Genomic DNA, 72,089 nt, shown 5'->3' on the forward strand with positions numbered 1-72,089 from the left:
AGAAAGAGAAAATGAGGGAGAAAATGGGGGCACAGATCAGGTGGGATGAAAGGAGGTTGAAGGTGGAGGGTGAGAAAGAGGAACACAAAGGCTTCAGTGTTGGAATATGTTGAATTTTAAATGTAATTTTTTTTTAAACTTAGACCTACAGAACAGTAACAGATCCTTCAGGTCAACAAGCCCATGCTGCCCACATATCCCAATTAATCTATAAACCTCGTACAAAAATAGGGGGAGTTGTGGATAGTGAGGAGGGTTTTCATGGACTACAGAAGGATTTGGACTGTTTGGAATGGCGGGCTGAAAGGTGGCAGATAAAGTTTAATGCAGATAAGTGTAAGGTGCTTCATTTTGGAAAGAATAACCAAAATAGGACGTATGCAGAAAAGGGGAGAGCATTGAGGAATGCTGAGGAACGGAGGGATCTTGGAATAACGGTTCAGCATTCCTTGAAGATGGATTCTCATGTAGATAGGGTGGTGAAGAAGGCTTTTGGTATGCTGGACTTTATAAATCATAGCATAGAATATAGGAGGTGGGAGGTGATGTTGAGAATGTTTAAGGCATTGGTGAGGTCAAGTTTGGAGTATTGTGTGCAGTTCTGGTCTCCAAATTATCGGAAGGATATAAATAAGGTAGAGAGGGTGCAAAGAAGGTTTACAAAAATGTTGCCTGGATTGCCATATCTTGACTATGGAGAAAGACTGAGTAGACTGGGACTTTATTCAGTGGAGCGTAGAAGGTTGAGAGGAGATTTGATAGAGGTACATAAAATTATGAAGGGAATAGATAGAGTAGATGTGAATAGGTCTTTCCCCTGAGGGTAGGGGAGATCAGAACAAGGGGTCATAAATTAAGGGTTAGGGGGCAAAACTTTAGGAGTAATATAAGAGGATGCTTCTTCACTCAGAGAGTGGTGGCTGAATGGAATGATCTACCAGAAGAAGCAGTTGCGTCAGGGTAAATTCTGTCATTTAAGAGGAGGTTAGATGAGTACATGGATGAGAGGGGATTGAAGGGTTATGGGCATGGGAGTGGGTAAGTGGAACTAGTGGAGTTTCATGTAAATTGGTGTGGACTAGAAGGGCTGATATGACTTGTTTCTGTACTGTAAATTGTTATATATCGTTATATGGTTTTGAAGGGTGGAAGGAAACCAGAGCTCTCAGGAGAAACCCACTGAGACACAGGGAGAACAGACAGACAGTGCTGAATTCGAATCTGAGCTGCTGGTGCAGTAAAAGCATTGCATCGTTCACCACACTAATTGTGGTGGAGTTAGGAAGCTAATATTGGTGACCATTAAGGAAGAGGTGAACAGATAAAACCAGATGGGGGAATGTGCACCTGGATGGGACCAGCGAAGGAAAGAGTAAAACTGGTTATGGGATGCAGGAAGGGGATACAGGAAAGAGTACAAAAATATGATGATGGCAGATGGATAGGAAATAGAGAGATACAGAAGATTAGGGTTACTTGAAATTAGAATAAAATAATATTCATATCATTGGGTTGTCAACCATCTAGGTGGAATATGATGTGTTGTTCCTCAAGTTTGCTTTGGGCCTCAACCTGGCACTGGTGAAGGCCAAAGATGGACATTTCAATGTCAGAATGAAGGAGAAAGATGGGCAGTAAGTTTGTGGATGATACAAAGATTGGAGGAGTTGTGGATATTGTTGAAGGTTGTTGTAGGTTACAAAAGGATATAGACATGATGCAGAGTTGGGCAGAAATGTGGCAGATGGAGTTCAATCCAGATAAGTATGATGTGATGCAATTTGGAAGATCAAACCTGAAGGTTGAGTACAGGGTTAATAGTTGGATTCCACAGGACAATTCCACAGAATGCATGTTTTCCTTCCGCAGGAAGCTGGCAGCCACAACCACACTACCACCCTGGCACTCATCCCCAGGACCATTCCTTTTGCAGAAACATGCAAGGGGTCACAAGTCCAACCCATTGGTCAGAGGTGCAACTCCTGCACACCAACCCTCAGTATGCCTACGTGATTTACCCAGATGGCCATGAGGAGACCGTCCACGTCCAGGACCTGGCATGTGCCAGAGACCCTTGTCCACTCCCCACCCCTTCAACCCAAGTCCTATCTACACCCATACTGCCCCAATCAGGGATTTGGTGCTGGTCAGTGACCCTCCCCCACCCATCATGCCATACGCCCCAGATCCTATTCCAGCTGCTCCAACCACCACGACTGTCCTCACAAACAACCAAGCCCCACCTCCGACGAAGTCAGCCTTCCCTCCCCAGCCTCAGGGCACACGACTGGCAATGGAGCCAACCATTATAGAACTGGCGGAACTGCGCTGATCACAGAGGAAAAGGAGACCACCTGACCAGCGGAGCCTCTTGGACTTTTAACCTGGCAGGGTTTTGTTTTAAAAGAGGGAGTGAATGTGGTGATATGAATATGTAACTGCTGATGGATAGCTGGCCTATCTCCCACTGGTGACTCGCTCCCTGGTAAATCCTTCCCTTGTGAACCTGGAATAAAGGTCGACCTCCCTTTCCTTGTCCTCAGTCAAGCACTTGGCATAGGACCAGCTACAAGTCTAAAGTATAATAAAGCCTATCGTCCTTCACTCTATGGCTTTGGAGTTATTGATAGAACCTATCAGATTCTTAACCATGTAGAAGGACAGAGGGATATTTCAGTCCCAAATCATGGATCTTACAAGTTTGACACGTAGATTGATAGTGTAGTTAAGAAGGCATATGCTGAATATCATTAGTTAGTAGATTGAGTCAAGAGCCATGAAGAAATGTTGCAGCTTGATAAAACTGTGGTTAGACCACACTTGGAATATTGTGTTCAGTTCTAATCACCTCATTACAGGAAGGATATGAAAGTTTGGATTGGAGAATTTGTGTTATGAGGCAAGGTTAACAGAGTGAGAACTTTTCTGTTTCGAGCAAGAAAAAAGAATCAGTGCCTTTGTGAGTACCGGGGAAATGTAGAAACCACGGTCTCGGTGAGTTTTGGGGAGTGCAGAAACCAAGGCCCGGTGAGTGTTGGGGAGTGCAGAAACCAAGGCCCGGTGAGTGTTGGGGAGTACCAATGACATAGATAGGAGTAGGGATGAGGTCCAGAAGAGGGAATATAGGGAATCAGAAGAGCAGAACCTCAAGTGTGGTAATCACCAATGAGGATAGCAATAGGAAGTTGTGTCAAATGAATGTGTGGCTAAATTGTTGGGGCAGGGATTCAGATTTTTGGATCAAAGACAGCACCTGAACTGGTGAGGGACTAATATCCTGATGGGCAGGTCTGCTAGAGCTGCTGGGGAGAATTTAAACTAGTTTAACAGGGGAATGTGAAACCAGAATTTTAAAAAATATATTTTAACATAGAGGCCATTGCGGCCACAAGTCCGTGCCACCCAATTTCCATCCCATTAACCTACACCCCGTGGTACATTTTGAATGGTGGGGAGAAACCAGAGCCCCCAGAGAAAACCCATGGAGACATGGGGAGAATGTTCAAACTCCTTACAGGCAGTTTAGGATTCGAACCCAGGTCTGCTCCCGATCACTGGCGCTGTAAAAATGTTGTGCTAACCGCTACGCCAACTGTGCAGAGAATAGGGCAGAAGGAAGAAAATATGATGCAATGTGTTGTGGTTTGTGAGGAGGAACAGGCAAGAGATGATGCATAAATGTAGTCAGCTAGAGGGTTTGGACATGTCTCTATTTCAAACCAAGATGTATTAGGAATAAAGGAGGTGAACTTAGATCATGGATCAATGCTTGAAATTATGATGCTGTGGCTATTGGCTGGTGGAAGGACAGGATTGATTGATGCAGGTACCGGGGTTTAGGTATTTTAAAAGGAATAGGATGGGAGGTCACGAGCACAGGGAGTGGTATTACTGGTCAGGGATAGTGTCATGACTGTGGACAGAGTGTCTACGGAGTCGGTGTGGGTGTAAGTCAGAAGTAGGAAGGGAGTGATCACTGTACTGGGAGTAGTCTATAGGCCCCAAAATAGCCCACAGGACATCGATAATCAGGCAGATTTTGGAATGGTGCAGAAATTACAGTGTTGTTGTCATTGGGAGACTTCAACTTCCTTAATGTTGACTGGTACCACCTGACTGCAAGAGGGAAAGAGGGGCAGGATTCTGTTGCATACCCAAAGCCTGGAGCTGCATAGTCAGTGCTGCCATTTGCAGCTCCAACTCATTTATCTTTGATTGATATGGTGCAGGTCCAATCTTCGGCTTCGAAAGTGCTGGCTCTATCTTTGATTGATAAGGTGCTGACAATTCACAAGGTGGAGTAAGTAGTTGTTCCAGCTCTCTTTGCTCCTGTTGACTAGGGGAAGTAGCGAGACCTTCTATCTTCATTGGAGAGTACGTGGATATAATGAGGTCAGCATGATCTGCCAAATGATCGAGGGTGAACATTCGAAAGACACTCACCATACGTCCTTGAACATGATGAGGTAAACATCAGAGGAATTTCTGTTTCCAAACATCCCCTTCAACAGGGTCTGTTCCAGCTCGCCTGTGCCATCTCCTCAACATCTGACGGCTACTTATCGCCCCTAGGCTGTCATCAGCTAGTAAATGGGCAATACAAGGTTCCCTAGATGGCTGAATATGCCACTGAATAGCTGTCTTAAGCATGTCGTATGGGAGATTACCATCCGGATCCATTAAGACATCTTCCACTTCACAGGCAATCTGCTGTAGAAGAGCTACAAGTTCGTCTTCTGACTTGTCACATTGAGGGTGGAGTAACGCACCTCGAGGGTTGTGAACCATGCTGATGTATTATTAATAAAAATGGGGGGGGTGGGGGAAATCTCCAGATTGACCTCCTCAACTGCTCCCTATAAGGGGTTCATCCTCATCATTATCCATTTTAAATTAGAAGGTGCTGTGAACTCACAGGGACACCACTTGTAAAAAGCAATGATTTACCCCAGTTTACACACAATTAAAGAATACTTTAATAAAGAATCATTTCTTTCAGCACAAAATAGTCGATTTTCTTTATTCTCTTCAGACACAACACTAAATTCTTCATCTCCCCAAACACCAGCCAGCCAAACCCCTCTGACCTCCTCATTGGCTCACCTCCACATGGGTGATCTTGGCACTCTCCTTGTCTTCCTCCTGAGTGTGAGATCCATCACCCATAATCTAACACTTAATAAACCCAAGCATGCGCGATATTACTCCCGTGCGTCCTTTCACTTACGTCATCAGCGGCGACCAGCACTTCTCCCAGTGCAGGTAAGTACACAACTGCGACAGATCTTCTTTAAAAACATTAGGATTTATATCTCCTGATAGGCCCCAGAGCACTGTGGGAAGGGAGGGAAGAGATAGATGGGACATTTGTTATGATCTTTGAGTCTTCCTTAGCCACAGGGAAGGTGCCAGAGGATTGGAGAATGTCGAGTGTGGTTCCCTTGTTTAAAAACATTATTAGGGAGAATCTTGGGAATTATAGACCAGTGAGTCTTACACCAGTGGAGTGCAGAATATTGGAGAGGATATTTAGCATAGGATTTATGAGCATTAAGGATAGTCAATACGGCTTTGTGAAGGGAAGGTCGTGTTTCACAAGCCTAATTGAGTTTTTTGAAGGTGGTATATGGATTTTAGTAAGGCATTTGACAAAGTTTCCCCTGGGAGACATTCAGTAAGTCATGAGGGATAGGATCCACAGAACCTTAGCTGTATGGATTAAAAATTGGCTTGCATGTTGAAAGCAGAGAATAGTTGTAGACGTAAAGTATTCTGCCATGCATTTAGTGACTAGTGGAGTTCCGCAGGGATCTGTCGTGGGACCCCTGCTCTTTTTGATTTTTATAAATGACCTCGATGAAGAAGCAGAAGGATAGGTCATTAAGTTTGCAGATAATATGAAGGTGTGGACAGGATGTTGGAGGTTACAAAAGGATATAGTCAGGCTGCAGAGCTGGATAGAAATGTGGCAGATTGAATTCAATGTGTGAGGTGATGCATTTTGGAAGGTCAAACGAGAAGGCTGAGTACATGGTTAATTGTTAGCACTTAACAGTGTAGAGGAACAGAGCGACTTTGGGATCCCAATCCATACATTTCTCAATGTTTCCACACAGGTTGACAGGCCTATGAGATGCTTTGTTAGTTGGGGGATTGAGTTCAAGAGTTGAGTAGTCTTTTTTTTTTAAACTTTATTTAAAATTTTATGACATGAATAAAATAAAAATTACATTTAAATAAATAATAAAAAATAAGATAATAAAAATTAGAATACTACATCATTAAACTACACAAATTAACCCCCCCCCCAATTATTATAACACATTAATTATCTAATTTAAAATTAGTCCAACCCTCCCCCGCAAAATAAAGAGTGAAGAATTAATTAACAATGTTGTAAATAAAATAGAAAAAACCCCACTTACAAAAAAAAGATAAAATTTAACAACAACAAAAATTACTAACAACAAAAAAAATTCAATACTAAAATAATACCTTTAAACATATATTTAAATCAACCATAATACATGTATTTAACAAATGAAATCCACTTTAAAACTAAGTTCAAATATTAAAATCATATATCAACCACATATCTGTTATACAAAAAAATCATAATTAATAATACATTAATACCGTTTCCTTTATAATTCATCGAGAGAACAAAAACATCCCTTAGAAAAACAATCAGATAAACTTTTTATTCCCTTCCCCTCCCATTATATATAAAAAAAGAAAAAAAAGAAAAAAATGTTCAAACTCTTATAAAATTCTCCATATTCTTCATTTATAACATCTTCAAAATTCTCTATTGAAATTAACTTAATTTTATTAAACTCTTCTCCCTCAATGTATTTGTACTTGGTTTTCTTCTTTTTCTTCTTATCACCTTTCCCCTCATCTTCCTCTTCATCTAATTCAACATCCTCAATTTTTGACTTATTATCTTCTGTGACATCATCCTCTTAAAAAAGAAAGAAAAAAGAAAAAAAAACACCCCCCCAAAAAAAGAGAGAAAAAAAGGAGAGAAAAAAAACTCCTAATTCCCTCTCAATTACAATCAGAAAACAAAAAGAGTTAAAAAAAAATTATTTATTTTTAAAAAATAATTTAAAAAAACCTTCACTTCTTAACCCGAAAATTAAAAAAGAAAAAAAAAACAGGTCGGAGGTCACGACTACCTCCTCCTGTTTAAACAGCCCAAAGCGGTAACTCCCCCAAAATATTGGGTGTGAGATAACTCACAGGTAGCTGATGACTTCTGGAAGCTAGTGCCCACCCAGTTCCCTCTCCCAACTCCCATTTCATTAAACTATCATCATTATTTAAACTATTTAAACTCTTCTCAAAAAAAAAATAAAAGATTTATTTTTTTTAAATCAACGTTACCACTTCGGTCACCATTGCTTCCATTTCTTTTAAAAATCTGGATCCCACCTTACATCTCTACTCTCTTGAGAGACCTTGAAGGACTACATTGTTCCTAAAACTGCATGATTTGTAAAGACTGAGCAAAGTCCATAGCCTCTTTAGGATTGTCAAAGAACTTTAGCTGATTTCCATCCTGAAAAATCTTCAGTACTGCAGGATACCTGAATGTTGCCTTATGTCTTTTTTTCCACAACCGTTCTTTCACAGAATTAAATTCGCATCGTTCAAACATAATTTCTTGACTCAAATCTTGATAGAAGAAAACAGGATTATTCTGAACCATCAAAGGAGATCTATTTTGCTGGGCATTTCTAATAGCCGTACGTAAAATTGTCTCTCTGTCACAATAGTTTAAACAACGGATCAGAACAGGTCTTGGATTCTGTCCTGAAAAAGATTTTCTTCTTAAAACTCTATGAGCACGTTCCAGTATTAAACCTTCAGGGAATTTATCCAGTCCTAACACTCGTGGAATCCATTCAGTAAAAAATTTTCTTGGATCTGGTCCTTCTATGCCTTCTGGCAAACCAACAATTTTCACATTATCTTATCTTCAAGATCCTTAACAGACATTTCAACAGAAGTAGATTCAGGCATAATGGGATCTTGTTGTTCCTTAAAGACCACGGGATCTTCTGTCCCTTCCCTTAATTTAGTATCTTTTCTAGCAGTTTGACTTCGTATAAAAATCCCTCTCAAAGTCCCCCCAGCAATGCCAGGAGACTGAAAATCAGGGTTATCTTTAAACCAAATCTCTTTAATCATCTTCACTGAATCGATGTCTGGAAAAACCGTTGTAATTGAAGATGCATTTTGCAGCGCCACCACTGTAGCAGTCGAATGACAGCTCTTTAACTCTCCAGCTGGTGGCGCCCCAGCTGATTCAACTGTCAAAGTCTCAGTAACAGCACTCACAGTGGCCATTGTGTGAAATACTGGCACCCGTCCAGCTCTTTGGTCTGAAAGCTGTTGAATGCGACCTTCAGAGAGCCTCATCGGCTTAAAAAGGAGTTTCAATGCCGAACTCTGCACGTCTTCCTCTGGATCCATTCTATGCTGAGTCCTGGCTTCTTGTAAACAAGTAGGCTCAGATAATTTCAGAAAATGTAGTTTTTTAACAGTCTGTTGATGTTTTCTTTTACCTTTTTTTTTGCATATAAACCATTAGGCACTAATCCAGCACCTCTTATTATTTATAAACTTTTAAAAGAACTTTAACGGGCACTTAAAGACAAAACAATAAATCAGAGTCAGGAGAGGTCTGGAAGGCACGTCTGTTCCCTACGCCATCTTGCCACGCCCCCCAAGAGTTGAGTAGTTTTGATGCAACTCTACAATATCTGGTGAGACCACTCTTAGAATATTGTGTTCAGTTCTGGTCACTTCATTATAGGCAGGATGTGGAAGCTAAGGAGAGGGTGGTACAGAGATTATCAGGATGTTGCCTGAATTGGAAAATAAGTCTTATGAGGCAAGGTTTGCTCTTTGGAGCAATGAAGGATGAAAGGTGGAAATAGAAGTCTACAGGTTTCTGAGAGGCATAGATAAGTTAGACAGCCTTTTCTTAGGGTTGCATTCATTCTCCTCTCCCCCTCATTTCCCCCCCCCCCAAACCCACCACCAATGCCAAAGAGGCAATCTGGGAACTGTATGACTGCAGACGGCACACCCCACGGACTGATCATTATCGCTGTGGATTTCAACCAGGCAAATCTCAAGTCAAGGCTACCTAAATTCCATCACTATGTGGACTGCTATGATATGTGCGATCCAAACATTTCCGACGCGTATCAGGCAGAGCTCTGACCCCACCTTGGATCCTCAGACAATATTACTGTAATGCTGAAGCTCCAGACCATTTTAGAAGCAGGTTAATAACTGGCCAGTGGGAGCCACTCATGCACTTCAAGACTGCTTTGAACACACTGACTGGAACATATTCAAGAAAGCAGCAACCAGTGGTGACTGCATCATTCTGGAGGAGTATACAACATCACTGTGCCCAAGACCATCATAACTCACTCCAATCAGAAGCCATGGATGACAGCAGAGGTGCACATGCTACTCAGGAACCAAGACACGGCCTTGAGAGTGGACGATGAGGTAGCCCTAGCTATTGCAAGACCCAAGCTGTCCAAGGCCATCAGGGAAGCAAAGCGTCCCCATGCCCAGTGCATCCATAGTCATTTCCTGGACAGCAAGGACACAGGTGGATGTGGAAGGGCATCCAAGACATCACCAGCCACAGGATTACACCATCTGCCGGTGCTGGTGATATCTCCCTCCCAGAGGCACTGAACAACTTCTACGTGCACTTTGAGGTGAAAAAAAAGACATTGCAGTGAAGAAGACCACCTCTGACCAGGTGCTGTGTCTTGCAGTGGCCAACATGAAGAGAGAGCTAAGCAAGGTTAACCCAAGAAAAACTGCTGGACAGGATAACATTCCTGGCAGAGTGTTCAGAGGATGTGTGGCTCAGCTAGTGGACATTCTCACCAACATCTTTAACATCTCCCTGAGAAGCACCATGGACCCAATGTGCTTCAAAGCCACCACCATTGTCTCCGTGCCAAAGAAGTCGGAATTTAGGTATTCAAGAAGCTCATCATGAGACATATCAAGCTCCTGCTGCCCCCATCACTAGACCTCCTACAGTTCACATACAGACCAAACCGCTCTACGGATGATGTCCTCCATCTCGCCCTCACCCACCTGGAAAACAAGGACTTGTATTTTCGAATGCTGTTTATTGACTTCAATACAATCATACCTCAGTACTTGATAAGGAAGTTGGGCCTGCTGGGTCCCTCTGCAATTGGATTGTTGAATTCTTGTCGAGGAGACCTCAGGCAGTCCAGATCAGTAACCACATCCCAAGACCATCACACTGAGCATACAGTCACCCAGGGCTGTGTGCTGAGTCTACTGCTGTCTCTGTTGACCTACGACTATGCAGCTAAACACAGCTTGAACCACATCATCAAGTTCGCTGACGACACAACTGTGGTGGGCCTGAGTCTGCGTACAGAGATTAAGTGCAGTCCCTAGGAACTGGTGCACAACAAACAACCTGTATCTGAATGTTAAACAAACAAAAGAGATAGCTGTCGACTTCAAGAGGGCCCACAGGGACCACGCTCTGCTGACCATTGATGGCACCCCATTGAGGTTGTCAAGAGTATCAAGTTGCTTGGAGTGCACTTGGCAGAAAACCTCACATGGTCCTTTAACAAAGCTCCATCGCCAAGAAAGTGTAGCAGTGCCTTTACGTCCTGCAAAGGCTGAGGAAAGTTCAGCTCCCTCCCTCCATCCTCACTACATTCTACAGAGGATGTATCAAGAGCGTCTTGAGCAACTGCATCACCATCTGGTTTGGAAGCTGTACCTCCTCGGACTGCAAGACCCTGCAGAGGATAGTGAAATCAGCAGAAAAGACCATTGGGGGCTCTCTTCCTACCATGAAGGACATTTATAACACTCAATTCCAAGCGAAAGGCAATAAGCATTGTGAAGGACTCCACACACCCCTCATGTAAATTATTCTCCCTTCTGTCATCTGATAGGAGGTACTGCAGCACTTGGACCCTTATTCCAGATTGGGCAAAAGCATTCTCCCCCAAGCCATCAGACTCCTGAACTCCCAGAACATATGTGGATAGGGTACCAAGGACTGTTAATGTATAAGTCTTAATATTTTAAACCTATATTTATGTAAATATGCTCCATGTTCCTGGAGAAATGCTATCTTGTCTTCACCATGGGAGCATGGTATGAATGATAAATAAAGGTGAATTGACTTGACTTGAGTAGCAAGCACTAAAGGGAAGGGATGAATATTTTGGGGGAGACTGTGTAAAACTGTGGTTTACACAGTTATGGGTGCCTGGATTGCCTTAGCAAGGGTGATGGTGGTGGAGGTTGAAATATTAGAGGCACTTTAGAGACTCTTACACAGGTATATGAATGAAAGAAAAATAGAGGGTTACAAGGTTGGAAAGATTTAGTTCTTTTTTGGTGGGAATATATAGATTGGCACAACATCAAGGGCAGAAAGGCCTGCACTGTGCTGTGTTGTACGTTCTATGATGTGTGTTGACATCACCTGGTTATCTGGATATTGAACTATGTTATACACTATTTACATTTTCCAGTTCAATTTTAGCAAAGGTGTAGTTATTTTGCATTTTCCTTCGGGAGTTTCCTGGGAGAGTTGTCTTGCAGAATAGTTTTGTTTTCATTGGGATTCCCAAATGGTCAGACAGCAGACTATTGGATCGTTATTATCTATTGCTGACCTCCACCTCCATTCTGTCAATGTTGGCCTTTATGAGAAACCAACAACGAAGAAATTGTTTCATTTGCTCCCCCTTGATATCGCTGCTTCTGACTTTATTCTTGATGGAGCATCCCGAGCCGAAAAGTGAACTGACCATTTCTATCCATGGATGTTGCCTGGCCATTTTCTCCTCCAACATCTCTGTTTACTCAGGAATCCAGAAAGTGCAGTTTCTGAGTTTCTTTAATGTTTATGCATGGATCTTCAAAAAGGCTGCCCTTCTAACTCAATCTGGCTGAGAGGAAACATCAGCCTTGTTGTTGAATGCCATCGAAGTACATTTAAGAAAGTCAGTGTGGCAGCCACTTGGGTTTGAATCCGGCGACTCTATGTTTTCCCCATGACCTGTATGGGTTTTCTCCAGTGTTTCTGGTTTCCTCCCATGCTCCAAAAATGTATGGGTTTTGTAGGTAATTGGGAGGCACAGATTTTAAAGGCCGAAATTGACTTCGACTGTGTTGTAAGTAAAATTTAAGAAATTCTGCATTCAGCCATCACTGCCAGCTTCCCTTGCTCCCTTCCCACTCAACTCTTCAATCTAAACCGTGTCTCAGAGCAGCTCAGGTTGAGTAATCAATATCTGCACATTTCAGTGAGCAGCACTTAAAGGATTTAATATGGCTAGGTTTAACTTGCTGAGATTGTGTTCATTTTTATCCTCCAACTCTTGAAGTTTCATTTGATTCTTTGTTCAACTTTGATAGAACTTTCATTGCTATAACAGGATTTCTTTGTCAAATCCCCATTGAGGATTTGATGGTGGAGATATAGCTGTTAACTTTGATTTGCTCGATCGGTTGCTAAGAGCCCTCCTGCTTCTGTTACCATGTTCAAAATATTCCAACCAATTTGAGAGAGGCACTTCATTTTTTTTTATTCAATAAGGTATGAAGTTAATTGATTTTCTGACCAAGATATTTGAGATCCAAAGTCTTGCTATGTAGGGCCTCTGTGGTTTTAACACCAGTCTCAAGTATTTGATCTCTTGTTAAGTAAATCTCTTCCCCTGAGGAGTGGTAATGGTTATTGTTTCTCTATGTGATACACTATTTCCATTTCCCAGTTCAATTTTAGCAAAGGGGGAGTGGTATTTTGCATTTTCCTTTCGGGAGTTTCTCGGGAGAGTTGTCTTGCAGAATATTTTTGTTTTCATGGGACATGGTCACTGCCAGCAATCCCAGCATTTATTGCTCAATTCCAGCTACCTCTGAACAGAACAGCTTCTGAGTGCGTTCACAACTTCTGCACATTAATGCACAACTCAGACGTTCTTCCCCGAGGGGCATGAATAAACTAGCTTTTATAACAACCTTGTGGTTTCACAGTCAACATTACTGATACTCAAGATTGTCAAATGTCATGGCAGAGTTTAAATTCTTGTCTGCAAATCATTAGGTGCATCTTCAGTTAACTCATCACCACAAAAAGAACAAATCAAATCTGATTAACCATTTCCACATCAATTGTCTCAATTGCAGCAGGTGTCACAGTCAAAACTAACAAATGGCAGATGCAAAAGACTGCAAATACCACATAGAGCATAGAACATAGAACAGTCTCTTTAGCCCACAATGTCTGCACCAAATTAAACTAAATCCCTACTGTACTCACTTGATACATATGGCTCTATTCACGTGTCTATCTAGAGGGCTATTAAATACTCTTAAATGTTAGCCCTGTAGCTGCTTCCACCTGGCTGATCCAAGCACCATGTAAAATATTTTTTCCGCACATCCTATTTAAATTTGACCCACCCCTCTCCCACTTCTGCAGGAGCTCTGAGGAGAGTGTGCTAGCCGGCTGCATCAGTGTGGCACCGTTGCGGCAGAGAAATGGATCAGAGGTCAATCCACAGGACCATCAAAGTGGCAGAGAAGATTACTGGAGTGTTCCTCCCCCACTCACCCCGCCCCGCCCCCACATCATCATGATCTATGAGGATCATTGTCTGAAGAGGGCATGAAAAATCGTTGAGGACCCCTTTCACCCTGCACACAGCATTTTTCACCTGCTCCCGTCAGAAAAGAGATACAGGAGTATCAGAGCCAGCACCACCAGGCTGAGAAACAGATTCTTCCCACAGGCAGTGAAAATGCTGCACGACCAAAGGAACTGTTCACACTAACTATCCAAGACTCTCATATTCATGAATGAATACTAGTCCGCATTATGTATTGTCTGTCTGTATTTGTGCTATGTCTGTTTGTATGTCTGCATGTTTTGCACTGAGGACCGGAGAATGCTATTTCGTCAGGTTATACTTGTGAAATCAGATGACAATATATTTGACTTGACTTGACTTTACTTGACTTAAACACATGTCCTCTTATATTTGACATTTTTACCCTGGGGAAAAGATTCTGAATGGGGAATCTGGACCATCGACTGGATCCATGTTACTACACTGTGTTGTCTCTTCGAGGCATGATGGCTCTGAAGAAATTTTTCTCCTTTCTTCCATGGCACCTCTGTGAGACCCTCGCTCACTGATCTCCCTTTGTGGCTTCTACAGCTCTACAAGTCTAAGCAACGTTCTTACAAAGTCCTGCTCCAATAACTGTGATATCCTCCTCAGTACTTACCTTTTGTGTCTTGTAAGGTTTCCCCACTCCATTCCCAGTTTGGCCCAATCCAGGGTCTCAGCCACAGTCATTAGGGGAATTGAGTTCATGAGCTGCGAGGTAATGTTACAGCTTTATAAAACTCTGGTTAGACCACACTTAGAGGATTGAGCAGTACGTAAAGGTGCTAGAGAAACTTAGAAGTTCACACAGCTCCCAATTGGAAAAGTGAATAGTATGTTATCTTATTGGAGACAGCTGAGACAGATTCAGCCATCTGCTTGATATTCGTTGAGCACCTTCACTCTGTCTACTGCACTGGCAAGGACATGCAAGTGGCCAATCTTTTTAATTCCACACACCAAGAGACTTCACTAATGGATTATTCTTTTGAAAAGTAACAGATGAAAGAGACCAGAGGAGTAGTTTGGAGGCGCAGGCTGCTGTTCTTAAAAGGTCATGTGGTTTTGCAAGCAGAAAGAGTCAAACAGGTTTTTTTTTTCTCTGAGTGAGAGAGAGAAAGAATTCAGTTCGGCAATGCTACAGTCAGCAGCAGCAGCTGGGACTGGAAAAGGACAAGCTGGCAAGCTTGTGGAAAACCCCATTTTGGAAGACAGGTTGTGAGTGCTTAGTTCAGCCTGGTCAAAGCCCTTGTGGTTCATACAAGAGGAGAGGACTGGCTGCCTAATGAACTCTGTGGTGACCTGATGGGGCAATTTTCTTCAGCAAGACACTAAAGTGCCTGGTTATAAGGAATCAGTTGCAGGTGTCCAGGAACAACAAATCTCTCTCTGAAAACTGACAAGTACCTTGCTGAGTGGTAACCATTTTCCTTTCAAGCACCAAAGCACGGTGAAATTCATAAATGTTAAATCCTGTGCGCAGTATAAGTATTGTCTGGAACCAGTGAACTTGGAGGAATGAGAAGTGAGATTGGACTGTGAATTAAAGAACTTTTCTAAACTTACATACACGTTATATACACGTGAGCTTAGAATTGGAAGGGGGTTGTTAGGTTAGTTAAGTTAATAGTAATAAGTTAGAGTTTGATCCTGTTTTCATGTTTAAAGATAATTAAAAGCAACTTTTGTTTAAGTAAGCATTTATCTTGGTGAATATCTATTGCTGCTGGGTTTTGGGGTCCTCTGGGCTTGTAACAATTCTTGAAAGATCTCTGTCTGTACATTGTTCCATTTGCACCTACTTCTGAAGTTCCTTGAAGTTCCATTGTCTTTTGCAAAGCCACTGGAACCTAAATGTCTGGCTTCAGCAAAGCTCTTGCATATTAAATGAGATGTGAAGTGTAAGTATCTGTTTGTGAAGTGACCTACACTAAACCTCTCACAATCTATTCTCTTTTATAAACATATTTATATTATAATATAATATATAATATAACCCATAACAGAGGGGTGTCAGAAGTGACTGCTGTTGGTAGAGGTGGAAGTAGATATAATAATAGCATTTAAATGGCTTCCAGATGCAGGATATGCAGGAAATAGAGGACTATGGATCATGTGTAAGATGCAAAGTTTTAGTTTAGTTTGGCATCGTATTTGGTGCAAATATCATGGGCAAAGGGCCTGTTTCTGTGCTGTCGCATTCTATCATCTATTTCCAGAACTGCAGCATTCTGCACGTCACAGTTCCAGCAATTTTCTCCGATCTCATTGATCTTCTTTGAGGATTTGACTAGTGAATGAGGTAAAGGGGTGGGGGCTGGTGAACGTGGTGCTTCTGGATTTTCAGAAGATATTCATTGAGTTGATCAACAATGTTAGAGCACACAGTGTGGAGTGTATATTGAAATGTGTTGAGTGGTTTTATTAGACAATAAAGATTGGGAATTAAAAAAAAAATTTCTTGGATGGAAAACCGAGAAGTTATCCACAAAACAGAAAGTAGAATATTTTTTAAATGGTGAGAGATTGTGTGCAGTTTTGGTCACCTAACTACAGGAAAGATATCAGAAAGATTGAAAGAGTGCAGAGAAAATTTACTAGGATGTTGCTAAGACTTGAGGAATTAAGTTAAGGGAAAAGTTAAATAAGTTAGGACGTTATTGCCTGAAGTGTCAGAGGAAGAGGAGACAAAAAATTATGAGGGCTATAAATAGAGTAAATGAAGCACTAAGGTTAGGTAAGACAAGACAAGAACAAGAGGATGTGGGTTCAGGGTGAAAGGTGAAATGTTCAAAGAGAACATGAGGGGAACTTCATGAAGAGAGTGGTGAGCTACTTGCTGAAGTGGTGAATGTAGGCTTAATTTTGACATTCAAAATAAATTTGGATAGGTGATTGGATGGGAGAAGCTTGGAGGGGTATGGTACGGGTGCAGATCAATGGGACTTGGCAAAATAATAGTTCAGCACAGACTAGATGGGCTGAAGTGCATCTGTGCTGTAGTGGATGGTTCATGTGTGTTAAGGTACAGTGAAAAACTCTGTTTTGCATGCCCTCCAGGCAAACTTATGCCTACTTTAAGATAGCATATAGAACAATAACAAATCAAAGTTAATGTAACCATATAAACCATATAACAATTACAGTACAGAAACAGGCCATATCGGCCCCTCTAGTCCGCACCAATTTGTGAACTCCATTAGTCCCACCTACCTGCTCCCTGCCCATAACCCTCCAACCCCCCTCACATCCATGTACTCATCCCACCTCCTCTTAAATGACAAAAATGACCCTGCTGCAACCACCTCTTCTGGAAGGTCATTCCACTCAGCCACCACTCTCTGAGTGAAGAAGCTTCCTCTTATGTTACTTCTAAAGTTTTGCCCCCCTAACTCTTAACTTATGACCTCTCATTCAAATCTCTCCTACCCTCAAGGGGAAGAGCCTATTCACATCTACTCTATCTATTCCCCTCATAATTTTATATACCTCTATCAGATCCCCTCTCAACCTTCTACACTCGAATGAATACCCAGTCTACTCGATCTTTCTCCATATTCTAGATATAGTTACGTAGACAAAATACAGAGAAATACAAAGAGAAGTGCAGTTAAACAATACATAATTGTTTACCAATAAGAAGTCCATTTAAGAGTCTGATAATAGAAGGAAAGAAGCTGTCCTTGAATCTGGAGGTTCCAGTTTTCAAGCTCATGTATCACCTTCCTGCTGGGAGAGAATGAGTTGGGATGGCTCTTGGTTAAATTGGCAGTTTTCTGAGGCAAATGGCAATCTAGGTGGAATTAATGGAGGTGAGGTTAGATAATATAATGGTCTGAGCTACGTTCACAACTCTCACAATTTTTATTTTTGATCTTGAGTTTAGGTTCCATAATGAGCTCTGATACCTTCGAACAGGATACTTTTCATCTTGTTGATCTACTTTTAATGACTTCTAAAACTGGGTGTCCAGATTCCCAAGATATTGTTTGGGCAATCTTGTTCCATTGCCATGGGATTACACAAATACTGTACCTATTCACACATGATTTAAAAAAAAAATCCAGTTAATAATAGACTACAGAAATGCAAACTACCTCTTTTTATTGTACATTCTGAATTTCATTGTTGATCAAGAATTATTTTGGTTATGAGCCAGTGTCATGATGGGAAGAATATCATGTTAGGTGGATTCACACAGAGACATGTGTTTCAATTACATGTATCTTTAACAAACACATGGGAGAAAAACAGGGGAGAATGTTAAATGGTACTCAATTACTATTTCACTTAAGCAATGATTTAGACATTCACCTCAGAAATTGTGTGCAGTTTTGGTCACCTAACTACAGGAAAGATATCAGAAAGATTGAAAGAGTGCAGAGAAGATTTACTAGGCTGTTGCTAAGACTTGAGGAATTAAGTTAAGGGAAAAGTTAAATAAGTTAGGACGTTATTGCCTGAAGTGTCAGAGGAAGAGGAGACAAAAAATTATGAGGGCTATAAATAGAGTAAATGAAGCACTAAGGTTAGGTAAGACAAGACAAGAACAAGAGGATGTTGGTTCAGGGTGAAAGGTGAAATGTTCAAAGAGAACATGAGGGGAACTTCATGAAGAGAGTGGTGAGCTACTTGCTGAAGGTTGGATTCCAATAAATAATGACAGGCTCACACACTTGAATACGTACACTACAAACAGGAACTCTGTACCAACGGGATTTGCAGCCCTCTGCAAGTATTGGTCTATTTCAATACTGTGGCTCAGCTTCAGAGTAGTGCACATCTTACCCATAACACTTCCAGCGATGACCACAGTTGTGACCTGGCATGGAGCGATATCTAGGGCTTGGACCACGAAATAGAGAGAAAGAATGTGCAGTTGAAGTGCCAGTTGATGAAGTAGACAAAGATGATGTGGTCAAACAATAATCATGGCTTTTATTAGCAGAAACTCATGGTACAATAATGAAAGACAATAGGTGCATACGCAGTTATACCCAAGGGGAGTGTCCTTAACAGTAGAGATAATGCACAGCCAATGTTAGAACAGCAAGGCTTGCCAGAGGGGAGGCAGGCAGCTTGGCAGACATTCACCACAGCCTCCCCCCAGCAGAAGAAGGGTTAAAATCAAAAGGACAGCTGCTAGGAAAGACTGAAGCAAATGATACATGGATATCATGTTTGGCATTGAGAATACTCTAACAGCCAAAATACGCTAGTATCTAGCAAGCAATCGAAATATAATGAGCTGTTTTATGAATATGTCAGCCTATCAGGTTGTTTTTTTTTTAAATTTTTTATTTTTCACACCATAAATCACAATAGCCATGATATACACTTTTTCTTTTTCACACATTTACAGTGACTTTTTCTCCCCCCCACTCCCTCCTCCCAAGCCACCCCCCACCCCCCCCTCTCATCCATTTTAGGTATACAATCTAGGTTGCATTAATTCAGTCAGACAATGTTGTCATTCAACAAAAATACACCAGAAATTCTACTGAGTCCATTCTTTTCTTTTCTTCTCCTTCCATCAACTTAGGTAATGTTTGTTCCCGGTAGGTTTTCGCTATTGTATTTAATGTAAGGCTCCCATACTTGTTCGAATATTTCAATATTATTTCTTAAACTATATGTTATTTTTTCTAATGGAATACATTTATTCATTTCTATATACCATTGTGGTATTTTCAAATTATCTTCCAATTTCCAGGTTGACATAATACATTTTTTTGCTACGGCTAGGGCTATCTTAACAAATCTTTTTTGTGCATCTTCCAAGTCAATTCCAAATTCTTTATTTTTTATGTTACTTAGGAGAAAGATCTCTGGATTCTTTGGTATATTGTTTTCTGTTATTTTATTTAATATCTGATTGAGATCATCCCAAAATTTTTCTACTCTCTCACATGTCCAGATTGCATGAATTGTTGTTCCCCTTTCTTTTTTACATCGAAAACATCTATCAGAAACTGTTGGGTCCCATTTATTTAACTTTTGCGGTGTAATGTATAGTCTGTGTAACCAATTATATTGTATCATACGCAGCCTCGTATTTATTGTATTTCTCATCGTTCCAGAACATAATTTCTCCCATGTTTCCTTTTTTATCTTTATATTTAAATCTTGTTCCCATTTTTGTTTAGTTTTACCATTTGTTTCCTCATTCTCCTTTTCTTGCAGTTTAATATACATATTTGTTATAAATCTTTTGATTAACATTGTATCTGTAATCACATATTCAAGGTTACTTCGCTCTGGTAAACTCAAATTGCTTCCTAATTTATCTTTCAAGTAGGATCTCAGTTGGTAATATGCCAGCGCTGTATCTCCAGTTATATTGTACTTATCTCTCATTTGTTCAAAGGATAAGAATCTACTTCCTGAAAAACAATTTTCTATTCTTTTAATCCCTTTTTTTTCCCATTTTCTAAAGGCAAGGTTGTCTATTGTAAAAGGGAGTAGCTTATTTTGCGTCAATATTAGTTTTGGTATTTGGTAATTTATTTTATTTCTTTCTACATGAATCTTCTTCCATATATTAAGGAGATGGTGTAATACTGGAGAAGTTCTATGTTGTACCAATTTTTCGTCCCATTTATATAATATGTGTTCAGGTATCTTTTCCCCTATTTTATCTAATTCTAGTCTCGTCCAGTCTGGTTTTTCCCTTGTTTGATAAAAATCTGATAGGTACCTTAATTGTGCGGCTCTATAATAATTTTTGAAGTTTGGCAATTGTAAGCCTCCTTGTTTATACCATTCTGTTAATTTATCTAGTGCTATCCTCGGTTTCCCCCCTCTCCATAAAAATCTCCTTATTATTTTCTTTAACTCTTTGAAGAATTTTTCTGTCAGTTGTATTGGCAATGCCTGAAATAAGTATAGTATCCTTGGAAAAATGTTCATTTTAATACAGTTTATCCTTCCTATCAGTGTTAGTGGTAGCTCTTTCCAATGCTCTAAATCGTCCTGTAATTTTTTCATTAGTGGATTGTAATTGAGTTTATATAATTGGCCTAGATTTTTGTTTATTTGCACACCTAGGTATCTTATTGCCTGCATTTGCCATCTGAATGGGGATTCCTCCTTAAATTTTGAGAAATCCGCGTTATTCATAGGCATTGCTTCACTTTTATTTACGTTTATCTTGTATCCCGACACTTCTCCATATTCCTTCAATTTCTTATATAGTTCTTTTATTGATAGTTCTGGTTCTGTTAAGTACACTATCACATCATCCGCAAATAGACTGATTTTATATTCCCTGTCTTTTATTTTTATTCCTTTTATATTATTATCTATTCTTATCGATTCTGCTAGTGGTTCTATAGCTAGCGCAAACAATAATGGTGATAGTGGGCATCCCTGCCGCGTTGACCTGCTTAAGTTAAATTGCTTTGATACATGTCCATTTACTGTCACTTTCGCTAACGGTCCCTTATATAATGCTTTAATCCAATTAATATACTTCTCCGGTAAACTGAATTTTTGCAATACTTTGAACAAGTAATTCCATTCTACTCTGTCGAAGGCCTTCTCTGCGTCTAAAGCAACTGCTACTGCCGGTGCTTTATTTCCTTCTACTGCATGAATTAAGTTAATAAATTTACAAATATTGTCTGTTGTGCGTCTTTTTTTGATAAATCCAGTTTGGTCTAAATTTACCATTTTCGGTACCTGTTCTGCTAATCTGTTTGCTAATAGTTTAGCTATTATCTTATAATCTGTGTTTAGCAGAGATATTGGTCTATATGACGCTGGTGAGAGTGGATCTGTAATTATTGCTGTTTTACATGAATCTGGTAAGTTTTGTGTCTCATCAATCTGGTTGATTACATCCAGGAGGGGCGGTATTATTAGATCTTTAAATGTTTTGTAGAATTCTATTGGGAGTCCATCCTCTCCTGGTGTCTTATTATTTGGTAAATTTTTTATTATCTCTTGTATTTCTACTGTTCCAAATGGTTCTGTTAATTTCTTTTGTTCCTCTATTTGTAGTTTTGGTAGTTCAATTTTAGTCAAAAATTCATCTATTTTCCATTCTTTCCCTTCGTTTTCAGTTCGGTATAATTGTTCATAGAATTCTCTGAAGTTTTCCTTAATTTCTTTTGGATTATATGTAATTTGTTTGTCTTTTTTCCTTGTTGCCGATACCATTTTCTTAGTTTGCTCTGTCTTAAGCTGCCATGCTAAGATTTTGTGTGTTTTTTCACCTAGTTCATAATATTTCTGTTTTGTCTTCATTATATTCTTCTCCACCTTATATGTTTGTAATGTTTCATATTTTATTTTTTTATCCGCCAATTCTCTTCTTTTGGTTGTATCTTCCTTTATTGCTAATTTTTTTTCTATGTTTATTATTTCCCTTTCCAACTGCTCTGTTTCCTGATTATAGTCCTTCTTCATCTTGGTTGCATAACTTATTATTTGTCCTCTAATGAATGCTTTCATTGTGTCCCATAGTATAAACTTATCTTCCACTGATTCCATATTTACTTCAAAGTACATTTTTAATTGTTTTTCAATAAATTCTCTAAAATCCTGTCTTTTAAGTAGCATGGGGTTTAATCTCCATCTATACATTCTTGGAGGGATGTCCTCTAGCTTTACTGTCAGTATTAAGGGTGAATGGTCCGATAGCATTCTCGCTTTATATTCTGTTTTTCTTACTCTATCCTGCATACTAGCTGATAACAAAAATAGGTCTATTCTTGAGTATGTTTTATGTCTAGTCGAGTAGTATGAGTATTCCTTTTCTTTTGGGTTTTGTTTCCTCCATATGTCCACATGTTTCATTTCTTGCATTGATTTAATTATAAATTTGGTTACTTTGTTCTTCCTGTTAATTTTTTTCCCCGTTTTATCCATATTTGGATCCAAATTCAGATTGAAATCCCCTCCTATTAGTATGTTCCCTTGCGTATTAGCTACCTTCAAAAAGATATCTTGCATAAACTTTTGATCTTCTTCGTTAGGTGAATATATGTTAAGTAGATTCCAAAGCTCCGAATATATCTGACATTTTATCATAACATATCTCCCTGCTGGATCTATTATTTCCTCTTCTATTTTAAATGGCACATTTTTGTTAATTAATATAGCCACTCCTCTTGCTTTTGAATTATATGATGCTGCTGTTACATGTCCTACCCAATCTCTCTTTAATTTCTTGTGCTCCAATTCAGTTAAGTGTGTTTCTTGGACAAATGCTATATCTATTTTTTCCTTTTTCAGTAAATTTAGTAGTTTCTTCCTTTTAATTTGGTTATGTATTCCATTAATATTTCAAGTCATATAGTTCAGCGTAGCCATTTTATATTTTGTTTATCTTCTCTTTCCGTTTTTCCATCATTACCTTTCCTCCTTTTCCATTTCTGTTTTCTTATTTTCAACTCTTTACCAGACAACATTCCTACAACATCCAACATTTTCCTTATTCTCCTATTTCTATCTTCTTTATCCCCAATCTCCCCTTCCCCTCCTGAGTTGTCCTTTATCCCTTGTCGGACAACCACATCTCCCCTCTCCATTTGGATTTGCGAATCCACTCGCAAGCGTCAACTGATTTTGCAGTGACCGCTCTTTTCCCCCACCCAGCCCCCCCCAGAAAAGATTTCACTTTTCATATGTCACAAAGGTCACTCTTTTAATTCCCTCCTTATTCTCTCTATTCCATTACCTTCCCTTATTAATTCTTGTCTATACTATCTATGTTTTCCTCTAATTACAGATACTTTCACGTATGCCCATTGTCTCTATTCACTCTTATACCTCTTTACCCGCATACATATCAATCGTGGTCATTTTTACTCTCATTACCCGTCTTCATCCCTCAGTCTATTTTTGTAATTGTTCTGCAAATTTTCGTGCTTCTTCTGGATCCGAGAACAGTCTGTTTTGTTGGTTTTTTTTTCACACCATAAATCACATTAGCCATGATATACACTATTTCTTTTTCACACATATACAGTGACTTTTTCTCCCCCCCCACTTTCCTCCCAAACCACCCCCCCACCCCCCCCCTCTCATCCATTTTAGGTATACAATCTAGGTTGCATTAATTCAGTCAGACAATGTTGTCATTCAACAAAAATACACCAGAAATTCTACAGAGTTCATTCTTTTCTTTCCTTCTCCTTCCATCAACTTAGGTAATGTTTGTCCCCGGTAGGTTTTCGCTATTGTATTTAATGTAAGGCTCCCATACTTGTTCGAATATTTCAATATTATTTCTTAAACTATATGTTATTTTTTCTAATGGAATACATTTATTCATTTAAATTTAGTAGTTTCTTCCTTTTAATTTGGTTATGTATTCCATTAATATTTAAAGACATATAGTTCAGCGTAGCCATTTTATATTTTGTTTATCTTCTCTTTCCGTTTTTCCATCATTACCTTTCCTCCTTTTCCATTTCTGCTTTCTTATTTTCAACTCTTTATAAGACAACATTCCTACAACATCCAACATTTTCCTTATTCTCCTATTTCTATCTTATTTATCCCCAATCTCCCCTTCACCTCCTGAGTTGTCCTTTATCCCTTGTTGGACAACCACATCTCCCCTCTCCATTTGGATTTGCGAATCCACTCGCAAGCGTCAACTGATTTTGCAGTGACCGCTATTTCCCCCCACCCCGCCTCCCCCAGAAAAGATTTCACTTTTCATATGTCACAAAGGTCACTCTTTTAATTCCCTCCTTATTCTCTCTATTCCATTACCCTCCCTAATTAATTCTTGTCTATACTATCTATATTTTCCTCTAAGTACAGATACATTCATGTATGCTCATTGTCTCTATTCACTCTTATACCTCTTTACCCGCATACATATCAATCGTGATCATTTTTACTCTCATTACCCGTCTTCATCCCTCAGTCTATTTTTGTCTTTACCCACATACATATCAATCGTGATCATTTTTACTCTCATTACCCGTCTTCCTCCCTCAGTCTATTTTTGTAATTGTTCTGCAAATTTTCGTGCTTCTTCTGGATCCGAGAACAGTCTGTTTTGTTGTCCTGGAATAAATATTTTCAATACCGCAGGATGCTTCAGTGTAAATTTATATCCTTTCTTCCATAAAATCGCTTTTGCTGTATTGAACTCTTTTCTCTTCTTTAGGAGTTCAAAGCTTATATCTGGATAAATGAAGATTTTTTGCCCTTTATACTCCAGTGGTTTGTTGCCCTCTCTTACTTTTTCCATTGTCTTCTCCAGTACCTTTTCTCTTGTAGTATATCTTAGGAATTTTACTACAATAGATCTTGGTTTTTGTTGTGGTTGTGGTTTAGGGGCCAATGCTCTATGTGCCCTTTCTATTTCCATTTCTTGCTGTAGTTCTGGACATCCTAGGGCCTTAGGTATCCATTCTTTTATAAACTCCCTCATATTCTTGCCTTCTTCATCTTCCTTAAGGCCCACTATCTTTATGTTATTTCTTCTGTTATAATTTTCCATTATATCTATTTTTTGGGCTAGTAATTCTTGTGTCTCTTTAGTTTTTTTATTAGATTCCTCCAATTTCTTTTTTAAGTCTTCTACCTCCATTTCTGCTGCTATTGCCCATTCTTCCATCTTGTCCATTTTTTTCCCCATTTCTGTTAAGGTCATATCCATTTTATTTATTTTCTTTTCTGTGTTGTTTATTCTTCTTCTTAAATCATTGAATTCCTGTGTTTGCCATTCTTTAAATGACTCCATGTATCCTCTAACAAGAGCAAGTATATCCTTTACCTTGCCTTTCCCTTTATCTATTTCACTGTATTCTTCCTCTTCTTCTTCCTCTGGGTTGGCCATCTGTTGTTTCTTTGATGCCCTTTCCTCCTCTTCTTTCTTGTTTCCATTGTCTTCTGTGGTCTCTTCTTGCTGCAGGTGTTCTGCAGCTGTCGTTGCCGGCTGTGGAGATCGACTCTCCAGCTGGTCCCCCCTCCCGTCGGTGTGGTTTTTTTTCATGCGCATCGCGCATGCACGAGGAGTCACGCATGCGCGGTTGCGCACTTTTACTCGGCTCTGTGAGCCATTGTTGTAGTTCTTTTTCTACCGACCTGAGGTAGTGGGCTCCTCTCTCCACAGCGGGCCTCTTCGGACAGGCAAGGCCTTCACCTTTTTCCTCCGTTGTCTTCTCTTCCTCTCTTCTTTCCGTTGATTTTGATTTTTCTCCTTTTGTCTCCATCTTCTTTCCACCTTTATACTCACTTTTCTTTAACTTGTATTTCTGTGCCTTTGTATTTTCTCTTGTTTTTCCCGACTTTTCTGGAGAGGGCTGGAGTTCACCGTCCGGCCACTACTCCATCACGTGACTCCCTCAGCCTATCAGGTTGTTTACGAATTCTGGTGCTTCTTCTCAAAACAAGTGGCTCCTTTGCAACCTCGGGAACTGGTACAGTTCCTGGGTCTGTAGTGTGGGAAGAACTGACTTCTGGACCCGCTCCAGAATCGGCAGCATGAGGCAGCGTGGAGCCTCAGCATGGCCATCTGAAAGCTTACTAAGGGGTCACAAGTTGGAGGGGTAAGACCAATTTTTCAGGCTCACTCTGAGTAGGGGTGTGAGGAAGGGGAGAACCAGGCGAGGCCAGATCTCTTAGGGGCACAGTATCACTACTCTGGTCTGGGAATTTAACATGAGTGTAGTTGGGGTTGGTATGCAGTAGCTGAACTGGTTGGACTAGGGGGTCTGTTTTACGCACCCGAGCATGGCTCTTCAGCAGCACGGTTCCAGGCTCAGATAAACAGGCTGGCCAGTCCATCACAGTTCCTGATTTCCTAGGAAAGGCAAACATATGTTCATGAGGTGTTTGATTTGTTGCAGTACACAATAAAGACCGAATAGAATGTAGCGCCTCAGGCAGCACCTCCTGCCACCAGGTAACCGGGTAACCATGTGTTTTTAAAGCAAGATTAACAATCTTTCAGACTGTAGCATTAGCCCTTTCAACCTGCCCATTGCCCTGCGGGTTGTAGCTCGTGGTATGGCTGATGGCATTCCCCTTCCATAGCACGGCTCGCTGCAGTTCAGCGCTCATGAATGCTGAGCCCCTATCGGTATGAATGTAATTAGGAAAACCAAAAATGCTGACAATTCTGTCAAGTGACTTAATGACAGATGCTGGCGAGACGTCAGGGCCGCGTAACATGCGGGTGAAGAATGCCACAGGTCAGCACTTTTGATTAAGGGTTTCTGCCAAGGCACAATCTGAGGCATCAATTTCCACTTGGAATGGAACATCCTTGTCAATGGACGAGAGTGCAGCTTTGGCAATATCAGCTTTAATTCTCTCGAAAGCCTTCAAGCCATTGGAGAGAGAGGAAAAGATTTAGTGTCAAACAGAGGACATGCCTTCATGGCTTAGTCCCGAACCCATTTGCAGTAGTAGGAAAAAAATCCCATACACCTTTTAAGGGCTTTTGCTGAGTCTGGGGTGGTGGTAATTTCTTAAGGGGAGGGTCATTCATTCCTGGTCAGGGCAGATTACGCCCTTGTGGACAATGTAGCCCAGAATGGGTAGCTCTGTTGCGTTGAACACACATTTGCCCTCATTAAATGTAAGGTTGAGTTATTTAGCTGTTGCTAAGAATTTCTTTAAGTTGTTGTCGTGCTCAGCCTGTGTTTTCCCACAGATAGTGACATTATCCAGATAGGGAAACGTACCCTGTAACTCATACGTCCTAACAATCTTATCCATTTCCCTCTGAAACATGGACACACCATTAGTGACCCCAAAAGGTACCCTTTTAAACTGGTATAACCCCCCCCCCATCAGCCTCAAAAGCCGTATATGGCCGTTCCCTTTTCTTAATGGGGATTTGGTGATAAGCTACCTTGAAGTTAATAATGGAGTACACTTTGTATTACGCTATCTGATTAATCATTTCGTTGATGCGTGGCAGGGGGTAGGCATCCAGATTAGTGTAACAGTTGATTGTCTGGGTGTAGTCAATAGCCAGTCGTCTCTTAGTGTGATTTTTCACGTCTACCACTTGGGCCCACCACGGACTCTTAATAGGTTCAATTACTCCATCTTTAAGTAGTCTCTGGGTCTCTGCTTTGATAAACTCACGATCCTCTTTGCTGTAAGAATGGCTCTTAGTGGCAATTGGCTGACACTCAGGGGATAAATCACTGAAAAGGGAAGGAGCTTTGATCTTTAATGTGGACTAGCGCATGGGATGGTAAATGCGGGTAGTGGCCCATCGAAATTTAACACTACACTGTTCATCTGAGATTGAATATTTAACCCAAGTAACACAGGGGTGGAGAGCTCCGGCATAATAAATAGCCACACATCAGCAAGGCAATGTCCCTGCAAATTTAAAGTAACTTTACACTTGTCCCGTATAGTTTTTGTAAGTTCACTACAAGCCATCGATATCTTTCGGTTCACTGAATATCTCCGCAAATTTAAGGCTCTGGCAACTTTCTCGTGGATGTAGCTGTCAGTACACCCCAAGTCTATTAGACAATCAAGAGTCTCACCATTTACCTCCCCCTTCATAGTCAACTGTTCCAGTCCGTAACATCCCCCAAGCTTTATAGTCAATTGAGCTATTACAGGGGATCTCGCCTCGCAGTCACTTGAAGTCAATTCAGCCTGCTTGTCTGAAGATCCCCCCTTTTCACAGTTGTCTTCCATATCTGCAGCTCCAGGATGCATTTTCTTGGTGCTTCTCTTCTTCTTCTTCTTATCAGTGGGAGTACTTTTCGGCTTACACACTTTAGTGAAGTGGCCAAGTTTCCCACAATAGCTGCAGGTAGCAAATCGAGCCGGGCACTTCTGTCTGGATGCCAGCTCTTATCACAAAAGTAGCATTTTTGAGGAGTTTGACCTTTTCTTTCCTTTGGGGTTTCAGCACTCCTGGATGTTTCCTTTTCAGTTTCTAGCATTTCACTGGACCGCATGGCACTCCTCAGTGTTTTGGCTAGAGTGACTGCCTGGTTGTAGGTTAAGGGCTCTGACTCCATCAGTCTCTGTCAGATGTAACTGGAGTCAATCCCATTGACAAAAGCATCCAGCTTCAAGGCATTGCGGTGTTGTTGCACATTGACCGCCCTGACATCGCATTTGTTTGCCAGCGAGTCAAGGGCCAGTGCATAGGCAGCATCACTTTCTCTGGGTTTCTGGAGTCCAGTCAGCAACTGGTGTCGAGCAAGCACCACATTCCGTGGCTCTGCATAATGAGCAGTCAGACGTTCCCAGGCTATAGCCAGAGTGGTAGCTCCTTGTGTTACGGCGAAAGGGACCTCACTCAACAGAGAGTTCAGGTGGCCCACTGTATCGTCTCATCGACCATGTTGTTTCGAGCCATGTAGTAATCGAAACCAGCAATCCAGTGGTTGAAAATTTCTCTGGCCCTCGGGGCAGACTGGTCGATTATCAGCCACTCAGGCTTGAGTGCTGCATCCATTTCTGCTAATAAAATTGTAGTGCCAGATGATGAAGTAAACAAAGATGATGTGGTCAAATAATAATCATGGCTTTTATTAGCAGAAATTCGTGGTACAATAATGAAAGACAATAGGTGCATATACAATTATACCCAAGGGGAGTGTCCTTAACAGTAAGGATAATGCACAGCCAATGTTAGTACAGCAAGGTTCACCAGAGGGGAGACAGGCAGCTTGGCAGACATTCACCACAGCTGTGCATTGGTGTTATATACAGTGCTAATCTGTACTTTTAGCCAATAATGACTCTAGGTGATGTAAATTGCCAATGGCAAGATGTGCACTAATGAGTGGCTGGAGTCCAACATGGATTGACAGGTGATGTAATTTCCGAATAAGTTTCAGACAGGGAAGACGTGACCACACACAATACACACATTCCAGACAGGCAGGGAAGCCATGTTTCCCCACACACAATAGCTAGTCAACAAAATGAGAAGTGAGACGTAGAGGGGTGGTGAACTTTATATTTGCTTTAACTTATGGTTTTATTATGACGCATTGCAAAAAGTGGTATTTTAGTTAGTTGCGCATCAGGCTTGTAATAGACATAGACATAGATATAGACATATAAGATAGGAGCAGGAGTAGGTCATTCGACCCTTCGAGCCTGCTCCGCTATTCAACGAGATCATGGCTGATCTTAAAGTTCAGTACCCCGTCCCCGCCTTCTCTCCGTAACCTTTAATACCTTTATTATGGGGTAAAATAATGGGAAAAGTTGACTCATCCAAAACAATGGCAGGATTAGCTGGGAATATCAATGCCCATTTACATTTGCAGTAGTTATCTGTAATATCATTGTTATCTGGATTTAATAACTTACCCAAATAACTTACAACATATCTTTATACATATGGCAAATATATCAACATTTATTGAAACATACAACATAAAAGATGGCAGCGGGGTGGGAATCAGAATGAGAGTATGGAGATTAGGGAGGAAGAACACTTAGATTGTAAGGAAGGGAAGAAACAGAATGTAAAAATTAATAAAGGAGGGAATGAGCTAAAAGTAGACAGTAACCAAAGGAGTATTTGTGGAAACCATTCTCTTAATTGCATATATTTTAATGCAAGGAGCATTGTAAATAAGGAGGATGAGCTTAAGGCATGGATAGATACATGGAAATTCAATATTGTGGCCATCAGTGAAACTTGGTTTCAGGATGGGCATGTTTGGCAGTTAAATATTCCAGGATTTTGTTGTTTTAGGGGGAATAAAAGATGTAGGAGTTGCATTGCTTATGAGAGAGAACATTACATCAGTGCTATGGCAGGATGGTTCAGAGGGATTGTCCAGCGAGGTTATTTGGGTGGAATTGAGGAATGGCAGAGGCATGAATACATTAATATGAGTGTATTATAGACCACCAAGTGGGCTGATGGAATTAGAGAAGCAAATTTGTAAGGAGATTGCATATATGTGTTATAAGCACAAGGTGGTAGCTATAGGAGATTTCAACTTTCCGCACATGTTCAGGAAACATTTTTAATTGATACGTAGAAGAACCGACTCGAGAGGGAGCAGCATAGGTCAGGTGAACAGAGGTTTGTATTGGGGAACACTTTGGATCACAATACTATTAGTTTTAGGCTAGTTATGGAAAAGAATAGAGGTGGGCCAAAGGTTGACATTCTTGATTGGGAAAAAAAGCAAATTTTGAGGGGATGAGAAAAGATTTGGAGGGTGTGAATTGGAATAAGATATTTTCCTGTTCTCACTTCATCTAGTTTCTCCCTTCCTTTATTACTAGCCATTTTCACACCACTGAAGCTGTGCGAACCTCCTAGGACCCAGGTGAAGTTCCTGAAAATGCTGCACCTCCTGGACCTTTCACACCGCGGCCTTTCTTTCCTGCAAAATTGCCTACCAGACATTTTTGGAGGGTCCCTCCCCCAGGAATGATGTCGTGAGTGATGCGTTACGCACTCACAGGAAGTCCCATAGGGAATCCCCTCACTACTCCACGTTTGCTATCCTGTCACCTTTTGAGATCTTTCATTTGTTTCTTAACCTAAAGGAAGAATGTAAGGGCTGCGAGGGGCAGAATTCATATTGTCAACTGGAACATCTTGGTTGCGCGTTTGTGTACTTCTACTAAGCAGGTAGGCATACCCATCCTGGCCGGCCATCAGCCTCCCCCTCCCCCGGCTAACCATCCTCTCCCCCACCCCTGGCCATTCATCGCCTCTCCCCCATCTAACTCCTGACACAGCAGCAGGGGTGCAGTGGTGTTGGAGTTCACTGGAATGCCATCCCAGCAGCTCGTGGCAATGGATGGACAGGGGTGGGGGGGGGGGTGTCGACAGACAGCCAGGAGTGGGGGGCAATGGACAGCTGGGGGGTGATCAAAGTCATTGTTTTTCATTTTGGTGATGCAAGCCTGCAAGTGCTGACTTCACGAACCTTACCCATGTAAGTTATTTGTCTCTTCATACTACCAGAAGGGGATCAGCAGGTGAACTTGGCTGGGATCCGAGATTACCAGGTCCAACCTTTTCATATCACCTGATCCCCAGGGAATTAACTGGGCAATTTGCCTGGTTAACCCTATTTTACATGGCAATGTGTAAAGGCCTAATGAGTCTTTATTGATTTCAGTATCCAGATTAGTGACTGATATAACATCCACAAGCTCCCACAGCCCCCTGAACTACACCTTCTCCCATTTTCTTCATAGATGAACACTGTTACTTTCTCTCAGTTTCTCTGGTTAGTTCTTATTCATTTTGATGACAACACTTAGTACACTGTCTGGGTACCTTCCTTTATTTCTGTCTCTTATATCAGTGGTGGGCAAACTATTGGAGAGGGTTCTTATGGACAGGATTTATGGGCATTTGGAGAACTATAGTTTTCTCAAGGATAGTCAGCATGGCTTTGTGAGAGGTAGGTCATGCCTCATGAGTCTAATTGAGGTTTTTGAGGCAGGTATCAAAAGAAATTGAGAAAGGTAAGGTGTTAGATGTCATGCATATGGATTTTAATGAGGCATTTGACATGTTCCCCATAGTAGACCTATTTGGAAAGTCATAAAGTATGGGATCCATGGAACCTTGGCTGTGTGGATTTGGAATTAACTTGCCTGCAGAAAGCAGAGGATCATAATGGATGGAATGCATTCTCCCTGGAGGTTGGGAACTAGTGGAGTTCCGCAGGGAATTATTCTGGGATCCCTGCTCTTGGATGAATAAGTAAAGGGATGGATCTGTAGTCAATGTATTTATGGATATCTTCAACATTTCACTCTGATAGGCCATGTTATCCACCTGTTTCAAAGAGGGCTCAATCGTACCGATGCCCAAGAAGAGTGTGGAAACCTGCCTAAATGACTATTGACCAGTGGTGCTCATATTCACAGTAATTAAGTTTTTCAGAGGTTGGTATTGAAGCTTATCAGCTCTTGCCCAAGTGGAAATATGCATCCATTCCAATCTGCCTACCACTGCACAGGTGTACAGGTGATGCCATCTAAATGGCTCCACACGAAACTCTGTAACACCTGAACAGCAAAGATGTATACCAGGACACTCTTTATCGATCACAGTTGAATATTCAACACCATCATCCCTTCAAAACTGATCAGCAAACTGGAAGACCTGTATCTTAGTACCCCACCATGCAATTGGATCCTGAAATTCTTCATCTCTAGACCTCTTTTAGCATAAATTGGTAAGAACATCTCCAGAATCTCATCTGCACAAGAGCACCAGAGTGATGCCTACTTAGCCCCCTGCTCTACTTACGATATACCTATGACTGTGTGACTTGGTATGACAACAACATTATCTACAAATTTGCTGACAACACCACAGTAGTGGGATATATAAAAAGGGGCAATGAGTCAGCATGCAGGAGTGAGATTGAAAACTTGGCTGAATGATGTAGAAACAACAATCTCACACAAAATGTCACCAAGAGCAAGGAGCTGATTGTGGACTTCAGGAAAGCAAAGCCAGACATGTATGATCCAGTGATCATTGAGGGAATCAGAGGTGGAGAAGGTGAGCAAATTTAATTTCCTGGGAGTCCCTTCCTCAGAGGATGTTTCCTGGATCCAACATACTAACTTCATAATGAAGAAATCACATCAGTGCTTCTACTTTGTCAGTAGTTTATGAAGGTTCAGTATGACATCAAAAACCTGAAAAACTTCTACCAATGTGTAGTGGAAAATGTGTTAACCAGTTGCATTATGGCCTGGTATGGGGGCACCAATACCTCTGAGCGCAAAGCCCTGCAAAAGGTAGTGGACAAGCCCAGGATATCACAGGAAAAACTCTGTAACGTACAGTTTGCTTACATTTCTTTCTCTGGTATTTCTTTTTGTTAGTGCAGTTTATAATTCCCAATAAGTTGAAATTCTTCCTAGTCTCGCAGGATAGAGAATCTCAGGGCTGTATGTAATGTTATGTTGGTACACTGACAATAAATCTGAATTTTGAACATGAGTCATATTAATTTCATTTTCATATTCTTTATTGTTTGAACCCTGAGATTAAATTTTCCATTTCATTATGTGGTTTGATTAACATCCAATTACGACTGTACACGAGGCAACTGTTCCATTGATCCAATTTTCATATTGAATAACATACAGTTGCTCAAACATTCACTATTGAAAGAAATTTGGTGGACACGTCTTTCGGGCCCCTGGAAGGAAACGACAGATATCCTATGGTTACAGAGCGGCAGAGTTGTCCCACTTTACAAAGCCGAGCAAAATCTTTGTGATCAATACAGGAAATCAATAATAGACAGTGACAAGTATACTTTTTCAGATATTTTAGTGTTCACTATGTTAAATGTTCACTATGTTATTTCCCAAAGGTTTTGAATTGTGCCGTGTATAATAATGTACCATCCTCTGTCACCATTCTGTTATTTTATTCTAAAGGCTATTCTTTTTTCATCCTTTTTTTAGCAAAGTTTTACTGTTAGATTGGAATCAGTGTGGAATACCCATATGTACTGAAGAAACTCAGCAGATCACATAGCTCAGCAGGTGATGAAGCGCCCAGGCCCAAAACATTTGTTACCCTTTATTTCCAATGAATGCTGCATGACCTGATGAGTTTCTCCAGCACTCAACCCCAGCATCTGCAGACTTCCCTGTTTAACAAATTGGCTCATCTTTGGGCCTTGAGATGGGAGAAGATCCTTCTCTCTGGTTGGAGGATCCCTAAGCCTGGTGATCAAAAGTCAAAGGGCAGAGGATGAATACAGTTCTGGGAACTTGAGGTCAGGACATGGGGAGGTTATGGAGGTTGGGTCAAGAATGCCAGAACTAAGAGACCAGATGATGGTGTCAGGAGAATAGGTTGAATCTAGAAATCTCAGGATGGGGGCTGATTAGAAGTGACTGTAATTCGGAGTATATGAGTGTGCATTTATCTAGGGCAAGGAGAAGGACTCCTGTTCTTTCTGGCCCCATGTTCATATAGTTTGGTTGGAATAATTCCATAAGGTTGGTTTCTTGTAGTAGAGTCTGTGTGGTGCACTGGACAGCCAAAGAAATCTCAAACCACGTCTGTGTACAGATGCAAAGGTTTTATTGCCTGCTTCATTCATGACAAAGGTAACTTTCTGAGTTTGTCCTTAACAATGTATTCATGCTGAACATCTGAAAAGGCTTAGGATTGAGGAAAGGGGAGGGGGTGTCAGAGGGATGTGCAATGCATGAAGAAATGGCATTAACTCTTATTGGCATTAGGCCATATATGCATTATGACCATATGGGTTCCTTTACCTGATGTTGATGCTGGATTGGAATTACAATGGGTTTGGATGCAATAATTTAATATGACAAACATCGGGATAATGATTTCTGCTCCATATGTCATTTCAATACATCAGTTGAATTATGGAGATCATCTGAACTATGAATGTGAAGTCTGCATGGTTTTGAACCTCTAAATTGTATTTCAACCATTTTTATGGTGTAATCCTTGTTCATGTATTTGGGAAGGGAGGGAGTGCTGTGATTTCCTTCCATTTTGAATGTGGACAGCAAGAAACACTGTACAAAAATTTTACTAATGGTACATCGAATATCACAAACTCATTGAATGATCAGGAATGGTCAGCTATACATAGTTGTCTCTATCCACCAAATTAAGGGGCAACTTTTTCACATAGAGGAAGCTATAGAGGCACATGTAATTACAACATTTAAAAAACATTTAGACAGGGAAGGTTTAAATGGTTATGGGCTACATGCAGACAAATTGGACAAGCTCAGATCAGGAACTTGGTTGGCACAGACATGTTGGGCTGAAGGGCCTGTATCTATGCTGTATAACTCTATGACTATGCTCAGTTAGTAGATTTTGGATCTATCCCTCATTATAAGAAAGTACCAGAAACTATTCATGTTTTATTCCTGTGCTAGTTTTCTTTTCTGCTTGGCAATAGAGTACGTTTCCGATTATCGGAAAATCACTTAACCAAAATTTTCAGTTATCTAAATTTTTTTCCAGTGGCAACATGACTTCACAAGTTGAATATTTTTTTTTTTCACTCAACATCCTCATGTGGGGCTCTGACGTGATGTTAGCGACAGTGAGTGACTGGAGGAAGTTGGCAGGTCAGGCAACGCATGGGGAGATTGACCTCATTTCAGGTAACTCCCTCCCCTCTCTCTTTCCATTTCTTCTTTACCCTCCACTGTCCCCAGAGTCAGCATCAGAACAAATCTAATTGGAGAGCATTAGGGTAACCGCGGTGGGCACTGAATGTTTGAGGGGGAAGGTGGCAGAAGTGGGGACTTCAGGCTCCTGTGTAGGTTCAGCAATAGCGGTGGGGAGGTATCTGGGGTCAGAGTGGGGATCTCGGCCTCTGGGCAGGTTCAACGATGGTATTGGGGATGCATCTGAGATTGGAGCAGGAACCTTGGACTCCTGGACAGGTTCAGGAAGGCGGTGGGGAGGTGTTGGGGATCAGCAACGGCAGATCCAAGTATTCTGCTGATGGTACTGGGCTGCTTAAAGCCATTTCTCAGTCATCCAAGGAATGCAGTTAAGCAAATGCATATCTGGTCCTGAGCAGTTCAGATAATTAGAAATGTACAGTACTGAAAAATAAGAACGGTAAGGTTACTATTATGGGGGTATATTATAGGCCTCCAAATGGGGAAAGGGAACTAGAAGAGCAAATGTGCAAGGAAATAGGTGAGATGTGCAGTAGAAATAAGGTGGTGTTAGTTGGGGATTTCAATTTTCCAAACATGGATTGGGAAACGCAGTCAGTAAAAGGGCAGGATGCATTGTGTTCAGGATTGCTTTTTGCAGCAATATATTGAGACACCAACTAGTGGGGGAGCAGTGTTAGATCTGTGGTTAGGGAATGCAATGGGGCAGGTGACGGAGGTGAGCATTGGAGAGAACTTCGGATCCAGTGATCATGGGTCCATTATCTTTAGCTTAATGTTGGAAAGGGATAGGTCAGTCCGAGGTTGAAGGTCTTCGAGTGGGGGTAGGCCAGATTTGGAGAAATGAGAAGGAATTTGCAGAGAGTTGTGTGGGCTGATCTTTTTTGCCGGAAAGGATGTAGAGGAAATTTGGGGGGCATTTAGGGGTGAGATTATGAGAGTACAGGATCTTTATGTTCCAGTGAGGCCGAAGGGGAAGACTAAAGGTTTGAGGGAGCCGTGGTTTTCTGGTGAAATTAAGAATTTGGTTCGGGACAAGAGGGAGGCCTATACCAAATATAAAAAAACAAGGGATTGAGGAGATGTATGGTCATTACTTAGATTGCAGGAAGAACCTTAAGAGGGAAATTAGAAAGGCAAAAAGAAGGTATGAGGTGTCCATAGCTAATAAGGCAAAGGTGAATCCTAAGGGTATTTACAGATATGTGTACAGTAAAAGGAGGGTTAAGGATAGAATAGGTCCACTGGATGATGGGACCGGTAAACTATGTCAGGAACCTTATGAGATGGGAGAAATATTGAACAATTTTTTCTTGTCCGTATTCACGAGGGAAAAGGACATTGGGCTATATGAGATAAGAGAAGTAAAGGGCTTAGTTATGGAAAGGATAGGGATTAGTAAAGCGAGAATTTTGGAGCTTCTATGGTCAATAAAGGTGGATAAGTTTCCTGGTCCTGATGGGATTTTTCCCAGGACTTTAAGGGAGGTCAGGGAACAAATAGCGGGGGCACTGACAGTGATTTTTCAAAGATCACTGGAGGAGGGAATGGTACCACAGGATTGGAGGGTTGCGAATGTAGTTTCATTGATCAAAAAAGGCAGTAGGTGGAGGCCAAGTAATTATCGTCCAGTAAGTTTGTCTTCGGTGGTGGGGAAGGTTATGGAGGGTATTCTTCAAGATAGTATATATGCATATCTGGATAGGCAGGGTTTGATTAGGAGCACCCAGAATGGGTTTGTACAAGGAAAGTCATGTTTGATAAACCTTGTTGAATTTTTTGAGGAAGCGACAAAAAAGGTGGATGTAGGTAGAGCGGTTGATGTGATCCATTTGGATTTTAGTAAGGCTTTTGATAAGGTTCCACATGGAAGGTTAATAAGGAAGGTTCAGCCACTAGGAATTAGTAGAGAGATTGTGACATGGGTTCAGAGGTGGCTGGGAGATAGACAGCAGAGAGTCATGGTGGACAACTGTATGTCAGGTTGGAAGCCTATGACAAGTGGGGTGCTTCAGGGATCGGTGCTGAGTCCCTTGTTGTTTATCATTTATACTAATGATTTAGAGGAGGGTGTGGTTAACTGGGTAAGCAAATATGCAGATGATACGAAAATAGGGGGAGTGGTGGATAGTGAGGTAGATTTTCTTCGATTACAGAAGGATTTGGTTTGTTTGGAAGAGGGGGCTGAAAGATGGCAGATGGAATTCAATGTAGACAAGTGTGAGGTGTTGCATTTCGGTAAAAATAACCAGAAATTTAAGATTGAGTACTTAAAATACTTAGAATTAGTTATATCTAATGTAACATGCAATAGTTGCACATATATTGATTTGGAAAGTAAGTTTTATGAGCCAAGGTTAGCAGAGCTGAGACTTTTTTCTTTGGAGCGCAGAAGGATGAGAGGAGACCTAATAGAGGTCTACAAGATTATGAGGTGCATAGATAGGGTGCACAGCCAGCACCTGTTTCCCAGGGCAGGAATGGCAGACACCAGAGAACATGAGTACAAAGTGAAGGGAGGGAAGTTTAGGGGTAATTTTTTTTTACACAGAAAGTTGTGGGTGCCTGGAATGCCTTCCCAGGGATGGTGGTGGAGGCTGAAACGTTAGGAGCATTTAAGAGAATCCTAGACAGGCCCATGGATGGAATAAAACTAGAGGATTACAGGGTGGGGATGATTTAGTACTTTTATAAAAGGAATATATAGCTCGGCACAACATCGAGGGCCAAAGGGCCTGTAGTGTGCTGTAATGTTCTATGTTCTCTATTAATCCACACTATTAAATAGTTTCTTTATTGGCTTTCATTTTAAATCCTTCAGTAATATTACTAATGTTGCAAGATGTTTGGCAGCAAGCAATCCTACCAGAGAATTGAAGATGATCAATTCATTATTTCAGCAGAATGGTACCGATCAGTGCTCCAGCGATAAACAACATTCCAGTGGTGATTACAGTCAGAGGGCCCTATGGCAAACATACAAATCAGAGTTATGAAACACAATCTGATAACATTACTGTGGAGAGAGTTAGTAAACTATGTTTTAATTATTTGATTCATTGAAGGTTTCAAACTTTCATCATTCTTCGTTTTGCAACACCTTCTCAACCCCAGCATGAAACTCAGTTACAAAGATCCAGACCAATTCCTTCACCCATCCAATGGAATGATAAATAAAAAGGCAGAATTTTCACAGATGGTCATTATTTCACACTTCAGGTATTTAAAAAAAAACCTAAGGTTGTTTCAAGAGACCAATTATTCTGTATTCTACCAAACATATTAAATAACTCATTGTATGTTAACCTGCTACCTGTAAAAGATCTTGTTTTGTACACTTCTTTCCCTCAGCTTCTGCTGAACACGAGGTGGTTAACAAATTATTTTCTTCAAGGTTAGATAACCAAAGTTTGTGGACTCTTGTTATTCTTGTTTTCTATACTGCAGCTATTCCCAACGCAGTCTCTATGGCCTCCCTGGAGGCCACAGCCATTTAAGTAAAAAGCCTTATTTTCATTTCTCCTCACATAACATAATTTTTAAAAATTATGTAGTCAGTAGGAGAGATGTACAGAAGAAACCAAAGCTTAACTGCTTCACAAGAAAGGGGTCCCATAAATTCTAAGGGGCCATAGTCAAAAAAAGGTTGAAAATGGTGATTCCAAAGCAAAACATTAGTAATAATTTTAGGTTAGAATAGTGACTGAAAATTGTCAAGATTAGCTACTCTTTATATTTACTGCTGCAACTTAGTTTACTGGTCTGTCAATTCATTTCATTCAGTCTCCCAACTTACAAATCGAGAATTTATATATTTTTTGTGGTGACAAGTGGTGTATCTCAGGGATTGGTGTTGGGTCCCTTGTTGTTTGTCATTTACATTAATGATTTGGATGATGAAATGGTAAATTAGATGAGTAAATATGCAGATGATACAAAAATAGGGGGAGTTGTGGATAGTGAAGATGGTTTTCGGAGACTGTAGAAGGATTTAGAAGAGTGGGCTGAAAAATGGCAGATGGAGTTTAATGTAGATAAGTGCTTCATTTTGGGAAGAATAATCAAACCAGGACATATGCAGTGAAGAGGAGGGCATTGAGGAATGCAGAGGAACAGAGAGATCTTGGAATAATGGTTCATTGTTCTTTGAAAGTGGAATCTCATGTCGATCGAGTGATGAAGAAGGCTTTTGGTATGCTGGCCTTTATAAATCAAAGCATAAAATATAGGAGTTGGGAAGTGATGTTGAGACTATTCAAGGCATTGAGGAGGCCAAATTTAGAATGCTGCGTGTAGTTCTAGTCCTCAAATTATAGGAAGGATATCAATAAGGTAGAGAGGGTATAGCGAAGATTTACTAAAATGTTGCCTGGATTGCAATATCTAGAATACAAAGAAAGATTGATTAGACTGGGTCTTTATTCATTGGAGCGTAGAAGGTTGAGGGGGGATTTGATAGAGGCATATAAAATTATGAGGGGGATTGATCGAGTAGATGTGAATAGGCTCTTTCCCTTGAGGGTAGGTGAGATTGAAACTAGAGGTCATGAGTTAAGGTCTAGGGGCAAAAGTTTAGAAGTAACACAGGAGGGAACCTCTTCTCTCGGAGAGTGGTGGCTGAGTGGAATGATTTTCTAGAAGAAGTGGATGAAGCAAGGTCAATTTTGTCATTTAAGGAAAAGTTGGATAGGTGCATGGATGTGATGGGATTTGAGGGTTATGTGCAGAGGGCAGGTAAGTGGGACTAGAGGAGATCACTTAAATCGATACGGACTAGAGGGGCCGAGATGGCCTGTTTCCATACTGTGATAGTTATATGGTTATCTCTAAATGACATGGTGCCTGCAGAATGCAAAAACCATTTGCAGTTGTGGACAACAGTCCATCTGTAAAGCCCCACAATGACCTCTGGAGTCAGAGCAGACCAGAATATGAAAGCTGTTAAAACAACTTCACAGTAACTACTGCAAACCTTTAAGTCAGTCCATGAAAATATGTGACCAATTTCTTTTGGCCATTTGCCCAAATATCACTTTTTTGTTTTGTGTAAAATATTTCATTACATTTTTGTTAGATGTCTGTAACCACTTTAAAGCCACAATATGACTGCCAGCTGAAGTTCTCAAAAGTTCAGCATTTACTATTGTCCTAGGGTTAATGAATTTTACCTACAATGTGAATGTGGTGAATTCAATATAATTGAAACATGATTTATAGTAGAAATTACAAGTGTTTCTGACAAAATATGGGATCTTCACCCAATTTATTGAACAGATCTAACAGCCAATGTTCAGGAATGCAAGTGTTAGAATCAATCAGAAGGTGGCAGCCTTCTTTAACTTAAAATACAGTATAAGAAACAGAAATCGAAGTAAAACTCCTTGGGTTGGCTTCCTTACTCAACAAGATGATAACTGAATTTTCAAAGTAATCCATATTCTTCCCTTAATCCTATATCCATTGACACACCTAGTTTGTGAATCAGTCAATCTCAGCCTTGAGTGACTGAGCATCTTCATTTGCCACTACCCCAAATCTCTGTGAATATCAACATTAACATCTCTATCCAGTTAACTGGGAAAATTTTACACTTTCCACATTATGTTCCATCTTGCACCACCTTGCATATTGATATGTTTTTGCAGGTTCACTGTGCCCACCTCAGCCCATATTCCCATTTAATTTTGGAAATTAATTTAACTTAGATATATTTTTCATGGTGTTCTTTCTGAAATCATTCATATTTATTGTAAATGGCTGAGATTTAAATATTGATCCTTGTATTTCATGCATGATCGCTTAATAATGGAGCAAACAATAGTGTATGACAAACCACCAACTAGAAATCTACTTTATTAAATTCACACTTATGAATTCTATCAATTAAAAAAAGTTACACTATATTATCTCCATCCACTAGAAACCCAAACTTATGTAACAACTCTTGTGTAAGACCTTGTTCACTCATTTTCAGTAAATCCACCAGCTTTGGTTCCTCCTTTTTAATTCTGCCTGCTGTCACTTCAAATAAAGAACTAATATAGTTGTCAAATATAATTTCCTCTTCATGAAACAACATTAACTCAAGCTAATCATATCTAATTTTTTTAGAAGACAGAATCATCTATTGCCCTTCCATCCATCTCATTTACAACCCAGGGATGTAAATAAAACATGAGGTCAAGGGAATATGAATGAATGGGCTTCTTGCTTACCATAAACTGCTCCCCCATGACACTGTTCAGCAAAAATTTTTGCCTCCTGAACACTCTTGGGTGTATTTATGGATTTTGGACTGCTTTTCACAAAAGAATTTCCTATCCTTCACTGTTATTTAGATGCAATCAATTTTTTGTTATTCCCTGTCATATTTTAAGTCGACTTCAAACATGCAAAATTGTGAAGTGCAACATTTAATTGAACATTTATTTTCTGAATTGGCTCTTGGACTTCTTTCCTACTGATCTTGCAGCAGTCAGTGACCAAAGTGGTGAAAGGTTTCACCAGGACATTGCGACCCTGGAAAAGCAGTATCAGAGCAGCCGGAATCCATCAATGGTGGCCAACTATTGTCGGACACTGACAAGAGAGGCATCAGATGCTGAGTACAGACCAAACTCAACAGGAAAACATTTTTAGGTCAGTCGAATGATGCAATATGTCAGCTATATCATGCTAAATTCAACAGAAGTTAATTTAATGATTATCCAACTTCATCAGGAAGCAAACCTTGCGAAAAAAAATAGTTGTCCACTGTAATCAGCGATTGGAGAAAAAAAATTCTATGTGTTTGTGGGGCAATCATGCACTCAGTCTGTAAAGTAATTGAGCTTCCTCGTAGATGGTTATCTATGATGGCCATCAAATATCTATTTATATTGATCCTATTAACAAGTATTTGGCCCATCCTCATTTTCCAGATTTTAAACTTTGAGTTTGAAAAGGCAGGTGTCAAAAGCTAATGACTGAAACCAATTATTTTGAAATCCTTGAACCCTGTATTATAACATGACTAAAAAGATGCACCTGTATGAACCAAATTCTAAGGTGTTCCATCTTGATGACTCCTTACCCACTTAACGTCCCGGTGATGGAGCCATGCCTGCCTATGTTGGCTGAGGCACTTGGCCACACTGTTAGACATCAGCGACACCTCTTCTTCACTGGGCTTCTCCGGAGCGACACGTTCAACCACCACAACCACCAGGACCAGAAACATCAGGACCCCCCCCAACTGCTTTTTCCCCTTGTCAAAAAACATTGGGACCATGCCGTTGAGGAGCCGCACGGCACCGCTGGGACTTCGCACCCTCATTTCACCGACCGCGTCTGCAACCAGATGCTGCAGGTCCTCCTTTGGCACCGGTCCCAGGGATTCCCCGTTCCCCGGCCTGGAGAGCGGGTGGCTTCACTCCAATACTGGCCGTGATGAGCTTCCTTGCCAGGTCGCCGCACTCCAGGTCGACGCTGCCTGGTGCTATTCGCAGGAGATCGCTCAGCGCTTTCTCTGCCAGCTCCATGTGGCGTGATGTGTGCGAGGGCCAGACACGGTCCACTGAGAAAAGCAGTTGTCGGCTTCGAATTCAATGCTTCCTCCTTTTGCAGAACCTTCAACGCCCTCACTTTTATGAAAAGATAGCAGGGTGGAACACCGCCAACTCTACCAAATAAAAATCCCTGACCAGGGGAATTACAGAAGGAAGGGTCAAAACTCCCCAAAGATTAAATATGATAGCGGAGCCTCCATCCAAATCTCACTCATGTAGAATGTTTTGATTTATCAGAGCCCCTCAATGCTGTGTAATCGGCCCCTCTGCAAAACTCCCTGCACACTCATGAGTGAAAGCAAAACGTAACTCCAGCCTCATCTATACACAAGATTGGAGGCAAAAACATAGCTCCAACTTCATCTACACTCAACAATGGAGCCAAAACGTAGCTCCAACTTCATCTATACTCAAAAATGGTGGCAAAACGTAGCTCCTACTTCATCTATACTCAACAATGAAGCCAAAATATAGCTCCAACTTGATCTATACTCAACAATGGAGCCAAAACATAGCTCCAACTTCATCTACACTCAACAATGGAGCCAAAACATAGCTCCAACTTCATCTATACTCAACAATTGAGCCAAAACATAGCTCCAACTTCATCTATACTCAACAATGGAGCCAAAATATACCTCCAACTTCATCTACACTCAACAATGGAGTCAAAGCGTAGCTCCAACTTCATCTATACTCAACATTGGAGGCAAAGCGTAGCTCCAACTTCATCTATACTCAACATTGAAGGCAAAATGTAACTCCAACTTCATCTATACTCAACAATGGAGCCAAAACATAGCTCCAACTTCATCTATACTCAACATTAGAGGCAAAGCATAGCTCCAACTTCATCTACACTCAACAATGGAGCCAAATCGTAGCTCCAACTTCATCTATACTCAACAATGGAGCCAAATCGTAGCTCCAACTTTATTTTTAGGTCAGTCGAACGATGCAATGCGTCAGCATTATCATGCTAAATTCAACAGAAGTTAATTTAATGATTATCCAACTTCATCAGGAAGCAAACCTTGCGAAAAAAAATAGTTGTCCACTGTAATCAGCGATTGGAGAAAAAAAATTCTATGTGTTTGTGGGGCAATCATGCACTCAGTCTGTAAAGTCATTGAGCTTCCTCGTAGATGGTTATCTATGATGACCATCAAATATCTATTTATATTGATCCTATTAACAAGTATTTGGCCCATCCTCATTTTCCAGATTTTAAACTTTGAGTTTGAAAGGGCAGGTGTCAAAAGCTAATGACTGAAACCAATTATTTTGAAATCCTTGAACCCTGTATTCTTCTTTGGCTTGGCTTCGCGGACGAAGATTTATGGAGGGGGTAAAAAGTCCACGTCAGCTGCAGGCTCGTTTGTGGCTGACCAGTCCGATGCGGGACAGGCAGACACGATTGCAGCGGTTGCAAGGGAAAATTGGTTGGTTGGGGTTGGGTGTTGGGTTTTTCCTCCTTTGCCTTTTGTCAGTGAGGTGGGCTCTGCGGTCTTCTTCAAAGGAGGCTGCTGCCCGCCAAACTGTGAGGCGCCAAGATGCACGGTTTGAGGCGTTATCAGCCCACTGGCGGTGGTCAATGTGGCAGGCACCAAGAGATTTCTTTAGGCAGTCCTTGTACCTTTTCTTTGGTGCACCTCTGTCACGGTGGCCAGTGGAGAGCTCGCCATATAATACGATCTTGGGAAGGCGATGGTCCTCCATTCTGGAGACGTGACCCATCCAGCGCAGCTGAATCTTCAGCAGCGTGGACTCGATGCTGTCGACCTCTGCCATCTCGAGTACCTCGACGTTAGGGGTGTGAGCGCTCCAATGGATGTTGAGGATGGAGCGGAGACAACGCTGGTGGAAGCGTTCTAGGAGCCGTAGGTGGTGCCGGTAGAGGACCCATGATTCGGAGCCGAACAGGAGTGTGGGTATGACAACGGCTCTGTATACGCTTATCTTTGTGAGGTTTTTCAGTTGGTTGTTTTTCCAGACTCTTTTGTGTAGTCTTCCAAAGGCGCTATTTGCCTTGGCGAGTCTGTTGTCTATCTCATTGTCGATCCTTGCATCTGATGAAATGGTGCAGCCGAGATAGGTAAACTGGTTGACCGTTTTGAGTTTTGTGTGCCCGATGGAGATGTGGGTGTGTTCTCGCACCAACCCTCTTTTCAATCTTCTTCAGCATGATGCTGAACCAAGCCATGAAAGACCCCAACAATGAAGACGCTGTTTACATCCGGTACCGCACGGATGGCAGTCTCTTCAATCTGAGGCGCCTGCAAGCTCACACCAAGACACAAGAGAAACTTGTCCGTGAACTACTCTTTGCAGATGATGCCGCTTTAGTTGCCCATTCAGAGCCAGCTCTTCAGCGCTTGACGTCCTGCTTTGCGGAAACTGCCAAAATGTTTGGCCTGGAAGTCAGCCTGAAGAAAACTGAGGTCCTCCATCAGCCAGCTCCCCACCATGACTACCAGCCCCCCCACATCACCCTGTATTATAACATGACTAAAAAGATGCACCTGTATGAACCAAATTCTAAGGTGTTCCATCTTGATGACTCCTTACCCACTTAACGTCCCGGTGATGGAACCATGCCTGCCTATGTTGGCTGAGGCACTTGGCCACACTGTTAGACATCAGCGACACCTCTTCTTCACTGAGCTTCTCCGGAGCGACACGTTCAACCACCACAACCACCAGGACCAGGAACATCAGGACCCGCCCCAACTGCTTTTTCCCCTTGTCAAAAAACATCAGGGCCATGGCATTGAGGAGCCGCACGGCATCGCTGGGACTTCGCACCCTCATTTCACCGACCGCGTCTGCAACCAGACGCCGCAGGTCCTCCTTTGGCACCGGTCCCAAGGATTCCCTGTTCCCCGGCCTGGAGAGTGGGCAGCTTCGTTCCAATACTGGCCTTGATGAACTTCCTTGCCAGGTCGCCGCACTCCAGGTCGACGCTGCCTGGTGCTATTCGCAGGAGATCGCTCAGCGCTTTCTCTGCCAGCTCCATGGCGTGTGATGTGTGTGTTGGCCAGACACGGTCCACTGAGAAAAGCAGTTGTCGGCTTCGAATTCAATGCTTCCTCCTTTTGCAGAACCTTCAACGCCCTCGCTTTTATTAAATGGAAATCTAATTCTCTAAACCCACAGCAAAATGGTTTTCATTTTCAATTGGACCTTAATGTTGGGGATTTCCAGTGGCATTTTTTTCTTTCACAGATTATTCTCTGCCTTTGAGGGTGGTGGAAGCCAGATCATTGGATATATTTAAGGTAGAGAGAGGTAGATATTTGAACGATGAAGGACTTGAAGATTATGGGGAACTGTCATGGAAGAAATATTGAGACCAGTATAGATCAGCCATAATCATACTGAATGGTAGAACAAGCCAGAGGGCCATCTCACACCTCTTGTGTCCTTGTGCACACTATAATCCATGCTAGGAATATCACAGCTAACAATGGGCTTTTGCACATAAAGTATTGGGAATTAGAAACATGAGAGATTGCAGATGCTGGAACCTGGGGCAAAAAGCAAACTCACAGAGGAGCCAAGTGGGACAGTCGACATCTGTGAGGACAAAGGGATGGTTGACATTGTGATTTGAGACCCAGTATCTGGAGAGAAGATAATCAGAAAAAAGAGGTGAGAGGGAGGAATGAAGCAGGGTCTGGTGGGCGATTGGTGGGAACAGCTGAAGAGGGAAATGATGGGAAGATGGTGCTGTGTGGAGAAAGGGGAAGGAGGAAGTAAAACACTTGGGAAATAGTAGCTGATGGATGATAGGTAGAGTCAGACAAGGAGATTTTTTTTACAAAGCGGATAGAGCCAGATTGGTAGTGGGAAGGGTGGAGGTACATATAAAAGTGAGAAGATAATATGGAAACACACAAGGCTGCAGATGCTGAAAATTGATAAGTAAGGAAGGTGGTAGGTTGAACCAGATAAAGGAAAGAAGACGGGTACATGGAACTAATTGGCGGAGGAAATATGAGATCCAAAAGGTACATTTTGTGGGTTTTAGTGAGATAGACCGAGGTGGAAGATAGGAATGAAACTGAGTGACAAGCAGCTGTGGGAGATTTGGGGGGAAAAATGAGATGGAAGAGCTTTGGGATTTCACAAGGATAGAGAAAGGAACACGAGATGTAGATGCCATTGAGTAATAGACTACTTAAGTGAAATGTGAAGTGTTTGCTGTTCTACTCATTTGCAGTTGGCCTGTCTGGCAGTGGAGAAGATTAAGGGCAGACAGGTCAGTATGCGATTCAGAAAGGGAAGTTCAAGATGGCCATTGCAAACCCAGTAAAGGTATTCCGTAAAACAGCTGCCTAGTCTGCACTTAGTCCTGCTGATAAAGAGGCAACCATATCAGAAGTACAAAATACAGTAGATGAGATTGAACAAGGTGTGGTGAGTGTTTGCCTGGATGGTGCAGAAAGCAGAGGAGTAGGGACTCCTCTCTGCTCATTTCTTTCACCTGCAGAACACCCAGATTGTGGGGAAGGAGCTGGGGCAGTGGGGGGGAGGGTAGGGATGAACAAGGGAATCAGAGAGATTGTGGTCCCAGCAGAAAGCTGGGGAGAGGAAGCTGTGACTGGATGCTGTTGCAGCAGGTGGAAATGCTGAAAAAGGATGATGTGCTACTTCAGAAAGCTGGTTGGTTAAAGGTGAGGACACTGTCCTGACTTGGGGAAAGGGAGTTGAGTGCAGAGGTTCAGGAAATGGAGTAAAAATGAACAAGGGTTGTAATATTGTGAATCTTTTGGCATTTGCGAGTGCGAGGATTGTGGGTTCAAATTCCTCTCTAAGTGATCAAGACGAAGCTTTCCTCAGCTACATTTTATTTGAGCATTTACATCAAATTGATTGAGCACTAAAGGAGCTTTAGTAAAGATACCCTTTAAAAGATGTTTAAAAAATAATAAACATGCCATAATTGTTCCTATGGGAATAATAATTCTGTATTGAAAACTGTCTGTGCATCATGGGGTGGCATGGTTGGCGTAGCATTGAGCACAAGGCCTTTACAGCACCAGCAATCGGGACCAGGGTTCGAATCCCACGCTGTATGTGAGGAGTTTGTACGTTCTCCCCATGTCTGCGTGGATTTTCCCCGTGGGTTCTGGTTTCCTCCCATCTTTCAAAATGTACAAGGGTTGTAGGTTAATTGGGTGTAAACTGGACAGCACAGACCCATTGGCTGAAATGGCCTGTTATCGTGCTGGATGTCTAAATTTAAAAATAAATTAAAATCATGTAAATAGATGGAAGTTGTGTCTTAGTGAGATAAAATATTGAGTCTGAAGGCAAACCATTAAAAAATACAAAGCTTTTTAAAATCTTCACAAATGACTTTGAGGTCATTCACACCTTAAATTAGTGGATTTGAAGTCCAGAGTTACAGCCATTAATTCAGAGATGCAGTATTAGATTCCTACCATTGAGTACCTTTGCTTCATCCACTACAACATTCAGGATCTTCAAGTCACTTCAATTCCACATCCCATTCCTATCCCTTGAACTCATCTTGAAAATAGATGCAGTGGAGATGAAGACATGTAAAAAAAACTGACATTGGATATAGGGTAGGAATAGGTGTGGTTGAGGTAACTGGAGTCAGTGGGTTTATATCCATAGCAAGCCTATCTCCTGAGACAGAGATAGAGAAATCTCCAAAACAAGGAAGAGAAGTATCAGATATGGTTCAAGTGAATTTCAGTAGAGGGTGTTAACAGATCTGCATGAATGCAGGAGATAGTACTGATGCAAATATCAATGGAGCTGAGAAATAAAGCTCTGAGAGGGTGGTGGAATAGATTTGGAGGAAGGACTGTTCCATTCAGCCAGTAAATAGACAGATTTCCATGGCCCATACAAGTACATAGAAAGAATTGAATGATAGATTGTGCTTCTAAGTGATGAGAGTGTAAGAAGTAAGCTAATTTGGTCCTTGTTCAAGAAAGAAACAGAAGGCCTAACACTTTCCCGATGGTGAATGGAGGAGCAGGGAAACTGAATTCCATGAAAACGATGAGCTGGTTGGGACAAGGGTAATTAAGGTATCGAAATAATGGAGGGCATGAGAGGTGTCCCAGATGTTAGGAATTAAATAAAGGGAGGTTGAATGGAGTCCAGGTACAAACAAATAAGTTTAGAGCGGACAGCATTATTCATTCTACTAGTGCTGTCCTATTTCTGTGTCTTAGCCAAGAGATAGAAGAGTGCAATGTGAGGTTGGGGCACTGTAAGTGGTGGTTATGGAGAGAAAATCTCCGAATATGATGATGTGTGAAAATCTAGGAGATGATGGTCTGGTGTTCAGTCATGGAGTAATGGTTCAGAGGCAATGTGGTCAATTGATGAGAGAAGAAAGAGTTAAATAAAAGAATTAGAAAGTACAGAAAAAGGAGGTTTGGTCAGTTGAAGGGGAAGGGATGGAGTGACATCAGGTCATGGCTGACATTTGGACATCTGCTTTGTGTCAGTGTGAGAAGGCAGCTGCAATAATTTTCTTTACAGCATTGTGAATGTTTTCACTCACTATCACTTACATTACTCATCTGGGACTCTGTCCATGCTCCTGTGACTGTTCCTTGAACTCTTGATTGGCAGACCCCAGTCAATGCGGGTCACCGACATCACTTAATCCACATTGACCAGCAAAGCAGGAGCATCCCAAGGTGTAACCCCGACTCTATTTCTTGTATATCCATGACTATGCACCCAAATGGATCTCTAACCCAATCAACAAATTCACTGAAACTACCACTGTTGTAGGCCAAATAATAGAAAATTATGATTCAGAATAGAGGATGGAGATTGAAAACCTGATTGTGTGTTAGGAACATAGGAACATAGGAAGTAGGAACATGGGTAGGCCAAAAATGGCCCATCGAGCCTGCTCCGCCATTCAATACGATCACGGCTGATCTAATTTATGACCTAACTCCACCTACCTGCCTTCTCCCCATATCCCCTAATTCTCTATCATGCAAAAATTTATCTAACCGAACTTTAAATATGTTTAATGAGGCAGCCTCAACCACTTCCCTGGTTAGAGAATTCCAAACATTCACTACTCTCTGGGAAAAACTATTTTTCCTCATCTCTGTCCTAAATCTACTCCCCCGAATCTTGAGACTGTGTGTCCTCTCGTTTTAGTTTCCCCGGCCAGCTCAAGAAACCTTCCCACATCTATCCTATCCATACCCTTCATAATCCTATATGTTTCTATATATGCCAAAGTCAGCAAGATCAAAGAGTTAATCTTAGGAAGCAGAGCGCTGAGGGAGAGGGATCATGCACCTACTTGCACTGATGGAATGGAGGTTGAACAGGTCTGAACCTTTAAGATCCTGGGAGTTCATACCTCAGAAGACCTCCCCTTATGGACATCTTCAACACATCATTGCAGCAGTCCATTGTACCCACGGTTTTCAAGGCAGCCACCGTTATCTCACTGCTAAAGAGACCACCAGCAATTGGCATCAGTGACTACTGCTCTGAGGCATTGACCTTCACCATTTTGAAACCTCTGATAATGGAATGCATCAAAGTATACCTCCCAGACATTGGTTCGATTTTAATTTGCTTTGAGATGTACCTGTTCCACTGATTATGCTATAGCTTTATACTTCCACTTCATCCTGTCCCATCTGGAGAACGACGCCTTATTCGCCAGGCTAGTCCACTATATGCCACTGTGTAACTGGATTCTGGATTTCCTCACTTCCACACCCCAATAAGTGAGGATTGGCAAGGACATTTTCTCCAGAATCTCCATCAGCACCAGGGCACCACAGGGCTGCATATTTAGCAACCTGCTCTATTCATTTTTACACCTATGACTCTGTAGCTCAGTATGATAACATCATCTACAAATTTGCTGACGATACCACATTCAGTAGGGATGTTGAAAAATTAGATGAATAGTACACTAACAACAATTTTGTACTCAATGTCACCAAAACCAAGGAGCTGATTGTAGACTTTAGGAGGAGAAAACCAAAGATGTATGATCCAGTGATCATTGGGGAACAGAGGTGGAGAGGGTAAGGAAATTAAATTTCTGGGAGTCCTATTTAAGAAGAGCTTTCCTGGACCCAAGGCATGAATCTTGTCATAAAGAAAACAGATCAGTGCCTCTACTTTTGCAGGAGTTTGTGAAGGTGTGATATTTACATCAAAACCTTGGCAAACTTCTACAGGCGCCTAGTGGAAAGTGTGCTGATCAGATGCGTCATGGCACGGTATGGGGGCACCAATACTTCTGATTGAAAGTGTTGCAAAATGTAATGGACACAGCCCAGTAAATTACAGGCAAAACTCTCCCCACCATCAAGAAAACGCTGCCGTTGAATAGCAACGTCAATCATCAAGTATTCTCACCAACATGGACGTGCTCTGTTCTCACAGCTGCCATCAGGAAAGAAATATAGATGCAACAAGACTTGAACCACCAGGTTCAGTAATAATTTCTATCCCACCACCCCCCCCCCCCCCCCACCACACTCTTCTTTTTCTTCTTTGGCTTGGCTTCGCGGACGAAGATTGTGTGTAAATGTTCACGTCAGCTGCAGGCTCGTTTGTGGCTGACAAGTCTGATGCGGGACAGGCAGACATGGTTCCAGCGGTTGCAGGGGAAGATTGGTTGGTTGGGGTTGGGTGTTGGGTTTTTCCTCCTTTGTCTTTTGTCAGTGAAGTGGGCTCTGCGGTCTTCTTCAAAGGAGGTTGCTGCCAGCTGAACTGTGAGGTGCCAAGATGCACGGTTTGAGGTGATATCAGCCCACTGGCGGTGGTCAATGTGGCAGGCACCAAGAGATTTCTTTAGGCAGTCCTTGTATCTCTTCTTTGGTGCATCTCTGTCACGGTGGCCAGTGGAGAGCCCGCCATATAACACGATCTTGGGAAGGCGATGGTCCTCCATTCTGGAGACATGACCTACCCAGCGCAGTTGGATCTTCAGCAGCATGGATTCCATGCTATTAGACTCCTAAACAACAAACTCCATCAGAGACTTGCGTTGTCTACTTTGCACATTATTTATTACTATATTTTTTTCTGAATTGCACAGTCAGTTTCCTCTTTGTTTACATTTCTATCTTGTGTATACGTATCTTTTATTGAGTACAGTTATTTGCATGACTGATAAGTAGAAATTCTCCCTAGCCTGCAGGAAAAAGAATATTAGGGTTCTATGTCATGTATGTACTATGACAATAAATCTGAAATTTGAACTTTGCTGTTCATTGACTTCAGCTCGGAGTTTAATGCTATCATACCCCAGAGGCTGGTGGAGAAGCTGTCCTCACTGGGACTCATCACTCTATTTCATAACTAGACTCTGGACTTCCTTAGAGAAAGATGACAGTCTGTCTGGCTTGGCAGCAGAACTTCGAGCACCATCACGCTGAGCGCTGGGGTGTCTCAAGGCTCTGTGCTCAGCCTGCTTCTCTTCACGCTACTGACCCACACCTGCAAAGCCAGATCCAGCTCCAACAGAGTCATCAAGGTTGCAGATGGCATGACAGTCGTTGGCCTCATCAGCATATTGCACTAAAGAAGAGATCAAAAATCTCATGAAATTGTGTAAGAATAACAACCTAAGTCTCCTGTGGACAAGACAAATGGAGATGATTGTGGACTTCAGGAGGACCAGGAATGACCACCCTCTACTACACATTAATAGCTCAGTAGTGGAAAGAGTGCAAAGCCCCAAGATCGTCAGAGACAACTTAAGAAGAGACTTATCCTGGACACACTTGTCAGGAATGCGCAGCATCAACTGCACTCCTTAGAAGTCTGCTGCATGTAAAGCTACTGACCACCATTCTAACAAGTTTTGCAAAAAGTTGGACAGCTGCATCATAGTGTGATATGCTTGTTGTAGGGCATTGGATTGAAGATCAATCCACAAGACCATCAAAGCAGCAGAGAGGATACCTGGGGTCTCTCTCCTTCCCAATTGATGTGATTTACCGGGATGTTGTCTAAAGAGGGCTCACAACATCAGTGAGACCCGCTACTACCCTGCACACAGCATCTTCCAGCTATTCCCATTAGGAAAGATATAGAGGAATATCAGAGCCAGAACCACCAAACTGAGATATAACTTCTACCTATGGGCAGTGAAATTGTCATAAAACTGATCAGCTGCTCATACCATTCCTCCATAACTCTACTATTTATTTAACAATAATATTTATTATTTAACAATAATATTTATTTTAATATATACTGTGTGTGTATGTGTATATATATATATATATATATAAAATCTGTTTGTGTGTTTGCAATGTTTTAGACAGAAGACTGGAGAACACTGTTTTGTGAGGTAGTGCTCGGACAATCAGATGATAAATGAAATTTAATATAGAACAAAAGACATTACAGCACAATGTATGCACTTTGGCCCACAATGTTGCACTGACTATATATTTAATGCTGACCTACTCGACAATATAAACCTTCTCTACCTCACACAATTTACCCTCTATTTTTCTAGCATCCATGTTCCTGTCAAAGGGTCTTCTAAATCTCCCTATTGAAACAGCTTCCACCACCACCCCAGGCAATGTATTCCAGGCACCCACTATTCTCTGTGTATATATAAAAAAAACTTACCCATGATGTCTCCCTAAACTTTCCTCCCCTCAACTTATACAGATGTTCTTTTGTGTTTGGTACTGTCACCATGTGAAAAATATGCTGTCTATCCACCCAATCTATGCCTCTCACCATCTTATAGACCTCTAAGTCACCTAATAAGGCACACCAACACCTCTACCTTCTAAGGAGTCTGAGGAGATTTGTCATGTCATTGAATCCTTCTTTGGGTATTCTGTGGTTAGTACATTGACTGGTTGCATCACAACCTAGTTTGGTCATTCAAGTAGGCTGTAGGAGATAGTAAACACAGCCAGATCCATCAGAGGTTCTGACCTCCCATGCATTTCAGATATCTATGTGAGGTCCTGCCTCAAGAGCCAACATCATAATGACCCTCATTGCCTTGGTAACAATCTCTTCTGTTACAAGATCAAGCCAGCAATCACAAAGAAGGCATATCACACAGGGGTAAAAAAGATGAACAATTACTTTATTAACAAAAAATTCATCTTCAAACTTTAATTCAAAATCCCCCCAGTTGACAAATGTGACAGGTTCTACAAAAGTTCACAACATCCTTTCTTAATTTTGGCCAATAAAACTGTTTCCTTATCTTTTCTACCATCTTCTTCAATCCAAGATGACCTCCTAAAGGTGTACTATGAGCCAACTTTAATATTTCATCCCTGTAAGTTTTGGGAATTACAACTTGCCTTAGTACAGCCCAGTTTTCACTGGCAGGTATCACAGGTATCATCAATATTCCATCTTGAACAAAGTAACCTACTGGCACAGTTTCAATTTCTGGGTTAGACAGAATCTTATCTCTTATCCCAGCAAGATTAGGATCATGCTTTTGTCTAGTTATTAATTCTTCTCTTGACAACAGCAAAGCTGGATCCTTAGGTTTGTCCTCAATGTGTGCCTCCACTACAGGATCATCACACATTTAGCTACCTCTACCTTTTTTCTAGACATGGCTCTAGTCATGGCACACGCAGGGTAGATTTCCAAATCCTTTTCAGACTCATAAACCAATGGCTTACTTATGAATTTCCCCGCAGGTATGACTTTACCCTCTGCTAAATCATTTCCTAACAAAAGAGAAACTCTATCCACCGGCAGATTTGATCTTATCCCTATCGTAACCGAGCCATTAACTAAGCCAAATTTCATCACTATTCTATACAAAGGTTTAGAATCTGCTTCACCACCAATGCTTTTAATTAAATTCACATCTCCAGTATCAGTCTCCTCACCAAAATTCAAAACGTTGCTTAATGCAAGCGATTGGGCTGCTCCAGTAACCCGTAGGATTTTAACTGGCACTTGATGGATCCTTCTTTAACCAAAATGAAACCTTCATTCATGAATGGTTTTAAAATATCCCTAACTTTCTCACTCTGAGCACAGGCAGTTGGTACCACCCCTTTCTCTTTCTTCCTTTTCAGTACAGGAACATTTGCTATTATGTGCCCTGGCTTTTTACAATAGTGGCAAATAACACTCAAAAATTTTTCCTTCACCCATTTCCCTTCCTCTCTTCCTTTAATCTCATTTCTAGATTTCCTTTCTACTCTACTTGGATTATCAGCAGTATTCTTTTGAAAGGTTTACCCTGGTGTCCACTTAGTCTTATGGGTTAAAGCATGTTCCTCTGCAAATTTAGCCAATTCTTGCCAAGTTTTTATATTCTCTGCCAAGTACACTTGATATCATCAGGAACACAATTTTTAATTTCCTTAATCAGAATTATTTCCCTCAATAAATCAAAATTATTTTCTACTTTCATTGTGGCACACCACCGATCAAAACACACAACCTTCCTATAAGCAAAATCCAGGTAAGATTGGGTTGCTGCTTTTTTTAAACTCCTGAACTTTTGTCTATAAGCCTCTGGAATTAGTTCATAAGATCGGAGTATAGCCTGCTTTACAAATTCATAATCAGCTGCTTGTTGTACAGTGAGACACGAGTACACCTGCTGGGCTTTCCCTTTAAAAACACTTTGTAGTAGGAGTGGTCTGGTGGCCATTTTAAATTTACAGCTACTTTCTCAAAATGCTGAAAATATTGGTCTATTTCAGCCTCCTCAAATGGAGGAACTAACTTCACTTCTCTACTGACCAGAAAACTCTCCTCCTGACCAGCATGTGGGTTTTGGGTTTCTCCCTCTCGTTGCATTATGGTCAGCTTTAATTTAGCTAGTTCTAGCTCATGCTTCCATTCGTTCTCTTGCTCTTCCCTTTCTGCTTGCCTTACTGCTTCCCATTCAGCTTTCCATTCTGCCTCTCTTTTTTCCTCTAACTCTAGTTTTCTCAAAGCCAACTTTACTTCCTCTGAAGTTTTCTTCTTTGGAAACTGTTCTAATGCAGCTTCTTCAAATACCCCCTTTCCTACATAATGCTTAACAATCTTTCGGGCAATTTCCTTTTTTTTCCATCCCAGTTCTTACTGTAAGAAGTTTTAACTTGCCAACTATGACCATAAGTTCTGACTTTTTAGTCATTTTTAAATTAACCACTGAAGGATTCGCTATGATAGAATGTCCAACTTCTGAAGGGTTCGCTGGTCAATATTCATAGTTGCTGGTTTTTCTGCTAGTGATTTATAAACTTACCATTTATTTTTAACTTCAGGCTGGAGGTTGAGTCAAACTCAGATGATTGATAACTAAGCACAAGTCAATCGCCCCTAAAACTTCCAAATTGGTTTGATCCCGGATGATTCCCCCAAATTATGTTACAAGATCAAACCAGCAACCACAAAGAAGGCGGATCACACAGGGGTAAAGATGAACAATTACTTTATTAACAAAAAATTCACCTTCAAACTTTAATTCAAATGCCCCCCCTTTTATAACAATGCCCACTGGTTACTATGCAAATTTCTATAACAGTGTAAAACTAATAAATTCCCAGCCTAAATATAACATATGTTATTAAAGTCTAAGTTATATTTCCAACCAGCCCACAGAAAAACTTAGAAACAAAACAAACACAAAACACCCAAGACTCACAAAACTTCGATCTCAACTGAAGCAAAGATCATAGCCAAAATTCAGTTTGTTTGTTAAACTGAAGCCAAAAGATCTTTGAGAGAGAGAGAGAGAGAGCACAAAATTTGAAGTTGTCTTGTGTTGCTTGCAGAGAGAGAAACAACTGGCTTGGTCCAGATCCTTCTGGCTGCCTTCGGAATGTTCATCCTTTTTGAAATCCCAACATTCTAAACTGTCCTCATGCTCTGTGCATTTTTCTGCTCCACAGCATCCCCAGTAGTGGTTTATCATCCAAGTCCAGAAATTTTTAGATCATTTTCTGCACATGCTCAGTCCGTCTCCCACTCTCTCAGCAGTCTACCTTCACCTTGGCTCTCTCAGGCAAACTTTCACTTTTCAACACAAAACCAGACCACACATAGGCCAATACACAACACAGAACTCTGTAACACTTCTCACTGCTACCTTTGAACAAAACGAGAACAGTTTCTTTGCAACAACTATCAGACCCTTGAACCTCACTTTGTTACCCAATCATGGACTGTTCCGACACCACAAAAGGACTGTCTGTTCTATGGAAATCACTTCTTTCCATATTATTGTGAGCATTTATTGTCTAATGTGTTTATTGGCTCTTTTAATTTAAAATTATAATTTTTTGACAAGTACCTGTTTGAGTGCAGCAAATGAGAATTTGAGTGCATGTGCACATTGTTCAATGGGTATATGTTATGAGTGAGGAAACAGGTTTGGTAGGTCTCAAAGGCAAGGACTCTGAACATAGATTTGGTGGGGAAGGATTTTATTTGCAGAAGGCAAGTGTGGGAAATGGTAACTGATGCAACACACACACATACACACACACACACATACACTTTACAGCAGCAGTGGGAAATAGCAGACAATTAATAACCAACATGGGAAAAATAACATGGGAACAAAAAAACACACACATACAATAAACTGGTACATACAATGATCAAAGAAAAATTACTATGATACCCCACCAGCCCTTGATTCAGTGCAGGCATGTCTCTATGCTACAAGGGACACTAAATAAATGCTCCCAACCCTTTTAACAGCGCACACCTTACCAAGTTTCTCCAGTGCCCTTCCACATTTCTAGGCCTAGAGTGAAGCAGGGTGGTCCCAAGCTGCCAAAGAGAGAGAACAAAGAGCACTTGGCACATTTGTAATCCTGGAGGTTCCACCCCAGGTTGTTAGCATGGTGAAAATGGCTCGGTGCCAGGAGAGTTAATCAAATTACAACAACCAATGATCCAAGGCCACGTACAGGCAGGCTGGAGAGTGCAGTCCAGGTAATGTACATGAGCCCAACAGCGAGGTATGCACTAATGGATGGGGTGGAACCAAACCTTGATTGGCAGCTGGTGTGTCCTCTGACTAGGTAGAGGGCAGTGCTCTCATATGACAGCCACAACCCTTCCCAATGCAGTATAACAATACATTTATTATTATCATTACCACATGGATATTAAGAGATAGTTTTGAGAAACTGTCTAGCTGCGACAGTCTGAATAGAATGTCCAACTTTTGATAACTGCTATCCAAGTGGTGAAAGCAATTGTGAGATCCTGTAAGAATTTGTAAAAAGAAGAGTGATGACATTTAAGAAGATGGAGTTGACTTGTGGCCATATAGTTGGCTGCAAAATCACGGTATGGTTGGGGTAGCAGTTAGTGCAACACCTTTACAGCGCCAGCAATCAGGAACGGGGATTGAATCCCATACTGTCTGTAAGGAGTTTGTACATTTTCCCTGTGTCTGGTGGGTTTTCCCGGGGGGCCCCTGTTTCCTCCCACCGTTCAAAACATTCTGGGGGTGTAGGTTAATTGGGTGTAAAATTGGCAGCACAGACTCCTGGGCTAAAATGGCCTGTTACCATGCTATATGTCTAAATTTAAATTAAAAAAAAATTAAAGCAAAATCTCAAAAGTTTAAAGAAACTGCATACCCTTTGTGATATCAGTGGTTACAGCTCTGGAGCACAAAATTACAGAAGAAGAACTCAAGTCACTGATTTGAAGACATTTTCTATGTCAGGTCCTGACCAGGTTCATCCAGATTATGATTTATATTTCATGATAAATAATGCATTTTATTAATTATGAAATGAACTCAAAGAATGAAGTGATTAAAGAGTTAATGAATTTCTGAACTAATGACTTTATACAACATACTGTACTAATGAAAAAATGTAGCAAAATGGCAGTCATTGTGTGGTGTGGTTTGTTTGTGCTACATCTAATGGCCATTTTTGTTGGCAACAGGGAGATATGAGGAGATGTCATGAAGCTGGGACTAGACTACAACATGCTTATCCGTTATTTGCTGCTTTAAGGATGAAGTCAAGATTTGCAGCTTCATATATTTAAGCGAGAGGCTAATATTCCAGCATGCTTCTGGTTTGCAACCTTTTGAGGAAGGAAAGGGTTCTGAAGATCAGAACTGTGCCACATCACAGAATTTCAAGCCTATAAACTGCTTTAGAACCAAACATTTTGAAGATGATGAGATACCCAAGGAGAAGTATTTCATCTTTTTCTTGTTGAAGATGCCACTGACTGATAATTCTTTCATGTAAATAATCCTTCTCATTATCCAGGACATGACTGGATACTGTTATCCAAGTTCAGGGCATAGATGAGGAATTTTTTGATAAAATACCAATGGAGCTAAACATTGTGAAAAGAGCAGCAAATAAACCATGACATTGTGAAAAGAGCAGCAAATAAACCATGACGATTAATGATGTATCTGATGGTACTATTCAGAAAACTCCTGCAGCAATATACTGAAATGATTCACTGCATATAAACCAATTTCTCTTCCTTTGGGATAGAAAGTAAGACAGAGTTAAAAGGGTGGCTATAAATCCATCTGCAGCTTTGCTGGTACACTAAAGGACTGTTGAGTTGAGGTTTTTTTATACTGTTCACTAAAAGAAAATGTTATCTATATTGTGTAGCCTATCTTTCTTCTTTGGCTTGGCTTCGCGGACGAAGATTTATGGAGGGGGTAAAAAGTCCACGTCAGCTGCAGGCTCGTCTGTGGCTGACAAGTCCGATGCGGGACAGGCAGACACGGTTGCAGCGGCTGCAGGGGAAAATTGGTTGGTTGGGGTTGGGTGTTGGGTTTTTCCTCCTTTGCCTTTTGTCAGTGAGGTGGGCTCTGCGGTCTTCTTCAAAGGAGGTTGCTGCCCGCCAAACTGTGAGGCGCCAAGATGCACGGTTTGAGGCGTTATCAGCCCACTGGCAGTGGTCAATGTGGCAGGCACCAAGAGATTTCTTTAGGCAGTCCTTGTACCTTTTCTTTGGTGCACCTCTGTCACGGTGGCCAGTGGAGAGCTCGCCATATAACACGATCTTGGGAAGGCGATGGTCCTCCATTCTGGAGACTTGACCCATCCAGCGCAGCTGGATCTCGAGTACTTCGACGTTAGGGATGAAAGCGCTCCAATGGATGTTGAGGATGGAGCAGAGACAACGCTGGTGGAAGCGTTCTAGGAGCCGTAGGTGGTGCCGGTAGAGGACCCATGATTCGGAGCCGAACAGGAGTGTGGGTATGACAACGGCTCTGTATACGCTTATCTTTGTGAGGTTTTTCAGTTGGTTGTTTTTCCAGACTCTTTTGTGTAGTCTTCCAAAGGCGCTATTTGCCTTGGCGAGTCTGTTGTCTATCTCATTGTCGATCCTTGCATCTGATGAAATGGTGCAGCCGAGATAGGTAAACTGGTTGACCGTTTTGAGTTTTGTGTGCCCGATGGAGATGTGGGGGGGCTGGTAGTCATGGTGGGGAGCTGGCTGATGGAGGACCTCAGTTTTCTTCAGGCTGACTTCCAGGCCAAACATTTTGGCAGTTTCCGCAAAGCAGGACGTCAAGGAATCCCCCCAGAGGTGTGTAGCCTATAAAGTGTTGCTAACAACCCAGTAAATTTGACTTTATTTGCCTAAAATTAAAAAAAAAACAAATTTCTAATCAAAGTCAGAGACATTCTCACAACAGACTAACAACAGGGACACTTTCATGTATTAGACTTTGAAACAGAAATAATGTCCATCTGGAGCAAATGCACACCCAGATTCTAACTTTGGGTTAGAAGTTATTCTCATGAGAGACAATCACTGGAAAATAATGAAAATGGTAGAACCATAGAATCAAGACCATGATTGTAAAATAAGTTGTTAACTGAGAGTTTTAATTAGTTTTATTAAAAAAAAGAGCAGAAGGTTTAATTGCTTTTGATAAGCATCGACTAGATCCACATAAGGGTTTATTTAAGAGAATGTTTTATACAAAATCAATGTTCAACTTCTTAATGGGCCATAGCTGGTTGAACTGATAGTAGGGCAAAGAGATAAAATGGTCCAAGTATTTGTGGGGCAGTGAATGGTTAGAGAGTTCTCATTGCAGTCTCCTACTATATTTAACTTTATTTGTTACAAAATACCCTTGTACAGTGAAAAGGGTTCATCTGTGAACAGACCAACAGGTTAATTCTAACTGTGTGAAGAGCACAATTTACAGAGCGTAGAATTACAATGAAAAGGAAGATCAATGAGCTCCAAGCATGGGCAGCCTGATAGCACTTTCATTGATTCAATCAATGGCCTGATGATTGCAGGAAGAAACTGTCTTTCAACCTGCTTTCACATGTTTAAGCCTTCTCCCCAATGTGAGGATGGAGAAAAGGATGACGGGCCTTTCAGAATATTGGCTGCCTTTCCTAGGCAGCAGGAGATGTAGATGGTCCATGGAGGAGAGGGATTTTTGTTGTTCTGAGCTGCTTTCACGATCTTTTGTAGCTTCTTGAGCAGAGGAGCTCCCATATAGCGCTGTGATGTGTCCAGCAAGTATACTTTCAATGGTGCCCCTGTAGAAGCTTTTGAGATACAAGGAGAATGTGTCAAACTTCTTCACTCTTCTGAGAAAATAGAGGTGTTGGTGTGCTTTCTTGATTGTCACATCAATGTGCTTGTTAGGTCATTGGAGATATTTATTTCAAATGATACATCTTCACTGATAGCAGTCTGTTGGACAGAAAGTCAAAAATCCAGTTGTGGGTTGGTGGGGGGAGGGTGGTGAGGAATAGAGGAGTTAGGCACTGGGGTTTACATCCTAAAGTATGGGAATAAAAACAAAATATCTGTAAATATTCAGCATTTCAAAGAGAGCTCAATTAACATTTCAGGTCAAAGACTCTTCATCAAAACGGTTCTGGATTTTTTTTTTGAGAACACCACCACCTTATCTTCTGTCTAGGAAGTTTGCAACTTTCTGGAATGAACATTGAACTTTCCAACTTCAGGTAATCTGCTGACACAACAGATGGCAAGATGCTGGAATCTGGAGCAAAGAAATTGCCTACAATGTCATTGAACTCTGCTATCAGGTCACAGAGTTGTAGACTCATACAGAGTGGAAACTGGTCTATGCTGTCTAGAATGTCCCACCCACACTTGTTCCACCAGCCTGAGTTTGGCCGATAGCCCTCTAAACCTATCCTATTCATGTATTCGTCCAATTTAAAAAAAAATGTTACAATAGTACCTATCTCAACCACCTCCTCTGGCAGCCCACTCCACACACCCTTTGAGTAAAAAGCTATGTCTCTCGTTCCTGTTAAATGCTAACTTCTGAACTTACAGCACTGAGAAGGCCCAATCCATCTTTATATCCTGAACTCCAACTGTCTTCCAAGGCACCCCTTCCCTTGCTCTTCCCTTGATTCCTGTGAAAGTTCCTGGTCAGGGTATATTCAATTTCCCATTGGATCTACTTGCACTGTTCTTGTCAATGGGCATTTCAGAACACAATGGCTCACTAGTTCAAAATATTCTTTCTTGCCATTCTGGTTCTTCTGACAATTTCCGGAAACCTTTGCTCTCAACAAACTAATAAAATGCTTTAATGTTTGTTTAGATTTTGATTTTATTTTCTCACATACTTTTATTACTTCCTTATCATTAACTCCTTAAGTTGCATTTCCACCATTATTATTTTCCTATTAGTTCCTGTCCTGGACATTAATTTCCAGCTCTTTTAATTATTAATTTTGTCCTTAGGAAATAGTATTTGTTTGATGTTTAATGGAATTCATGCATCTTATTTCCAAAAATGCCCTGCAGTTGCTCCGCTCGTGACATTTTTCTTTTCCTGTTCTAGTCATCTCTCAACAACCTGCATTGCAGAAGCATTGAAATGCTTTGAAGTACCAATACATTCAACACATGAAACTTAAATGAAGAAATGGATCAATGATCAGTGTGATTACAGTTCAACAGAATGTCAACTCACTGCATTCTAGGGCCAGGATATTTTATGCCATATCTGCATTTAACAGTGCTCCATTTCATCTCACGGTTCTTTATTCTTTGGCTTGGCTTCGCGGATGAAGATTTATGGAGGGGTATGTCCACGTCTGCTGCAGGCTCGTTGGTGGCTGACAAGTTCGATGCGGGACAGGCAGGCACGGTTACAGCGGTTGCAAGGGAAAATTGGTGGGTTGGGGTTGGGTGTTGGGTTTTTCCTCCTTTGTGTTTTGTCAGTGAGGTGGGCTCTGCGGTCTTCTTCAAAGGAGGTTGCTGCCCGCTGAACTGTGAGGCGCCAAGATGCATGGTTGGAGGCGATATCAGCCCACTGGCGGTGGTCAATGTGGCAGGCAACAAGAAATTTCTTTAAGCAGTCCTTGTACCTCTTCTTGAGTGCACCTCTGTCTCGGTGGCCAGTGGAGAGCTCGCCATATAACACGATCTTGGGAAGGCGATGGTCCTCCATTCTGGAGACATGACCCACCCAGCGCAGTTGGGTCTTCAGCAGCGCTGATTCGATGCTTGGGGACTCTGCCAGCTCGAGTACTTCGATGTTGGGTGATGAAGTCACTCCAATGAATGTTGAGGATGGAGCGGAAACAGCACTGATGGAAGCGTTCTAGGAGCCGTAGGTGATGCCGGTAGAGGACCCATGATTCGGAGCTGAACAGGAGCGTGGGTATGACAATGGCTCTGTACACACTGATCTTTGTGTGTTTCTTCAGGTGGTTGTTTTTCCAGACTCTTTTGTGTAATCTTCCAAAGGCGCTATTTGCCTTGGTGAGTCTGTTGTCTATCTCGTTGTCGATCCTTGCATCAGATGAAATGGTGCAGCCGAGGTAGGTAAACTGGTTGACCGTTTTGAGTTCTGTGTGCCCGATGGAGATGTGGGGGGGGGGGGCTGGTAGTCATGGTGGGGAGCTGGCTGATGGAGGACCTCAGTTTTCTTCAGGCTGACTTCCAGGCCAAACATTTTGGCAGTTTCCACAAAACAGGACATCATGCGCTGGAGAGCTGGCTCTGAATGGGCAACTAAAGTGGCATCGTCTGCAAAGAGTAGTTAACGGACAATTTGCTCTTGTGTCTTGGTGTGAGCTTGCAGGTGCATCAGATTGAAGAGACTGCCATCTGTGCTGTACCGGATGTAAACAGAGTCTTCATTGTTGAGGTCTTTCATGGCTTGTTTCAGCATCATGCTGAAGAAGATAGTAAAGAGGGTTGGTGCGAGGACGCAACCTTGCTTCACACCGTTGTCAATGGAGAAGGGTTCGGAGAGCTCATTGCTGTATCTGACCTGACCTTGTTGGTTTTCATGCAGTTGGATTACCATGTTGAGGAACTTGGGGGAGGGGAGGGGCATCCAAGGCGCTCTAGTATTTGCCAAAACCCTTTCCTGCTCACGGTGTCGAAGGCTTTGGTGAGGTCAACAGAGGTGATGTAGAATCCTTTGTTTTGTTCTCTGCACTTTTCCTGGAGCTGTCTGAGGGCAAAGACGATGTCAGTAGTTCCTCTGTTTGCATGAAAGCCACACTGTGATTCTGGGAGGACATTTTCGGCGACACTAGGTATTAGTCTAATAAGGAGAATCCTAGCGAAGATTTTGCCTGCAATGGAGAGCAGCGTGATTCCCCTGTAGTTTGAGCAGTCTGATTTCTCGCCTTTGATTTTGTACAGGGTGATGATGATGGCATCACGAAGGGCATGAGGCAGCTTTCCTTGGTCCCAGCAGAGCATGAAAAACTCATGCAGTTTGGTATGCAGAGTTTTGCCACCAGCCTTCCAGACCTCTGGGGGATTCCAACCATACCTGCTGCTTTGCCACTTTTCAGTTGTTCGATTGCCTTGTATGTCTCTTCCCAGGTAAAGACCTCATCCGGCTCTAGATTCAAGGGTTGTTGAGGGAGCTGGAGCAGGGCGGATTCTTGGACTGAGCGGTTGGCACTGAAAAGAGATTGGAAGTGTTCTGACCATCGAATGAGGATGGAGATCTTGTCACTGAGAAGGGCTTCGCCTTCTGAGCTGCGCAGAGGGCTTTGGACTTGGGGTGAGGGGCCGTACACAGTCTTTAGTGTCTCATAAAAACCCCTGAAGTCACCAATGTCGGCGCTAAGCTGGGTTCGTTTGGCAAGGCTAGTCCACCACTTATTTTGGATCTCCCGGAGTTTGTGCTGAAGATGGGTGCATGCGAGATGGAAGGCTTTGCAAGGTGAGCCTGCTGGGCAGATCGCTTCTTTGCCAGCAGCTCCTGGATTTCCTGGTTGTTTTCATCAAACCAGTCCTTGTTTTTCCTGGAGGAGAAGCCCAGTACCTCTTCAGTGGATTGCAGTATGGCCATTTTCAGCTGATCCCAGAGGGTGTCCGTGAGGCAGTTTGCATCCTCGAGCTTTGCTTGGAGGTTTGCCTGGAAGTATCTGCATTTAACAGTGCTCCATTTCATCTCATGGTTCTTTATTATCATGTACATAGATACACAAAATTTGTTAACATATGTTTGCAATAGAGGTGTCACTAGCCCAGCACCCCCACCAGTAAGAGAAAGAGAAGCAAAAAAGAGTACCTGCAGTGTGTGAATCCACCTCCTGCATTCCCTTTACCTTTGCATCTGTATTGCTTCCTGTACATTCTGGCAGTGAACCGAAGTTCCAGGTTCCAAGCTGCTGATATGATCAGGATCGATGCCCTTTGGGTGCACTGCTCGCCATTGGCAACCTCACAAATCCTGGTTCCTGCAAGCAGTCTCCAGCAGTCCATAGCCTAATATGAGTCCTACCGCCTCTGAGCCCATCAGTGGTCCATTGCTGAGGTCTCATGCCAGGCCTCTCTTTGATGGAGGGGCATCTCTGAGTATTGGAATTTGTTAATCTTAAGCTAAGGTACATTAACTTAATGATCCTTTCTCATTGACTTCGCAGTACTTCCAAGTAATTCCTTCAGTTATACTGAAGTCAAATCAATCCTTTATTTCTGAAAATCAAGAGTTGGTGTCTGTCACCTGTTGAGGTTTCCTTACTTTTTTTTGTTTCTGTTTCATCTTTTGTTTCTGCTCAAAGGTGCTAATGTAATGAGCTTTGGGATTTCATTCTGAAATTCTGTCTATTTCTCGGAAATTGTAAGATTTGATTTGATTTTTTTTCTTAAATGTTACAAATAGTACCTGCCTCAATCACCTTCTCTGGCAACCCACTCCACACACCCAACACTCTCTGGGTAAAAAGCCACCTCTCAGGTTCCTGTTAAATCTAACTTCTGAACTTTCAGCACTGAGGTGGCCCACTCCATCTTTGTATCCTGATCTGCATCTGTCTTCTCTTGCTCTTTCCTTGATCCCTGTTAAAGTTGCTGGACAGGATATATTCAAGTTCACTTTGGATCTACCTTTTTCTTAAATCTCTCTGCAAATAAATGTTGATATATTTTTAGAATGAAAGTGGTGTGTAAGGGTTTTGTACATTCTGGTCTTTATTAACTGCTTGTTCAGGACAATGTAATCTTTGTTAAATTGAAGTATATGTCTTTGTTAAATATATTATATTCTCATGTTTTTTGGCAGTGGCAGTGTTCCTATTGGCCCTTGTACTAAATGCCTACAGACAGCAACTAAGAGTCAGCCATATTCTTCTACGTCTAACAAACTCCCTGAATTTAATTGCTCCCACTGCTGCCAAGCAATTAAACTAATATGCTGAATAAAATACTCACCAATAAGATAAAGATATTTAGAGTTGCCAGTGAAGTATTAGCATGTATACACTTCAAATAGCCCTTCCAAGTGAAGCAACACTTCACTTGTGAGTGTGCAGGGGTCATCTACTGCATCGGGTGCTCTTACTGTGGTAAAGATAGGTGCTCTACACTTGGTCCCCTCATTCAAATCGTTAATATACATCATGAGCACTTCTTCAAGTCTAGATTACTGCATTGGTGTTCACAATGTAGTTGCCTCCACATGGGAGAAGCCAGACATAGACAGGGTGATTACTTCACAAGAGTATTCAGTCCACAGGGTCAATCAGTGGTTTTCTGGACTGTTAGAATGGCAACTAACACAAGCTTAAAGATAAGTATGAGGTGATGCATCTTGGAAAGTGAAACCTGAAGATTGAGTACAGGGTTAGTAGTCATATACTAGTGTGGAAGAACAGAGTGAAGTGCCAGTGATGAAGTAGACAAAGATAATGTGGTCAAACAATAATCATGTCTTTTATTAGCAGAAACTCATGGTACAATAATGAAAGACAGTAGGTGCATATCCAAGGGGAGTGTCCTTAACAGTAGAGATAATGCACAGCTAATGTTAGTACAGCGAGGCTCACCAGAGGGGAGACAGGCAGCTTGGCAGACATTCACCACAGAGAGGGACCTTGGGGTCCAAATCCTTAGAAGCCCTCATGATTGCCATGCAGGATGATAGGATAGCTAAGAAGGTCTATGGGATGCTGGGGTTTATTAGTCAGGGGATTGAGTTCAAGAGTCATGGTGCAAAATTACAGATCTCTGCTGAGACCACATTTAAAATATTATATTCAATTCTGGTCACCTCATTACATGAAGGATGTGGACACTATGTAGAGGGTTCAGAGGAGATTTACCAGAATGTTGCCTAGATTTGAAAATAAGTCTTATGAGGAATGATTAGGAGAGCTAGAATTTTTCTCTTTGGAGCAAAGAAGGTTGCGAATTGACTTAATAGAGGTCTACAAAATTATGAGAGGCATAAATAAGGTAGACAGCCAGCACTTTATTTTCCCATGGCAGGTATAACAAACACCATAGGACATGTGTTCAAAGTGAAGGGATGAAAGTTTAGGGGACACATCAGGGGTAAGTTTTTGTTTTAAACACAGAGCTGTGGGTGCCTGGAATGCCTTGCCAGGGGTGGTGGTGGAGGCTGAAACATTAGGGCCATTTAAGAGACACATAGGCACATGGATGAAAGAAAAAGGGGGTTACAAAATAGTATGGGTTTAGTTTTTTTTGGTAGAGATTTATAGGTCTGCACAACAATGAGGGCCAAAGGCCCTGTACTGTGCTGTAGTGTTATCTATTCTATGTTTTAACTGTCCTTCATCTTTGCCTCCACACGTTGTAGTCTTCTGGACATAATATTGAACTTACAACTTGTGGTGAACTGTTGTATACTGATTTATCTGGCTCCACCCCTTGCTGAAACTCTACCCGTGGCTCCACCCACTTGACCCTGTAAAAAAGGCTTCAACGTCGTAACTTCTCCCCCAGAACCTGGGTCACAGCATGGAATACAATTCACGTTTATTGTCAATAAAAGCCTACCGCTCTGTCACTCTAGTCTTTTTTTGATAGCTTGATAGTGCATCACAACTTTCGGTAACTTGATTTCTGTCTGTATCAGTTGTCCACGGATGATATGGGCTTGAATTGTATTTTTTTAATTTCCTCTTTTTTTCTGCTTTCCCCCACTGGAATTGGAGAACACAACCAAACCTGATCTGCCTACTCTTCATTCCACAACTTTCACATTCTTTTGTCCACATTCTTTAGTCCATGTTCAAAATGTACCAGGGGTGTAGGTTAATTGGATGTAAATTGGGCAGTACGTACTCGTGGGCCAAAATGGCCTGTTACTCTGCTGTATGTCTAATTTAAAAAAAACTCAGTCTCTCACTGCTTCCACTCACCTGTTGACTGGATAACCTTGCAAATCATCCCCATGATCAACCTGTTCTGACCAAGACAAGGACCTTCCCCCTCTCCTCCCACCTCCACCCCATAAGCTTCTTTTGTCTTGTTCCCAGTTCTGATGAAGGCCCCTCAGCCTGAAACATTACCTTTGTTTCTCTTCCCACAGAGGTGGCCTGACCTGCTGAGTATTTCCAGCATTTTCTGATATTTTTGATGTATAATTTATTTCCTTTAATTGCACAAGCTGTTGGCGGTAACCCTAATGATTCCACTTTTACTGAGGCCCTCCATCGAGAAGTAAATGAATCGAAATGTGTCAGGAAAACAATTGCTCATTCTTCCCTTTGGTCATGAAACCATGGCAATATTACCACAGCTCTTTTTTAAAAAAAAAATTGGCAATATTTAAAACATTTCATCTGGCCATAATGCTTCATCTACTCATCCTGAGAAAGACACATCCAAAAGAGTCATTAGGGCTCAGATCCTGGGAGAAGTGCCAGAATTCCTGATTATAACTAGGAACTAAGGTTTATAAAAGAATATAAGGTACCTTAGAGCAGGCAAAGGCGAGAAGAAATGAAGTGAAAAGAGCTGACAGCTACCTGATCCATATAAATTTTTCTCAGGTCAACTGCTGCTTCACTGAGCCAAACATAAACAGTCTTTGATAAAAAGGCTTTAAGACTGTCCTTGAATCTTTTCTTTTGTGAACAGTAATCTTATGCCACATCAGAATTTGGAGGGGAATGCTTTTTTAAGAGTGTTGCGTTAGACAGGTGAATAAATGTGGCCTACCTATCAGAGCCATGGAGCCATAGAACCATAAAGTTTTATAGAACAACAACAGTTGAACATGCTCCTCCAGGTCCTACTGCCTGGATATCTCACCTGAAAGCACCAGTCAGGTTTAAATGGCAAAGATGATCTACCATCAAAACCCAGGAGCAGTGTGGAATGACACTTGCAACAAGCTGGAAAGAATACTGCCTTTTTGAAGTTTTTACAGCTCATGCTAGGATTTTGAAACTTTAAAGTTTTAATGACATTTTCACCTCTTCTGGTATCCCAAATTCTTCCCCATCACAGTGAAAGATTAATTCGTCATTGGCATCCCATTTAGAGTCATGGAGACCCTTTTAGCCATCTAAAAATGAAGATTTTAAAATTGTATTAAAAACATTGCAATCACAGAATTTAGAATTTATATAAATTTGCGCAAATGAACATTTGTTTTCATAGAGTCATTATACAGCACTGAAACAAGCCCATTGGTATATTGAAAAGTCTCTTTTTTTCTCACACTAAGATTACTGTGAATATTTTTTTTATCTGTTTATGTCTTGTATTTATTGTCTCGCTTAGTTCAAGTTAAGTATACCATTGTAGTCTTTTTCATGAAATATCTGTTCATTTATAGCAAATAAAAGTTCCAGCGCATATGTAAATTTTTCTTTCAGCTTGCAGATGCTGATGTCAAGTACAATACACAAATTTGCTGGACAAATGCAGCAGGTCACGTAGCATCTATAGGAAATCAAAGGCAATCAGCGTTTTGGGCCTTGGCCCTTTGTCAGGAATCTGGAAAAACAGGTAGACTTTATTGCAAGGGGTTTGGAGTTCAAGAGGAATGAAATCTTCATGAAGTTGTGCAGTATTTTAGTCTGAACTATATGCAGTTTTGAATTCTGTGACCAAGAAGGATATAGTTCCCTTGGATTTGTTGCAGAAAATGTTCACTAGATCTTTTCCCAGGGTGAATGATTAAGCTTAAGCTATATTCATCAGAGTTCAGTAGAATGAGTGACAATCTCATTAAAGCAGTCAGTATAAAGTATATGTTGAAAGGCTATTTCCTCTGACTAGAGGGTTAAGAGGTTGGTAGCTGATTCCTCAAGAAATGGTCTGAGCTGTTTAGGAACGAGATGAGGTATGTTTATTGATGCATTGAATAACCAGACAACACAAAGTGGTGACCTCTGATGAATGTTTTAAAGTTAAATCCAACAATACAATGTATAACAGAAGCCTCTGGAAATGGTGTCGACCACCAGCCAAACTCCATCTCCTTTTTTTAACTAGCATGCTTCGCGGGGAGCCGCGCATGCTCATTAGCGTCATAGCAAGTACAGTGGCTGCAGTGGGTGCAGACAGCCAATAGAAGTGGCTGTCTACATCCCCTTTCTTGGGAAACCTTTCTTCACATACCACAAACTATGTAGGTGTCAAATATTATAATAATTATAGTTCAGCAGTGAACAGTCAGCACAGTTTAATCCTGATATTTTGGGTTGGGCTTACAAGTGTGCGTGAAACATGTTATGTAGTAGCCACTGGTGGAATTAGATGCTTGGGGTGCTGCTTGGAATGCTTCAGCTTGAAAGGATGTGCCAACCGTGATCTCAGGGTTGTGGTCATTTGTTTCATGGGTTGTTAGTGAGGGAGCTCCGCCTACTCCGGAATCATGTTCCAGATCTTGGTTTATAGTTTCAACAGGAATGGTTCAAGATGGGGGTAGCTGGTTTGACATTTCATCAGGAATGGTTTGGGATGGGGGTGGCTCCCTTACGGGTAGGGTGTGTCGACTGTTTCTCTGAGACACCTTTCCTTCAGATTTTACCAGGTATGACCTGGGTTCCTGGCAACTCCTTTCAACAATGCCCATACGGAGTCTTTGACCTGACGACTTGCCCTTCTGCTAATGGTACGAGTGGTCAGCTGTTTCTGTCATAGCATCTTTTCTGCGTTAGCCTCCTGTTCAGCAGTTGGGATCTAATTTCTTGCGGGTTCTTTAGTTGAGGCTCCAAGAGTCTCCTTGCCATAGGTAGAGTCGTCCGTGTCTGCCTGGACATGAGTTGTTGTGTCGGAGAATCCAATATGGCGTCGGCGTGGATGTTTCTTAGGTTCAGCAGGTTTAGGAACACATCCGTATTTTTCCTGTGGAACTTCTCCATGAGTTGCTTCATGCTCCTCACAGCTCTTTCAGCCAACCCGTTTGACTGTGGGTACTCTAGGCTGCTAGTGATGTGGTTGAGATCCAATGTTATTGCAAAGTGTCTGAATTTCTCACTGGTAAATTGGATGTTATCGTCTGACAGCAGAG

The 72,089-nt window shown here is 41.5% G+C and overlaps 1 long non-coding RNA gene across 1 annotated transcript; it reads right to left on the reverse strand.

The window, feature by feature from the left end:
• Positions 1-33,646: 33,646 nt before the first annotated feature.
• Positions 33,647-54,354, reverse strand: LOC138756101 (uncharacterized). Its single transcript, XR_011352747.1, has 3 exons — positions 54,177-54,354; positions 38,701-38,800; positions 33,647-33,838 (listed from the first exon to the last, which is right to left on the reverse strand). It is a non-coding gene; the product is annotated as an uncharacterized lncRNA (long non-coding RNA).
• Positions 54,355-72,089: the final 17,735 nt, after the last annotated feature.

The sequence above is a fragment of the Narcine bancroftii genome, chromosome 3, assembly GCF_036971445.1.
Source record: "Narcine bancroftii isolate sNarBan1 chromosome 3, sNarBan1.hap1, whole genome shotgun sequence".
NCBI lineage: Eukaryota > Metazoa > Chordata > Chondrichthyes > Torpediniformes > Narcinidae > Narcine > Narcine bancroftii.